Consider the following 72,089-nt stretch of genomic DNA (forward strand, 5'->3'; position numbering starts at 1 on the left):
GAATTGTTCCAAGAAACTTGATGATGCATTATGGGCCTATAGAACTGCATATAAAAATCCTATGGGTATGTCTCCGTATAAAATGGTTTATGGAAAAGCATGTCACTTACCTCTCGAACTAGAACATAAGGCATATTGGGCTATTAAAGAGCTCAATTACGATTTTAAACTTGCCGGTGAGAAGAGGTTATTTGACATTAGCTCACTTGATGAATGGAGAACCCAAGCCTATGAGAATGCCAAGTTGTTTAAAGAAAAAGTTAAAAGATGGCATGACAAAAGGATACAAAAATGTGAGTTTAATGTAGGTGATTATGTGTTGCTATACAACTCTCGTTTAAGATTTTTTGCAGGGAAACTTCTCTCTAAATGGGAAGGTCCTTACGTTATCGAAGAGGTCTATCGTTCCGGTGCCATAAAAATCAACAACTTCAAAGGCACAAATCCGAAGGTGGTGAACGGTCAAAGAATTAAACATTATATCGCGGGTAATCCTATAAATGTTGAAACTAATGTTATTGAAACCGTAACCTCGGAGGAATACATAAGGGACACTTTCCAGAACGTTTCAGACTCCGAAAAGGAATATGTACGTGGTACGGTAAGTAAACCGACTCCAAAACTGTTCTAATGGCAATTTTTCTCCGTTTTGGAATATTTAGAAGAATAGAAAAATAAGAAGCAGTCCAGGAAGGACACGAGGCTTCCACGAGGGTGGGAGGCACGCCCCCCTGCCTCGTGGGCACCTCTTGTGCTCTCCGGACTCCGTTTTCTTGCACGATACGTATTTTGGTCAGTAAAAATTCATTATATAATCTCCTGAAGGTTTTGACTCTCTTATCACGCAAATATCCTCTGTTTTCATTTTGAGCTGTTTTCTGTAGCAGATTTGCAGCAAGATGTCATCTCAGGACTCCAACGGAGAGAGCTACGTCTCACACCTCATTCTGACCCAAAGATCTATGGGAATCTATCTCCTTGTGGTCGAACTACGGATGAGGAGGAGGATGCTCATCTAATGAGGATCAATGATTCAAGCTCAGAGGAGGAGGATGTCCCTCTACCTCAACCTGGGGATATGCGCGTGAAGTTCAAGAAGTCTAGTCTCCCTAAGAGGGCTAAATTATCTCACAGATCTATTCCTTCTCGTTTTTGGCAGAAAAGCAAAGGAGATTTATGTGACAAGATCTTCAAGCTGGAGTCGGAGGTCGATGATTTAAAGGAGGAAATTGCTATTCTCAATTATAATATGAAGAAGCTGAAGGCACAATTATCCCCATCACCACCTCTGAAGAAGGAAACATAATCACATGGGTATGGGCACTCCCCTTGGCAACCGCCAAGCTTGGGGGAGGTGCCCCGGTATCGTATCACCATCACACTCTATCTTCACCATTTTTCTTAGTTCGATCCTTTTAGTAATATCTTGATCTAGTAGAATAAAGTTTTTGGTATGATCTAGTTTTGCTTTATGATCCCTCTATGTAATCGAGTCCGTGAGCTATATATAATACAGATTAGTGTTGAGTCAAGGGCTTGATTATCTTGCCATGATCTTGAATGAGTAAAAGAAAAAAAGAGATAAAGAGATCATATTGATCTTATGAAGAGTAATAACTTCACATAGAAAGAGTATGATGATTAAAAGTTGTTGAGAGTTGACATACATAGTTTTGGTCATCGTTGCAATTAATAGGAAGTAATAAAGAAAGAGAGGTTTCACATATAAATATACTATCTTGGACATCTTTTATGATTGTGTGCACTCATTAAAATATGACATGCTAAAGAGTTGATGTTGGACAAGGAAGATAACGTAATGGGTTATGTTTTCTTATATCTGAGATAAAGTATATTGTCATGGATAATCCAACATGTTGAGCTTGCCTTTCTCCCTCATGCTAGCCAAATTCTTTGCACCAAGTAGAGATACTACTTGTGCTTCCAAATTCCCTTAAACCCGGTTTTGTCATGAGAGTCCACCATATCTACCTATGGATTGAGTAAGATCCTTCAAGTAAGTTGTCATCAGTGCAAGCAATAAAAATTGCTCTTTAAATATGTATGACTTATTAGTGTGGGAGAAAATAAGCTTTATACGATCTTGTGATGTGGAAGAAATAAAAGCGACGGACTGCATAATAAAGGTCCATATCACAAGTGGCAATATAAAGTGACGTACTTTCGCATTAAGATTTTGTGCATCCAACCCCGAAAGCGCATGACAACCTCTCCTTCCCTCTGCGAAGGGCCTATCTTTTACTTTTATCTTCTACCTTATGCAAGAGTCATGGTGATCTTCACCTTTCCTTTTTACATTTTATCCTTTTGCAAGCACATTGTGTTGGAAAGATCCTGACATATATATCCAATTGGATCTAAGTTGGCATGAACTATTATTCTTGACATTACCCTTGAGGTAAAAGGTTGGGAGGCGATTAAAACCTCATAACCACAAGTATTGCGTGAGTGTTAGCAATTGTGAAAGACTAAATGATAGTTGAGTATGTGGACTTGCTGAAAAGCTCTTATGTTGACTCTTTCTGATGTTATGATAAATTGCAATTGCTTCAATGACTGAGATTATAGTTTGTTGGTTCTCAATGAAGTTTCTGATTCACACTTGACATTGTGGATAGATTGTTACTTTATCATAAGAAATAATATGACAATATCCATATATGTTGCTGTTATAAGAATGATCATGATGCCCTCATGTCCGTATTTTATTTTATCGACACCTCTATCTCTAAACATGTGGACATATTTATCGCTATCGGCTTCCGCTTGAGGACAAGCGAGGTCTAAGCTTGGGGGAGTTGATACATCCATCTTGCATCATGCTTTTATATCGATATTTATTGCATTATGGGCTGTTATTACACATTATGTCACAATACTTATGCCTATTCTCTCTGATTTTACAAGGTTTACATGAAGAGGGAGAATGCCGGCAGCTAGAATTCTGGGCTGGAAAAGGAGCAAATATTAGAGACCTATTCTGCACAACTCCAAAAGTCATGAAACTCCACGGAAGTTATTTTTGGAAATAATAGAAAATACTGAGCGAAGAAAATACCAGAGGGGGCCCACACCCTGGCCACGAGGGTGGGGGCGCGCCCTACCCCCTGGGTGCGCCCCCTGCCTCATGGGCCCCCTGGTGCCCCTCCGATGCCCATCTTCTGCTATATGAAGTCTTTCGTCCGAGAAAAAAATCAGAAGAAAGCTTTCGGGACGAGACTCCGCCGCCACGAGGCGGAACCAATCTAGGGCTCCGGCGGAGCTGTTCTGCTGGGGACACTTCCCTCTGGGAGGGGGAAATCATTGCCATCGTCATCACCAACGATCCTCTCATCGGGAGGGGGTCAATCTCCATCAACATCTTCACCAGCACCATCTCCTCTCAAACCCTAGTTCATCTCTTGTATCCAATTCTTGTCTCTAAGTCTGAGATTGGTACCTGTAGGTTGCTAGTTGTGTTGATTACTCCTTGTAGTTGATGCTAGTTGGTTTATTTGGTGGAAGATCATATGTTCAGATCTATTATGCATATTAATACCCCTCTGATAATGAACATGAATATGCTTTGTGAGTAGTTACGCTTGTTCCTGAGGACATGGGAGAAGTCTTGCTATTAGTAGTCATGTGAATTTGGTATTCGTTTGATATTTTGATGAGATGTATGTTGTCTTGCCTCTAGTGGTGTTATGTGAATGTCGACTACATGACACTTCACCATTGTTTGGGCCTAGAGGAAGGCATTGGGAAGTAATAAGTAGATGATGGGTTGCTAGAGTGACAGAAGCTTAAACCCTAGTTTATGCGTTGCTTCGTAAGGGGCTGATTTGGATCCATATGTTTCATGCTATGGTTAGGTTTACCTTAATACTTCTTTTGTAGTTTTGGATGCTTGCAATAGGGGTTAATCATAAGTGGGATGCTTGTCCAAGTAAGGACAGCACCCAAGCACCGTTCCACCCACATATCAAATTATCAAAGTACCGAACGTGAATCATATGAACGTGATGAAAACTAGCTTGACAATAATTCCCATGTGTCCTCGGGAGCGTTTTCCTTCATATAAGAAATTGTCCAGGCTTGTCCTTTGCTACAAAAAGGATTGGGCCATCTTTCTGCACTTTATTTACACTTGTTACTTGTTACTCGTTACAAATTATCTTATCACAAAACTATCTGTTACCTATAATTTCAGTGCTTGCAGAGAATACCTTACTGAAAACCGCTTGTCATTTCCTTCTGCTCCTTGTTGGGTTCAACACTCTTACTTATCGGAAGGACTACGATAGATCCCCTATACTTGTGGGTCATCACTAACTCGGTCAATGGCACCTTACAAATGTTTCTAGCAGTAAACGCCTGTGTGATGGATAGCCCAATGTCATACATTTTCTTCATCGAATCGTGTGTGATATACTTGAATAACGCAGACGGTTAACTGAGGCAGAGCGTCTATGATCGCTACACCTATCACAGACGAGGCTATACAGAAAACTATGTGTGTTGTGGTATGCCACACAAACATTTGTTCCATAATTATTGTGTGGGATGGCAAGACGATCTCCCACGGCTTGTCCTACGAAGGTGTCTGCATTATCTCCCTCGATCGCACACTAACGGAAAATTGTGTGTGATGTGCATACGACAGAAACGTTTGTCTGGGACTCACTGTGTGGGATGTACATACGAACGGAAATGATTGGGCCTGTATAATTTTCTACAATGGCTCGCCCGATCGCACGAGAACTCTTTTTTCCCCACGTATGTGGCCGAACGACCTATCACCGACGATTTCTGGGTCATGTGGGATGGACCCCCTATCGCACACACAGGCAAGGCGACGGTTTAAAACTCTATCGTGGAAAGGGGTTAAAACCCATTTGTATAGGATGTCATTGCACCAGTGTACTACTATCAGATTTAATCTTGGCAACTGGCGAGAACAAGGGGATTAAAAACACTTTTTCTGTTGTTGGGTGCAAGCATTTGTTTGGTGTGTGTGCATGTACCGTTTATCTTGTCCGTGTGGTGTCTCCTATTGGTTTGATAAATCTTGGTTCTTAACTGAGGGAAATACTTTTTGCTACTACACTATTTCACCCTTCCTCTCCGGGAATCCCAACGCCTATCACAAGTAGCAGTCATCCAACCCTATACTATAAATATTTCGCTCTATTGACTTAAAAATAGATTATTAGCTTTTAGTTTGGCGGAAGGCTACTAATCAGTGCATACATAGCCTCTGCCAAATCTAGCCCGGCTAAGGGCCTGTTCTGAAACCATCTAGCTTCTACAAAACTTCCCATATCAAGCTTCTTACATTGATTCTTGCTTGAGATGGCGAACAGAAAAACGTTCTAGAGCTGCGGCAGCTCCTCCCAATGCTTGGATGAACTGGCAGCCAAGCTGGGGCGTTGAAGCCTGCTGGTTGCCATGTTGGCCGACTGAAGGAAATATGCCCTAGAGGCAATAATAAAGTTTTTATTTTATATTTCCTTATTCATGATAAAGGTTTATTATTCATGCTAGAATTGTATTGATCGGAAACTTAAATACACGTGTGAATACATAAACAATACCGTGTCCCTAGTGAGCCTCTACTATACTAGCTCGTTGATCAAAGATGGTTAAGGTTTCCGAACCATAGACATGTGTTGTCATTTGATAACGGATCACATCATTAGGAGAATGATGTGATGGACAAGACCCATCCGTTTAGCTTAGCATATGATCGTTCAATTTATTGCTACGACTTTCTTAATGTCAAATACATGTTCCTTCGACCATGAGATCATGCAACTCCCGGATACCGGAGGAATACCTTGTGTGCTATCAAACATCACAACGTAACTGGGTGATCATAAAGATGCTCTACAGGTATCTCCAAAGGTGTTTGTTGAGTTGGCGTGAATCAAGATTGGGATTTGTCACTCCGTGTATCGGAGAGGTATCTCTGGGCCCTCTCGGTCATACAGCATCACAAGAAGCTTGCAAGCAAAGTAACTAAGGAGTTAGTTACGAGATGATGTATTACGGAACGAGTAAAGAGACTTGCCGGTAACGAGATTGAACTAGGTATGAAGATATCGATGATCAAATCTCGGGCAAGTAACATACCGATGGACAAAGGGAATTACATATGTTGTCATAAGGTTCGACCGATAAATATATTCGTAGAATATGTAGGAGCCAATATGGGCATCCAGGTTCCGCTATTGGTTATTGACTGGAGAGGTTTCTCGGTCATGTCTACATAGTTCTCGAACCCGTAGGGTCCGCATGCTTAACATTTGTTGACGATATAATATTATATGAGTTATGTATGTTGGTGACCGAATATTGTTCGGAGTCCCGGATGAGATCACGGACATGACGAGGAGCTCCAGAATTGTCCGGAGGTAATGATTGATATATAGGATGGTATGGTTAGGCCAAGGGGTAAGGCCTGTGGGGCCTTAGGTCAGTGCAAAAGGATGTTTTGCAGAGGTCAGGACCCAAACGCCGGAGACCCTGGCATCTGGCGTCTAGGCCAGACGCCAAGGACTGTGGCGTCTGGTCCTGGAAGTCCGAGAAGGACTCTTCCTTGCAGGAAAACCGACTTTGAGGAGGCTCTTTCTCCAAGTTTCAGCCCCAGGGCTCAACATATAAATAGAGGGGCAGGGCTAGCACCCGGAATACATCAAGAATCACCACGCCGTGTGCTGGCAACCCCGTCCCCTCTAGTTTATCCTCCGTCATAGTTTCCGTTGTGCTTGGTGAAGCACTGCGGAGATTGTTCTTCACCAACACTGTCACCACACCGTCGTGCTATCGGAACTCATCTACTACTTCGCCCGTCTTGCTGGATCAAGAAGGCGAGGACGTCATCGAGCTGAACGTGTGCTGAACGCGGAGGTGCCTTACATTCGGTACTTGATCGGGATGGATCGTGAAAGTGTATGACTACATCAACCGCGTTGATAAACACTTCCGCTTTGCGATCTTCAAGGGTATGAAGATGCTTTTCCCCTCTCGTAGCTATGCATCTCCATGGATAGATCTTGCGTGTGCATAGAATGTTTTTGTTTTCCATGCAACGTTTCCCAACAATGGCATCAGAGCCAGGTCTATGCGTAGATGATATGCACGAGTAGAACACAAAGAGTTGTGGGCGGTGATGGTCATACTGCTTGCCACCAACGTCTTATTTTGATTCGGCGGTATTGTAAGATGAAGCGGCCCAGACCAACCTTACATGTCCACATACATGAGACCGGTTCCACCGACAGACATGCAACTACTTTTGCATAAAAGGTGGCTGGTGGGTGTTTGTTTCTCCTACTTTAGTTGAATCGAATTTGACTACTGCCGGTCCTTGAAGAAGGTTGAAACAACAAACTTGATGAATCGCCGTTGTGGTTTTTGCCGTAGGTAAGAACGGTTCCTGCTAGAAGCCCATAGCAACCACGTAAAACTTGCAACAACAAAGTAGAGGACGTCTAACTTGTTTTTGCAGGGCATGTTGTGATGTGATATGGTAAAGACATGATGTGATAAACATTATTGTATGAGATGATCATGTTTTGTAAGTTATCGGCAACCGACAGGAGCCTTATGGTTGTCCCTTTATTGTATGAAATGCAAACGCCATGTAATTGCTTTACTTTATCACTATGTGTTAGCGATAGTTGTAGAAGCCATAGTTGGCGAGACGACCATGACGCAACGATGAAGATCAAGGTGTCGAGCCGGTGATGATGGAGATCATGACGATGCTTTGGAGATGGAGATCAAAAGCACGAGATGATGATGGCCATATCATGTCACATATTTTGATTGCATGTGATGTTTATCTTTTATGCATCTTATTTTTCTTAGAACGGTGGTAGCATTATAACATGATCCCTTCACTAATTTCAAGATATAAGTGTTCTCCCCGAGTATGCACCGTTGCGAAAGTTCGTCGTTTCGAGACACCACGTGATGATCGGGTGTGATAGACTCTACTTCACATACAACGGGTGTAAGACAGTTTTGCACATGCAGAATAATGGGGTTAAACTTGACGAGCCTAGCATGTACAGACATGGTCTCGGAACACTGGAGACCGAAAGGTCGAACATGAGTCATATAGTAGATATGTTCAACATAGAGATGTTTACCATTGATGACTACTCCATCTCACGTGATGACCGGACATGGTTTAGTTTATTTGGATCATGTATCACTTAGATAACTTGAGGTATGTTAATTTAAGTGGGAGTTCATTAGTAATTTGATTAATTGAACTTAATTTATCATGAACTTAGTCCTGGTAGTATTTGCAAATCTATATTATAGATCAATAGCTCGCGATGTAGTTCCCCTATTTTTTGATATGTTCCTAGAGAAAATAAGTTGAAGATGATAGTAGCAATGATGCGGACTGGGTCCGTGATCTGAGGATTATCCTCATTGCTGAGACCTCTAACAAGTACTTTGCCTACAAGATGGAGGAAAATAGCTCAGCCAGTGAGCATGTGCTCAGAATGTCTAGGTACTACAATCACTTGAATCAAGTGGGAGTTAATCTTCCAGATAAGATAGTGATGGACAGAGTTCTCTAGTCACTATCACTAGAACTTCGTGATGAACTATAATATGCAAGGGATGACGAAAATGATTCCCGAGCTCTTCGCAATGCTGAAATCGGCGAAGGTACAAATCAAGAAAGAACATCAATTGTTGATGGTTAACAAGACCACTAGTTTCAAGAAAAGGGCAAAGGGAAAGAAAGGGAACTTAAAGAAGAATAGCAAGCAAGTTACCGCTCCCATGAAAAAGCCCAAAGCTAGACCCAAGCCTGAAACTGAGTGCTTCTACTGCAAAGGAAATGGTCACTGGAAGTGGAACTGCCCCCAAATACTTGGCGGATAAGAAGGATGGCAAAGTGAACAAAGGTATATTTGATATACATGTTATTGATGTGTACCTTACTAGTGTTCGTAGTAGCCCCTGGGTATTTGATACTAGTTCATTTGCTAATATTAGTAACTCGAAACAGGAGTTGCAGAATAAACAGAGACTAGTTAAGGGCGAGGTGACGATGTGTGATGGAAGTGATTCCAAGGTTGATACGATCACCATGACACACTCCCTCTACCTTCGGGATTAGTGTTGAACCTAAATAAATGTTATTTACTGTTTGTGTTGAGCATGAATATGATCATATCATGTTTATTGCAATACGGTTATTCATTTAAGTCAGAGAATAATTGTTGTTCTGTTTACATGAATAAAACCTTCTATGGTCATACACCCAATGTGAAAGGTTTATTAAATCTCGATCGTAGTGATACACATATTCATAATATTGATGCCAAAAGATACAAAGCTGATAATGATAGTGCAACATACTTGTGGCACTACCATTTAGGTCATATTGGTGTAAAGCGCATGAAGAAACTCCATGCAGATAGACTTTTGGAATCACTTGATTATGAATCATTTGATACTTGCGAACCATGCCTCATGGGCAAGATGACTAAAATTCTGTTCTCTGGAACAATGGATCGAGCTAATTACTTATTGGAAATAATACATACCGATGTATGCGGTCCAATGAGTATTGAAGCACGCGGCAGGTATCGTTATTTTTTGACCTTCACAGATGATTTGAGTAGATATAATTATATCTACTTAATGAAACACAAGTTTGAAACATTTGAAAAGTTCAAAGAATTTCAGAGTGAAGTGGAGAATCATCATAACAAGAAAATAAAGTTTCTACGATCTGCTCGCGGAGGCGAATATTTGAGTTACGAGTTTGGCCTTCATTTAAAACAATGTGGAATAGTTTCACAACTGACGCCACCTGGAACACCACAGCGTAATGGTGTGTCCAAACGTCATAACCGCACTTTATTAGATATGGTGCATTCTATGATGTCTCTTACCAATTTACCACTGTCATTTTGGGGTTATGCATTAGAGATAGTTGCATTCACATTAAATAGGGCACCGTATGAATCCATTGAGACGACACCGTATGAACTGTGGTTTGGCAAGAAACATAAGCTGTCGTTTCTTAAAGTTTGGGGTTGCGACACTTATGTCAAAAGGCTTCAGCCTGATAAGCTCGAACCCAAATCGGAGAAGTGTGTCTTCATAGGATACCCTAAGGAAACAATTGGGTACACCTTCTACCATAGATCCGAAGGCAAGATCTTTGTTGCCAAGAATGGAACCTTTCTAGAGAAGGAGTTTCTCTCGAAAGAAGTGAGTGGGAGGAAATTAGAACTTGATGAGGTAGTTGTACCTTCTCTCAATTTTGGAGAGTAGCACATCAGAGAAATATGTTCCCGTGATGCCTACACCAACTATAGAGGAAGCTAATGATGATGATCATGCAACTTCATATCAAGTTACTACTGGACCTCGTAGGTCAAACAGAGCATGTTCTGCACCAGAGTGGTACGGTAATCCTGTCCTATAAGTCATGTTACTAGACCATGGCGAACCTACGAACTATGAAGAAGCTATGACGAGCCCAGATTCCGATAAATGGATTGAGGCCATGAAATCTGAGATAGGATCCATATATGATAACAAAGTGTGGACTTTGGTGGACTTGCCCGATTATCGGCAAGCCATTGAGAATAAATGGATCTTCAAGAAGAAGACAGACGCTGATGGTAATTTCACCACCTACAAAGCTTGACTTATTGCAAAAGGTTTTCGACAAGTTCAAGGAGTTGACTACGATGAGACCTTCTCACCCATAGCGATGCTTAAGTCAGTCCGAATCATGTTAGCAATTTCCGCATTTATTACGAAATCTGGCAAATGGACGTCAAAAGCTGCATTCCTTAATGGATTTCTTAAAGAAGAGTGGCATATGATGCAACTAGAAGGTTTTGTCGATCCTAAAGGTGCTAACAAAGTGTGCAAACTCCAGCAATCCATCTATAGACTGGTGCAAGCATCTCGGAGTTGGAATATATGCTTTGATGAGGTGATCAAAGCATATGGTTTTATACAGACTTATGGCGAAGCCTGTATTTGGTGAGTGGGAGCTCTGTAGCATTTCTAATATTATATGTGGATGACATATTGTTGATCGGAAATGATATAGAATTTCTGGATAGCATAAAAGGATACTTGAATAAGAATTTTTCAATGAAAGACCTCGGTGAAGCTGATTATATATTTGAAATCAAGATCTATAGGGATAGATCAAGACGCTTAATAGGACTTTCACAAAGCACATACCTTGATAAAGTTTTGAAGAAGTTCAAAATGGATCAGTCAAAGAAAGGGTTCTTCCCTGTGTTACAAGGTGTGAAGTTGAGTCAGACTCAAAGCTCGACCACGGCAGAAGATAGAGATAGACTGAAAGTCATTCCCGAGGCCTCAGCCATAGGTTCTATAAAGTATGCCATGCTGTGTACCAGACCTATTGTGTACCTTGCCATGAGTTTGGCAAGGGGTACAATAGTGATCCAGGAGTAGATCACTGGACAACGGTCAAAATTATCCTTAGAGAACTAAGGAAATATTTTCTCGGTTATGGAGGTGATAAAGAGTTCATCGTAAAGAGTTCTGTCAATGCAAGCTTTGACACCGATTCGGATGACTATGAGTATCAATCTAGATACATATTGATAGTGGGAGCAATTAGCTAGAGTAGCTCCATGCAGAGCATTGTAAACACAGAAATTTGCAAAATACATACGGATCTGAATGTGACAGACCCGTTGACTAAACTTCTCTCACAAGCAAAACATGATCACACCTTAGTACTCTTTGGGTGTTAATCACATGGCGATGTGAACTAGATTATTGACTCTAGTAAACTCTTTGGGTGTTGTCACATGGCGATGTGAACTATGGGTGTTAATCAGATGGCGATGTGAACTAGATTAGTGACACTAGTGCAAGTGGGACACTGAAGGAAATATGCCCTAGAGGCAATAATAAAGTTTATATTTCCTTATTATTCATGCTAGAATTGTATTGATCGGAAACTTAAATACATGTGTGAATACATAAACAATACAATGTCCCTAGTGAGCCTCTACTAGACTAGCTCGTTGATCAAAGATCGTTAAGGTTTCCTAACCATAGACATGTGTTGTCATTTGATAACGGGATCACATCATTAGGAGAATGATGTGATGGACAAGACCCATCCGTTAGCTTAGCATATGATCGTTCAGTTTATTGCTACTGCTTTCTTAATGTCAAATACATGTTCCTTCGACCATGAGATCATGCAACTCCCGTATACCTGAGGAATACCTTGTGTGCTATCAAACGTCACAACATAACTGGGTGATCATAAAGATGCTCTACAGGTATCTCCGAAGGTGTTTGTTGAGTTGGTGTGAATCGAGATTGGGATTTGTCACTCCGTGTATCGGTGAGGTATCTCTGGGCCCTCTCGATAATACAACATCACAAGAAGCTTGCAAGCAAACTAACTAAGGAGTTAGTTACGAGATGATGTATTACGGAACGAGTAAATAGACTTGCCAGCGAGAGTGCACTAGGTATGAAGATACCGACGATCGAATCTGCAAGCAACATATCAATGGACAAAGGGAATTACGTATGTTGTCATAAGGTTCGATCGATAAAGATCTCCGTACAATATGTAGGAGCCAATATGGGCATCCAGGTTCCGCTATTGGTTATTGACCGGAGAGGTGTCTCGGTCATGTCTATATAGTTCTCGAACCCGTAGGGTCCGCACGCTTAACGTTCATTGACGATATAGTATTATATGAGTCATGTATGTTGGTGACCGAATGTTGTTCGGAGTCCTGGATGAGATCACAGACATGACGATGAGCTCCAGAATTTTCTGGAGGTAAAGATTGATATATATGATGATATGGTTAGGCCAAGGGGTAAGGCCCGTAGGGCCTTATGTCGGTGCAAAAGGATGTTGAAAGCACAAGTGCTCCCCGGGTGATTTTGGTAATTAATGTCAACATATCTCTTGTTGGACTAATGTTTTCATATAGTATGGTTCTGATAAGTTCAACAAGGGAGTGGCATGGACTAGAGGATGTGGAACCCCTTCAAGATGATAAGGACAAAGGATTGGCTCAAGCTCAAAGCTCAGGACTCTACATTTTCTATTTTAGTGATCCAAGATCACATTGAGTCCATAGGAAAGCCAATACTATTAAAAGGAGATGAAGTGTTGCTTAATGGCTTGCTTGCTCAAAGTGCTTAGTGATATGCTCCAAAGCCCTCAACCACTTTCTCACATCCACATATGTCCCAAACCAAAAGTCAAACTCGGCCCTACCAAAACTTTCTATCCGGCGCCACCGAGTTCTGTTGACATAGCCACTGCCAAACCCTAGCCAATTCGGTCTCACCGATGGGATCTCGGTCTCACCGAGATGGGCTTGCAAACCCTCTGTTGCCTATTGCAATAATTTCGGTCCCACCGAAATATGCAATCGGTCTCACCGAGTTTGCTTGGCCAACTCTCTGTTTCGCTTATTACCCAAATCGGTCCCACCGAGTTTGTGTAATCGGTCAAACCGAGATGAGGCTTTACCCTAACCCTAGCACATCAGTCCTACCGAGTTGATCATATCGGTCCCATCGAAATGCCTCACGGTCACATTTTTAACTGAATCGGTCTGACCGAGTTTGGTAAATTGTGTGTAACGGTTAGATTTTGTGTGGAGGCTATATATACCCCTCCACCCCCTCTTCATTCGTGGAGAGAGCCATCAGAACATGCCTACACTTCCATCATACATTTTCGGAGAGAGAACTACCTACACTTGTGTTGAGGTCAAGATATTCCATTCCAACCACATAAATCTTGATCTCTAGCCTTCCCCAAGTTGCTTTCCACTCAAATCATCTTTCCACCAAATCCAATCCTTTGAGAGTGAGTTGAGTGTTGGGGAGACTATCATTTGAAGCACAAGAGCAAGGAGTTCATCATCAATACACCGTCTATTACCTTTTGGAGAGTGGTGTCTCCTAGATTGGTTAGGTGTCACTTGGGAGCCTCCGTCAAGATTGTGGAGTTGAACCAAGGAGTTTGTACGGGCAAGGAGATCACCTACTTCGTGAAGATCTACCCTAGTGAGGCAAGTCCTTCGTGGGCGATGGCCATGGTGGGATAGACAAGGTTGCTTCTTCGTGGACCCTTCATGGGTGGAGCCCTCCGTGGACTCGCGCAACCGTTACCCTTCGTGGGTTGAAGTCTCCATCAACGTGGATGTACGATAGCACCACCTATCTGAACCACGCCAAAAATTTCCGTGTCTCCAATTGCGTTTGCACACTACAATCCCATCCCCTTACATTCTTGCAAAGTTGCATGCTTTACTTTCCGCTGCCCATATACTCTTGTCATGCTTGCTTGATATGTATTGTGAATGTTTAAACATGTGCTAATACTCCACCTCAACTTGAAGAAATTAAAAAGTGCCACTTTTCTTTGCTAAGAGTCTATTCACCCCCCTCTAGACACCTCTTCTCGATCCTTTCAATTGGTATCAGAGCCTTGGTCTCCATTGCTTTGGTTTAAACACCTTTTGAGGAAGATGGATGAGTCTACGTTGGGGAGTCTTAGACATAGAGTGCCTATACTTGATGGAGAGTACTTTCATGAGTGAAAAAATGAGATGCTTGAAATTTTCAATGAATATCATTTGACCAAGTACATTACTACTCCTTGTGCTCGCCTTGTTGATCCTTTGCATCCCACACCCGATGAGGATCTTGACATGATTCGCGATCTTAGAACTATCAATCTTATTGTAAAAGGATTGCCTAAAAATTTGATTGCTAGCTTACCTGCTCTAGATTGTGCTTACACCATATGGAGATTTCTAGAGGAACGATTCCCAAATTATTCCTTGAAAAATCTAGATGAGATTCTCCATAAGTCTATTGCCTTGAATAGAATGAGTACAAGTGATCCTAAGTTTGATGATTGCCTATTTGAGCTTCGTGATCTCATGCGTGCCAAAGGAGATGTTGGAATTATTAGCAATATCATTTCCGAAGTCATTAGCATTCATAGAGATGAACATTGTTACAGTCACACTTCTAATGAATCACTCTCTTTAGGAATTGATCCATCACATGACGATGTTGAACATGGATACTATGATGAGGATGATGATAGTGACTATGATCTTCTTGATGCAATGAGACACTTTGGTCTTATGGCTAATCTTCACGGCTACATGGCTGGAGGAAAGGAATGGGTCCTTGATAGTGGATGTACTGATCATATGACCGGAGACAAGGATATGTTTCGTGAGCTTGCTGAAAACGACGGCCCTCGAAAGTATGTCACTTTTGGTGATAACTCAAAGGGTAAGGTGGTTGGCCTTGGTAAGGTGGCCATCTCACATGATAGCTCCATACAAAATGTTATGCTCGTTGAATCTCTTGGCTATAATTTACTTTCCGTATCTAAGCTTGCTGACGTTGGTTTCAATGTCCTATTTACTAAAGTAGATTGCCAAGTGTTTCGTAGAGATAATCATAAAATGGTCTTTACCGGTATTTGTAGAGGTGATCTTTACATTATTGATTTCACTAAAAAGGCTCCACCTAGAACTTGCTTTATTACTAAATCTTCGAAAGGTTGGTTGTGGCATAGAAGGTTAGGTCATGTGGGCATGCAAAATCTTGATAAGCTTATTAAAGGTGATCATATCCTTGGAGTAAAAGATGTTATATTTGACAAGGATAGACTTTGTAGTGCTTGTCAAGCAGGAAAAAAAGTTAGAGGAAGTCACCCCGTGAAGAACATTATGACCACGAGAAGACCGCTCGAGCTACTTAATATGGATCTCTTTGGTCCCAATGCCTACAAGAGTCTCGGTGGTAACTCATTTGGTCTAGTTATAGTTGATGATTTTTCAAGATTTACGTGGGTGTTCTTTCTTGATGATAAATCGCAGGTCCAAAAGATCTTCAAGAGCTTCGCTAGGAAGGCCCAAAATTAATTTGAAGTGAAGATCAACAAGGTCCGCAGTGACAACGGAGCGGAGTTCAAGAACGCAAATGTGGATACCTTTCTTGACGAAGAAGGGATTTCACACGAGTTCTCAGCTACGTACACACCTCAACAAAATGGAGTTGTTGAGAGGAAGAACCGAACTCTTATCAAGATGGCGAGAACGATGCTTGATGAGTACAAAACTCCAAAACACTTTTGGGTGGAAGCGGTTGAGACAGCTTGTCATGCAACAAATCGCTTGTATCTTCACAAGCTGCTCGGCAAGACGGCATACGAGCTTCTCACCGGTAACAAACCCCAAGTTGGATACTTTCGAGTATTCGGCTCAAAGTGCTACATTCTTGATAAGCATCGTCGTTCTAAATTTTCTCCTAAATCTCATGAAGGTTTCCTACTTGGTTATGGCTCAAACTCTCACACTTATCGTGTCTACAACAATTTCACCCAAAAGGTTGAAGAGATGGTAGATGTGAAGTTTGATGAATCTAACGGCTCGCAAGTAGAGCAATTGCCAATTGATGTAGGAGATAAAGATCCTTCAGAAGCAATCCAAGACTTGTATATTGGCAAGATTCGTCCAACGGAGGTGAAGGAGAGTACCTCGTCCGTCCAAGTGGAAGCTTCTACCTCAAGACAAGGTGAACCAAGAGTTGATACGGAAGCATCCACAAGTGGGACGCACCAAGATGAAGAAAACGAGGAAGTACACCAAGATGAACCTCATCAACCTCCTTCTCCACCAAGACAAGAGAACGACAACGCCAATAATGAAGAAGGCCAAGAAGAAGGACAAGATGATGAAGAAGATGTTCCACCCCGATCCAAGCAAAAGCTCTCACGAGTTTGAGCAAGAGTCTCAAGAGACCATCCCGTCGAACAAATCTTTAATGATATTCAAACCGGGAGAATCACTCGCTCTAAAACTCGTTTGGCTAACTTTTGTGAACATTATTCATTCATCTCTAGCATTGAACCTATGAAGGTTGAAGAAGCATTGGAAGATCTGGATTGGATAAACGCCATGCATGAAGAGCTACACAACTTCAAGAGAAATCAAGTGTGGACATTGGTCGAGAAGCCCGACAACAACCACAACATCATTGGTACCAAATGGGTGTTTCGCAACAAGCAGGACGAAGATGGTCAAGTCGTTCGCAACAAAGCATGTCTCGTCGCCCAAGGCTACACTCAAGTCGAAGGTATGGACTACGGTGAGACATATGCCCCCGTTGCTAGACTTGAGTCCATCCGCATCTTACTTGCCTATGCTAATCACCATGATATCACCTTGTACCAAATGGACATTACAAGTGGTTTTTTAAATGGTGAAATTGAGGAGGAAGTTTATGTTAAACAACCTCCCGGCTTTGTCAATCCTAAGAAACCCGATCATGTTTACAAACTTCACAAAGCTCTTTATGGTCTTAAACAAGCTCCTAGAGCGTGGTATAAATGCTTGACCAAGTTCCTTATTAAAAAAGGCTTTGAGATTGGAAAAATAGATTCTACTCTTTTTACTAAAAGGGTTAATGGTGAATTATTTGTGTGCCAAATTTATGTTGATGATATCATATTTGGTTCGACTAACCCTCATTTTAGTGAAAAGTTTGGGAAGCTAATGTCGAAGAAGTTTGAGATGTCTATGATGAGTGAACTCAAGTTCTTTCTTGGTTTGCAAATCAAGCAAACTAAGGAAGGCACCTTTGTCTCTCAAACAAAGTACACCAAGGACTTATTCAAGAAGTTCAATATGCAAGAATGCAAAGGTATGAAAACACCTATGCCTACTAGTGGACATCTTGATTTGACTAAGGATGGTGAACCGGTTGATCAAAAGGTTTATCGCTCTATGATTGGTTCGTTATTATATCTACGTACCTCCCGTCCCCATATTATGCTAAGTGGGTGCATGCGTGCACGATATCAAGCGGCCCCCAAAGAATGTCATCTTAAGGCTATGAAAAGGATAGTGAGATACTTAATACATACACCAAATTTTGGCATTTGGTATCCTAAGAGGTCCTCTTTTGATCTTGTTGGCTATTCTGATTCGGACTATGCCGGAGACAAGGTTGATAGAAAGTCCACTTCGGGTACTTGTCAATTTCTTGGTATATCTCTTGTATCTTGATCCTCCAAGAAACAGAACTCGGTATCCTTATCCACCGCCGAAGCAGAATACATCGCCGCCGGTTCATGTTGTGCTCAATTACTTTGGATGACCCAAACTCTTAAAGATTATGGGATCAATGTGAAACATGTTCCATTGCTTTGTGACAATGAGAGTTCTATTAAGATTGCTCACAATCCCGTGCAACATTCTCGAACTAAGCGTATTGAAGTTCGACATCATTTCATTCGAGATCATGTTGCTAAAGGGGACATTGGTCTTAAGCATGTTCATACCGATAAACAATTGGCGGATATATTCACCAAACCGCTTGATGAGAAAGTCTTTTGCCGTTTGAGAGGTGAATTGAACATCATTGATGCTTCAAACTTGGAGTAGGAACTCCATTTGGATACGTGCAAGGCATGAGCCTATGACTAATCCTTGACTCTTCTCTTATGATGGTGATCATATGTCTTGGATATATTTGTACCCTTGCATGCTATCTAACCCTTGTAGGTACTTGGATGAATCTAAATCTATGAGATTGCAACTCACTCACATATTGAGCAATCTCTACATCACCAAGTCTCTATACAATGGTGGTTGAAGACAAGGAAGCATGAAACCCTTCAACATATCCTTTGACAAATTCTATATATCAAATTTCATTTGGTATCAAATTTCATGATTGTCATTTTGGATACACAAGAGCTCTTCCTTGCAAAACTAACCCATGTAGGTAGATGAACTCACTTTCAAGTGGTGCTCCCAACTCTTGATGAGCTACATCAACCTTGAGCAACCCACACAAGTTCAACTACATGACTAAGATCAACACCACCACGCAAGGTATGCCATTCCATCTTAGAGAAGCTTTACCCCAAGATATGGGTCAAAGCAGCTCAACAAGATGTGAATACATCAAATGCTTAAACGAAAAATGGTAACCCCATTTTGAGCTTAAACGATGAGTATGACTTATGATCAAGTGTTCTCACTTGACTCCTTAGTCAATATACTCTAACATAGGCGACTTAGTCACCACCCATTTCTAGATGAAGTTCTCTAGTGTTTCTCTGAGTTTTTGCATTTGTCCATTGCATATTTATTCCCCTTCTTCTATCAAAAAAACTTCATCTAGATTTTCCTTTATCTGTTTTGTTCTGCAATTTCTGCATCCAATTCATTGCAAATCCTTCAGCTAATTCCTTGCAAATCCTTGAGAGACTTATTTGCCTAGTGAGCTGAGGTGACAAGTGTTCTCTCTGTGTTGAACTTGGTCATACCGATATGTTGCTTTCGGTCAAACCGAACCAATTCGGTACCATCGAAGACTACAACTCGGTATCACCGATTTCACTGCAGAGAAGACAATTTGCCATTTGTTCCTATAGTTTTATTCCAGCTCCACTCAATGATTCTTGTCGTCTACCAGCATCACATTCTACATGCTGGTTTGCTTTGTGACTCAAGGACCAAACCTAGTTTGACTCACACTCCAGAAGATCCCTTCTTGGAAATTAATGTCAAAGGGGGAGAGAGAGATCACATCAAAGCTAATCACTTCAACAGGGGAGAGAATTCTTCTCCAGGGGGAAGGAGAAATCATATCAAAGGTCCGAGATGCTTGGTATCCAAAGAGGAGAGAAGTCACATGTCTTCAGAGGGGAAAAGACATGTTCATGTTTGCTTGTTTGAGTGCATTTGCTCTGATTTTCTTTGCTCTGACTTTCTATTCCCTATCTTCTCCCAATATCCCATACAAGATTCAGGGGGAGCAAGACATCTAAGGGAAGGAAATCTTTGAATTCATTGTATATCTTTACCTTTTGGGGACATGTCTATATCCAATAGAGTATCCAGTACTCACATTCTACATGTCATCCCAATCTTGGTACTCTTGTGGTTTGCTGTTCTTGCTCTGCTTAGTAGATGTTTCTGTGTTATCTAACCTTGTTTACTCAGGTTCATCTCTTTCAAAGCCAGCTCAAGACCACAAGGTAAGTATATGCATCACACTCATGTGCATGAGGATTTCTTGCAGATGTACATACTGTTTGCAAGAAGGACTCATGAGCATGAAGGTACATTTCCCATATTCACACCATTTGCTGTGATGCATATAGCCAAGATACATGTAACTCATGGCTTACTCTGTCATGCTTATGCATTCATATGCTCCTATATTCCATATTTACATGATTGCATACATGTACGGGGAGCCTATGCATGTTACATGTCCTTCCAAAGCTTTACTTGTTATTCTTCATATCTTTATCTAAAGCTTTGATGTATGTTGTCATCAATTACCAAAAAGGGGGAGATTGAAAGCACAAGTGCTCCCTGGGTGATTTTGGTAATTAATGTCAACATATCTCTTGTTGGACTAATGTTTTCATCTAGTATGGTTCAGATAAGTTCAACAATGGAGTGGCATGGACTAGAGGACGTGGAACCCCTTCAAGATGATAAGGACAAAGGATTGGCTCAAGCTCAAAGCTCAGAACTCTACATTTTCTATTTTAGTGATCCAAGATCACATTGAGTCCATAGGAAAGCCAATACTATTAAAAGGGGATGAGGTGTTGCTTAATGGCTTGCTTGCTCAAAGTGCTTAGGGATATGCTCCAAAGCCCTCAACCACTTTCTCACATCCACATATGTCCCAAACCAAAAGTCAAACTCGGCCCTACCAAAACTTTCTATCCGGCGCCACCGAGTTCTGTTGACATAGCCACTGCCAAACCCTAGCCAATTCGGTCTCACCGATGGGATCTCGGTCTCACCGAGATGGGCTTGCAAACTCTCTTTTTCCTATTGCAATATTCGGTCCCACCGAAATATGCAATCGGTCTCACCGAGTTTGCTTGGCCAACTCTCTGTTTTGCTTATTACCCAAGTCGGTCCCACCGAGTTTGTGTAATCAGTCAAACCGAGATGAGGCTTTACGCTAACCCTAGCACATCGGTCCTACCGAGTTGATCATATCGGTCCCACCGAAATGCCTAACGGTCACATTTTGAACTGAATCGGTCTGACCGAGTTTTCTGATTCGGTCCCACCGAGTTTGGTAAATTGTGTGTAATGGTTAGATTTTGTGTGGAGGCTATATATACCCCTCCACCCCCTCTTCATTCGTGGAGAGAGCCATCAGAACATGCCTACACTTCCATCATACATTTTCTGAGAGAGAACCACCTACACTTGTGTTGAGGTCAAGATATTCCATTCCAACCACATAAATCTTGATCTCTAGCCTTCCCCAAGTTGCTTTCCACTCAAATCATCTTTCCACCAAATCCAATCCTATGAGAGAGAATTGAGTGTTGGGGAGACTATCATTTGAAGCACAAGAGCAAGGAGTTCATCATCAACACACCGGCTATTACCTTTTGGAGAGTGGTGTCTCCTAGATTGGTTAGGTATCACTTGGGAGCCTCCGTCAAGATTGTGGAGTTGAACCAAGGAGTTTGTACGGGCATGGAGATCGCCTACTTCGTGAAGATCTACCCTAGTGAGGCAAGTCCTTCGTGGGCGATGGCCATGGGGGATAGACAAGGTTGCTTCTTCGTGAACCCTTCGTGGGTGGAGCCCTCCGTGGACTCGCGCAACCGTTACCCTTCGTGGGTTGAAGTCTCCATCAACGTGGATGTACGATAGCACCACCTATCGGAACCACGCCAAAAATCTCCGTGTCTCTAATTGCATTTGCACACTCCAGTCCCATCCCTTACATTCTTGCAAAGTTGCATGCTTTACTTTCCGCTTCCCATATACTCTTGTCATGCTTGCTTGATATGTATTATGAATGTTTAAACATGTGCTAATACTCCACCTCAACTTGAAGAAATTAAAAACTGCCACTTTTCTTTGTAAGAGTCCATTCACCCCCCTCTAGACACCTCTTCTCGATCCTTTCAGATGTTTTGCAGAGGTCAACGCCCAAACGCTGGAGACACTGGCGTCTTGCCCTGGGCCAAACACCGAGGCCCGTGGCCGCTGGGCCAGACGCCAAGGACTATGACGTCTGGTCCTGCAAGTCCGAGAAGGACTCTTCCTTGCGGGCAAAACCGACTTTGAGGAGGCTCTTTCTCCAAGTTTTGACCCCATGGCTCAACATATAAATAGAGGGGTAGGGCTAGCACTTGGAACACATCAAGAATCACCAAGCCGTGTGCCGGCAACCCCGTCCCCTATAGTTTATCCTCCGTCATAATTTCTGTTGTGCTTGGCGAAGCCCTGCGGAGATTGTTTCTTCACCAACAGCGTCACTACACCATCGTGCTGCCGGAACTCATCTACTACTTCGCCCGTCTTGCTGGATCAAGAAGGCGAGGACGTCATCGAGCTGAACGTGTGCTGAACGCGGAGGTGTCGTACGTTCGGGACGGATCGTGAAGGTGTACGACTACATCAACCGCGTTGATAAACGCTTCCGCTTTGCGATCTTCAAGGGTATGAAGATGCTCTTCCCCTCTCGTAGCTATGTATCTCCATGGATAGATCTTGCGTGTGCGTATAATTTTTTTTGTTTTCCATGCAACGTTTCCCAACACCGACTAGAAGGAGCCCATCTCGGGTGAAACTACACATAGGCGGCGGTTGCGCAGGCTTCACGGTGGAGTGCGGCATGTACAATACAAACAACATGAGCCTGGTGTTGCTCCTGGCTCGGGAAGAAGAGAAGGGGAGGAGCTCACCTTGCGGTTTGGGCTTGGGGGTGCGGTCGTCCTGGTGCTGCTCCTGGCTCGGAGGGTCTCTCGGGCATCAATGGTGTCAGGGCTAGCTCCGAGCCATGGGGTTGCAACTCCTTGCAGCAGGCGCGACGGGCGGCGGGGGCGATGGGATCCGGTGGGAAACAACCTTGGACGACCATACCTATAGTCGAAGGCGAGGATCTGGCTGACGACGGGGGCAGCCAAACGTGGCGACGGTGCTTCAAGAGGTGGCGACGGTGCTTCAAGAGGAGAAACGAGGGAGAGGGGAGATGTGAGCAAGCGGATACATGCGGGGTCGAGGGAGGAGGAGCTGGTCGAGACATTTTTGGGGTGGTGGCACTACAGCTGTAAATAACCCAAACTCCAGATTCACCAAAACGTGGAGCTGGGAATGTCTCACTTTAGAAAAATGAACTACAACCCATGATAGCTTCCTGGATTTTAGCTTTCTGGAGCTAGCGCGTTCGGGCTCACTTCCGGATGAGAATTAAAGAAGTTTGGAGTTGAAGGACTTCCGAATAGGCCCTAAATCATGCCTACTAAGCACATGGTGAAAAGCTAAGTATTTGGCTTCCACCAAATGAAGGTGGTAAACGTTTGGCTTCCGCCAAATGAAGGTGCTGCAACTAGTGCATACAAAAGGCACCTTCCGCCAGCCTAATTTGCATGATGGAAATATATTAACTAGCATCTTTTGTCAAATGAAAATATACTAGGCAATACTACCTTCCGCTAAAATGCTAGCTATCCTTTGTTTAAAAAAAATGCTAGCCATCCGCTGTAATTAGCACAATGCAAAGTCCTTCGTTGTTTGGTTCCGATTTATGGGAAAACAGACGTTTGGACATGTCAATGGACTAATGCAGGATTATGTTGGGTGACAAAGCACGTTCTGACAACATGATCGGGACGCTTGCGGAATATTTAAGGGTCCGCTTCAGAGATGCCTTAAGAATTGTAATCCTCAAAAAATCCTATGAAATCCTTTTGAATCCGGTGGCCTCAGAGAAACGCGACAGTGTTTGAATCAAATCAACCTACCCTAAAGCTATCTGATCACAACGTGGTCGAGCATATTATTATGGTTATTTAGCAGAAGAATTAAAATGGTTCAAACCTCGAGAAACGAGAACAACTAGGGGGCACCAGCTATCGCTTTCCAAGAGATGCCGTCCCCATCCCCCTGTAATCAAAGGGCAAAGAGAAGGGACGAGGGCTTGAGATATCCCAACCAAAGGACACCAATCTCTAGGCTTAACTCTGGCAGTGTCGGGACAACTTTTTGAACGACGATCTCCTCGGGCGGATTGCCTACACAAGACACAGCACCATTGCTCGCAACGCTGCAGTAGCGCTAGTACAATACTCGCATACCCTGCTTCGCGCTCGTGCTCCTCCCCTTGTTTGTTCTGCCGTCTTATTTTAGGTCCTCCTCGACGGCAGTCCACATATGCAGCGAGCAAACAGATCGCCACACGAAGCACAAGGCGTACAATCCCTGCCAAAAACTGGGCATTAGGCTGCTAAACAACAGCTACTACTACAACTACCCTAGGCACACAGCAACTCACGGAGCTCGCTCCTGGAGCTGGAGTACATTGTGCTTGCGTTGCTGGTGTTTTGAACGGGATCACCCTGGTTTCAGTTTCGAAGACCGGCCCCGCTTGTTTAGAATGTGAAATACTATACTCCACACAAGCAAGACCAAACATGTTTTAGGCCCCAGGTATAGTATATGCTTTGGGTAAGGTCGTGTCGGCTCGCACTTGGGCCGTTGGGCAGATGACGGGCTCCACGGGCTTTCCCTTTCTCTGGCATGGCTGCCTGCTTCCTTTTGACTTGGCAGGGGAATTAGGCAGCTCGCTTACAGCACCAATAAAGGAAAAGAAAAACAAACCACAGCAAAAGAAAAGCCTCACTGTCACTGGTTAAGTAAGTACTCTTTTTTTTTTTGCGGGGAAGTAAGTACTCTTTCTGTATGTAGGAGGAGGAGGAGATCGAGGAGGGAATGATCAGGAGGCTAGAGGCTTATCGGATCCCCGTAGCGTAGCGTGGAGTAGAGAGAGGCAGGGCAGGAGCGAGGCGAGGCGAGTGATGTATCCTGGGTTTGCGTGCGTGGAGGTTGGTGCCAAAAGGCGGGATCTTCTATGCCTGACCGCGACTGTTCCTTGGACCGATGATCGGATTCGATTCGACGGGGGACTTTATGGAACTTGGGGGAGCCATCATGGATTGTTTCGGCCAATTATATCTCTTGTTCTCTCTCTATCTCTATCTGCTCCAACTCGGCCCGCGCCCGCCCGCCCGTCTTTTCCTGTGTTCCCTCCTCATCCTCGCGTCGCTCCTCTTTTGCTCTTTTGCTTCTTTTGATTCATTTCCTTGCTCTTTTATTTTCCCATTCCCATCCGCCCTTCTTTCGCTACGCCTCCTTTGCTCTTTAGTTTCCTTCTTTCTCTGGGTTTGGAAGCCCCTAGCGGCTCCTTCTTGACCTAATCATGTGCCCAAACGTGATCTTCATGGAGCACAACCCTGCTGCTGCTTTATTACTAGCTCCACCACCAAGTTCATCTTCAGTTTTGTCTAGCTGTACGTATTGTGGATGTAGATGTAACGTAACATGATGGATGCATGCATGCATCGGTCCAGATACACTGCGCACAGCCAAAGGTGGTGGTGTGCTGCATCTGCATGCAGGGCCAGAAATTTCGATCCGTCGTGTCATTGCAAAATGACACCCCACCTCCGTGGATGGAAATTAAAGACTGACCCGACCCGACCCGACCGGCCGGCCGGCCTGATACAGCGCACCGCAGGCTTTCAGCCATCGCTGCGACGCTGCCTGCCCGCCTAACGGACGCATGCATGCATGCCATGCCATGCATCGTCTCCTTGTTGCTCGCTCACTTACTCCGTGGTGGATAGCCTGGCCTGGCCTGGGATCCCACAACCGGCTCAGAGGAGGACGGAGGAGGGAGGGACAGATCGAACTGTGCCCCTCGTGATCGCCAAACTCCAATGGACTCGTCGTAGTTGTACGAGCGCATGTCAGTAGCACTACCACTACGTACGACATCCCTCCTCGAGAGCCTCCACGTCCCCATATGTCTGTGTGTGTGTGCATGGGAGACTGTTCCCGGTTTCACGTGGCCTTCCTTTTGACCGAGCGCCACATCCTTCTTTGACCAGGCCCCGGCCCCACGCCACAGGCGCATGAGAGAGACATCCGGACGGACATCCCCTCGCTGCGCCGGCATCGCGTCTCGCGCCCCGGCCGGAATCCAAAATCGGGTCGGCCCAGGTTACCACGTAAAAAGCGAGCCAACCCAGCCCCAGCCGGCCACCACCACCGTACTCCCACGTCGTCGCTATAAGAAGCCCAGGATCCCGTACCCTACCTCTCGCATCCATCCACATGTGCCAAACACCTCAACGATCCACAGCCCTAGCTAGTGTGTGTTAACTGTTAACTGGCCGGCCACCTCCAGATTCCAGCAACAGACACCCCCTAGCTACGTCGTCTTTGGTTTGGTCTCGAAGCTCTCCCTCTTCATATTAATCTCCCCCCGATACCAGCAGCTAGTAGCACTAGAGTAGATACTACCATTGCCTTCTCTGCTCGATCTATATTCCTGCAAGTAGCTCCTACTGCTAGTCAAGATGCTGCACGAGGCGGCGCCATGCACGTGCGGGCTGCTCTACGGCAGCTGCGGCGGCGGCTGCTCCATGCTGTTCGCCGCGGCGCCGGGGGACCACCACTACTACAGCAAGCAATGCGGCGACGACGGCTCCTACGGCGGCTCCGTCGACTGCACGCTCTCGCTCGGCACGCCCTCCACCAGGCGCGCCGAGGCCGGGGTCCGCGCGCCGGCGGCCGGGCTGCCGTGGGAGGCGATGCCCAGCTGCAACGGCAGGCAGGATATCGGCCCGGCGCGCGCGGATCAGAGCAATGCCGGCGCCGCGTCCGCTCGCCGGTGCGCCAACTGCGACACCACCTCCACCCCGCTCTGGAGGAACGGGCCACGTGGACCAAAGGTGCGTGCGTGCGTAAACTGATGATCATATACTACGTACATGGCCACGTACCAAGCGATGGCATGCGGCCATACACGCATACACACTATCTTACGAACGGACATGCATATCCATACTAACTGACCATTGGTGCATCTGTGCAGTCATTGTGCAATGCGTGCGGAATCCGGTACAAGAAGGAGGAGAGGCGCGCGGCGGCCGCCGCGGTGGCGCCGACGGCGCTGGCATCGGACAGCGGGATCGAGTACGCGTACGGGTACGCGCGGCACCACCAGCAGCAGCAGCAGCAGCAGCAGTGGGGGTGCTACGGCCCGGCCGTGGCGAAGGCGGCGTCCTACGGGATGTTCGGCGACGCGGCGGCGGAGGACGGGCCGTGCCTGCCATGGGGGCTCGGCGTCATGCCCTCGTCGCCGGCGTTCGGGTCCGTCCGGGAGATGACAAGCCTGTTCCAGTACTACTAGCCATAGCCATAGCTCGCTCGCTCTCTAGGGACTTTCTTTCCTTCCTTCTCCCCTTTTAAGTAACAAAGAAGATGCTGTGGTACATCTTTTTGAGGGCACGCAAGATGCTGTGCTTGACCAACGACCCGGCTGCGGCTGCATGACAGTTGAAGCTGAAACGAAATGGATCACTCCCCCCGATTTCTTTCCTTTTCCTCCCGTCTTGTTTCCTCTTGTTGCGTGATGATTCTTTCTCTTTCTTTTCTTTTTTGAGCCGACGTTTGCATATACAGTACTCCAAGATACTATCTACTAGTAGACCATCTTTCCTTGATGGGTGGATGCATGTCGCATGATGATTACAGCGAATGGTACACTAGTGTAAAAAACGCTCTTATGTTTTGGACGGAGGGAGTATCTACTAGTAGACCTTCTTTCCATGATGGGTGGATGCATGTCGCATGACGATTACAGCGAATGGTACATGTCCTGCTTTGCTAATCATCACTGAGATGTGTTCATTGGAGACCCCGTGCACAGCTAGATAGATTTGCACCTTTTGCTGGCTCGGTGCCCCAACGGTCGATCATCGGTAGCTGCATATATCAGGGGCCCATAAACGTACGTACAGGCCCTGCTTTTTATAGGGCTTCTGAGAGTGAGGCACCGTACCATCTTCCAATCTCGCTACGCTGCTACTGCCAGCATAAATTAGCATTGGTTTAGAGCAACTCTGATGCAATATACTCGCAGCCTAAAATCGTTTGGACCGTGCTTCATAAATTTTTAACTTTGACAAAGGAGGTTGTACGCAAGCTCAGATTCAGCATAATGCAAACTCTATATTTTGCGGACCCATCGGTCAGCGTCTATGCCCGTTCTTCACGTAAAGACATTACATTTTCATTCACTCACATAGATATTGCAATTTTATTCACATTCCGTTCAACATCACATAGACATTGCAATTTTCATATCTGGAAATTGCTTTCACGATAAGATAACTGAAATCGAAAATGACCTAGAACAAGAAATTAAAGCATGATATTATTCGCCGGCTTATGCGATTTGGCAATGACATCACAAGGGAAGGGGAGGCTTTGCCTGCTTCGATTTGTGCTTTGATACGGTCTATATACCAATGGGATTCATGTATGCGGAAGAAGGCTACAACTTTGTAGCCCTCCATAATCATTGATTCCTTTTCAACCATGGTGGCGTCCTCCATGTGAGGCTGAGAAGTGTTTCACATACTGCCTTAATACCGATGTATTTTGGGAAACCAATATAAATGTTCTAGCCCTGAAACGACGGCTAACACATGTTTGAAGCCCACTCGCTTTGTTTTACCATGTCTTTCGTTACGCGAGTATTCTGCTGGAAAACAATGATCTGGTGGGGACCTTTTTTTGAGGGTGGGGACCTTACCATAACTCTTAAGGGTTAGTTTTTTAGTGATCCTTTAAGACGCCAGAGCTATGTATCACCTACTGCCCAATAGGAGGAGGAGGGGGGGGGGGGGGGGTCCTAGCAGTGGGTTCTACATGTTTTTTTCTGGGAATTTTTCTGTGCCGGTTTTTTTTCTTCCAAATTTTCTTCTTCTTTTTTTGTAGATTTCATTTTTCCAACACATGTCTACATTTTTTAATTCACCTTGTGCATTTTTCTCATACACGTTGAACATTTTCAAAGTATGATGTATATTTGTCAATTACATGTTTTTGAAATTTTTCAATACATGTTAAACATTTTTAAAGGCACGTTGAACATTTTTTTAATTGACACGAACAATTTTTAAAAACAAAAGGATCATTTTTTTTACATTGTATGAACTTTTTTCTAAAATTTCACGATTTTTTTTCGAATGCATGATTTACAAAAAACAATTGAGATATTCAAATTTTTTAATGCCATCAATATTTTTTAATTACATGAACATTTTTTACATTGTAAAAACAATTTTTAATGTCATGATTTTTTTTTTGAAATGCATGAATATTTTTAGAAAAATGTCACATACATTGTTTTTAATGCCATGAACTTTTTTTCAATTATGTGAACATTTTTTATAAAATTGTATGGTCTTTTTTTTAAATCAAAAACATTTGTTAAGCGCCACAAACATTTTCTAAAAGTTGTGCCAATATTTTTTAACACTGCATTATCACTTTTCTGAACGTGCGGTGAACATTATTTAATTTTAATATAGCTAGTTGTTTTTGTAGCATTACTCTGCATATTAGCTTTCTTATCATCGATTCATATTATCATATTTGTATTTTTGTTATCAAAATGCATTATATAGTTAGTGCTTACGAAGAAGTTTCTGTGGTGAACTTCTTGAATTGTCCCCCATGAACATAAACATGGTTAAGGGCTTTAAAGAGCGGGTGAAAACTGCTAATCTAAGTTCATCCTTCTTATGCCTTCAAACTTTGTTGTGGTATAGATTTTGATAGGCATCATTGTCTGAACTGTTGTTTAGTTTGACGTTTCCATCAAATTGCATGTTTTGCAACAAGTCAGTCTTAATATTTAGTTGTACAAATATTTTCATATTTATACCATGCACATTAATAAAAAAAGAGCCAATGTTGTTCTTTAGTCATACATTGTATGCCTTTGATCTTTATCTTATTCTAGTGGTGCGGTGAAGCCGCCCACACATACACGTCGTCATTTCCTGCCTTGTCCTATCTTATTTGACCGACTATATGAACAATACCATAGTCTATTATTCCTATTTTAAATTGTGTCTCTTGATTTGTCTATATGAAATGGGATGAAATCGACATTACACTAACCATGGTTATTTATATAAATACAAAACCGGTTATTTATATAAATACAAAACCGGTTATTTGTCTGCTTGTTTCTCATTCAAAATACTAACCATGATATGAGGGCAAAGTCTCTTGAGATAGTGAGACATACCCATTTTGTCTCATTGTTACAACAACTATAACTAAGAAGGCAAACATCTTGAAGATAGCAGGACAACCCCAAAGTCATGTCTAGAAGTAGTGTTCAAGATAGTTGCCAATTTCAGTTAAACAAGCTCATTGAAGTCGTCGCCTAAATAAGTTTGACCTTTTCAATCTCAACTCCAAGAAGAAATACATGGTACAAACTCTACCCTAATGGGAAGTTGAATCTCTAAGGAAAATCACAATGAAATCTAACACACACATTATTGCTAACCAGCTAGAGCTGGAGGATATAAGCATCAAACAAGGGCAATCTCATCAGCTTGCTTAGTTGCACGTGCATCAGCTTCGGGGCAAGGTTACCATTTCTTAAGTTGTGTTGATGTGGACTAAATCTCTAGAATTATTTTGATTGTTGCATTAATTTGTATTGTGGGCAACTTGGATGCATAATGGATGTAATAAGTGTACTTTCCTATTTTACAGTACATGTATATTCTTAATTATTGTATTCTGCAATCCGTTAATGGGCCAAATGTATTTTTAGCCGTTAACGGCCAAAATAACCATGGGTCACAAACTAGCCAAAATAGTCATGGGCCACAAATGGCCCAAGAGCCTCATGGGCTACAAATGGGTCAAAAGCAACAGAGGCCACAAATGGGCCAAAAGCACCATGGGTAGTGGACGAGTCGAAAGACACCATGCGTTGCTAATGGGTGGAAAGACACCATGGCAATAATGGACCCAAATGAACCATGAGCTTTAAATGGGCCAAAAGCCACCGGAGGCTGAAAATGGTCGAAAGACACCATGGGTTGTAAACTGGGCTGAAAGTCACCATGCGCCAGAGACGAGCAAAAGACACCACCGGCTGTTAATGAGCCAAAATACACCGTGGACCACATATGAGCAAAAGACATTAGGTGGCGTATGGGCTGAAAGTATCAATGGACCATAATCATGGTGAATGACCCACAAGTCGGTAATGGGATGAATTCTCGTAGATTCTAATGGGTCATACACATCCGGGCTGTAAAAGGGTTGTTTGCAAACAGGCCGTTTATGGCGTTTAATGGGCAAGATCCGCCAGGTTTGGACAAAGGCCCGTAGGACTTAAACATGCCTTTGGACTAGCTAGGATGACCTTTTGTCTAAATGTCCCTCTATTTGGTTGCGCCAAGCGTCATTAGTTCATTGGCTCACGTGGCCCATTGTGCATGCGACATTTCTTCCAATTAGTTGCCGGTGTGCCTCCATCTGACCGACATAACACTAACGCGTGGCTCCAACCGACCAATAGAACGCCAAAACATGGCGGATAACCAGGAGGCCACGTCGTTAATGGGTATCAGATCTGGAACCCGCCCCTGATAGCTTAATGAAGATCCATTATGGTGGCTGTCACGTGCTAGTTACCCTTGACGAAACACTTATTTATGATGCTTCATTTTCTATCATTGAAGTGCACACTTCTGTGATGAAAAATTGACCATTGTCATGGAACACATCTACCACGACAGATGTATGATTATCTCAATTCTATCATAAAACCGTCACAGATGTACATCGTTAATTAAAAATGGAACCTAGTGTGACAATCAAGTATCATCACAGTTGTGTCATTTTTTTCTAGCACAATGGACAGGTGCTTGGTGAGCGACACATTCAACGTCACCGACCTAACGATGAGGATCTTGATCTAACGATGGATCTTCCTAGGGGGAGGCAGGGAGAGATGGTGCTGAGCAGGCCATGGACCCACCATTAATCCCACAAGATTCAAGAGGACCCTTGACAAGAGCTCGTGAACGTGCCATAAAAACCAAGGTGAATTATCTCCTAGTTAAGCTCCCTATACATTTGGATGATACTTGGCAACTACCTCAAAATTGAACCCTATCCATGATTATGTACAACGATGATCCACCACAATGAAGTGAGGGAGGAACGTCGAGTCCATCAAGAGGAGCGAGAAGTATGGAAGAAGGTGTCCAGAGAATGAAAACATGAAGATGCTCTCTGGACACTCTTTGCCCATGGGATACAGTACACTAGTAGTATGCATGGGGTACCCCATAAACAATCAGGACACCCCGTGCACACCGGACCCGTCGCATAGCCTCTGGATACCACGTTCCACATGACCCGTGCCCACGACCCCCTTTACTCCGTGCACACGGCCCTGCCTATGAGCCGTGAGGGGAAATGTCTCTTGTATCATTATCCTCATCTCATACCTCCAAAAACTATATAATACACACCCTTGCACTTTTTAGGGTTAGCAAAGCATTAAATTTAGAAACTATATAGTACAAACCCTTTGCACTTTTTAGGGTTAGCAAAGCATTAAATTAGATCTTGAGAGAGGTTTGCTCATCTTATCTCCTCCTTTTTCCCTGATAATGGGCGCTTTTATTAAACTCGAAATGTAGCATCAAGCAGATACAAAGCATAATGAGCAACACCCGGCCTCTGCATAGTTAAAATGCACACAGCCAATACCAACAGTCTGGCAAAAAGGAACAAAAAAAATGACATATCGGCAGCGAAGAGTCATATGACCAACACTATGCCTATTTCGAATGGGGTGGTGGGTTGATCCGGAGATTATGCTTTGCTCATCTTATCTCCTCTAGAGGATCAAGAACTCCATCTAAGAGAAGAATCCCTTGTGGATTACCAAGACCTTGATATCCTTTGGATTGAGGAAGAATTACCTCTCAAGACTCCACCTCTCCTAGAGATTTGGAAAGAACCCTACCTATTTACCTCTACCTTTGTTGTTTGTTGGATTTGAGGTGTATCTCTCCTTGCTTGTGATTTGAGTAAACTTGTGGTGCAAATATTGTTCTCTTGAGTGTCCTCTTGTGTTCCTTGTGTTATTTGAGATTGTCCTCAACTCCACATCCAAATTGTGAAAATTGGGCAACAATTAGGACTTGGTTCTACATCAGTAAGGAAAGCATGTGTGCAAATGTAAACATTCGAGTGTTGAGCCAGCTGATAGACAAAGCATGTATATTGTAACAAGCACAGGTTCATAAACACTGCAAACAAGTACTGGGGATTTACAACACTGATGTTTACTCCAAAACATATTGGGGAGGACCGGAGGAGTAAAAACTAAGTATAGGCAATGAAAATTACATGCTACCGTCTGCAAGACTAGGCGCACTTGATTTGCTTACAAACCTAAAATTACACACACAAACACAAACACAAACACACACATGTTTTCTTCTTTTTATTGCTTAAGTAACATGGTCCCAACTAAGGACTAGATTATCAACAGGTTCTCCTGATTGCCAGATCTTCGGAATTCAGATGCTTCGCTCCTGAAAAAACAAAAAGAAAGATGTATCTTGTAAGTTAACTCGTCTCAAGCTCTGAAATTGAGAACCGGGCAAACAGATCTTTGCATCTCAAAAGAAGAAACATGCACCATTTATTTGGGTAGTTTCGTGTGCATTGGTTTCTTATCTATGCTCTATAATTGGGAGTTTGGGACATGCAGAGCTGCCTCCTCAAGGGTTACCTATAGTTTTGCCCCTAAAGAATACATTTTTTGATTGAACACTCTAAAGAGTACAAACTGATAGAAAGCAGATTGGCGGATCCATGTAGGCAAAGATGCTGTGTTCTGGGCTCCTTGTTCAGGCTCAAATTATGTACGGGATCCGCTTTGCTTGTGTAATAGACTAATTGTGCAAGCAGAGTAATTCTTGCAGTGCATCTGGAGCAGAAACAACAAAGGAATTGACATCACTGACATTCCTTTGCTGTTTCGTTGTCAATTGGCAACGTCAACCTAGCTATGGCACAAATCACCTTATTATGACAAGTGACTGAGATCAGTACTCCCTCCGTCCGGGTTTATTAGGCCTCTCAGCATCACAAGCATGTCCCATTTTATAAGGCCCCGCTTTGAAAAGGTGCATGCATGCAACCATTTCATTAGTTGCATTGAAAGCCATTCTTGTTGGTGCCATGGCTGAAAAATAAATACACTTCATGCGTTCTTTTTCATTTGTTGCATCCATGTGAGAGAGTGCATTGGGAGTGGAATGGAAGAATTAATGTGAGCAAATTACTATGTGTCTTGGTCTAAGACAAGTTGTCTTTAGGCCTAATAAACCCGGACGGAGGGAGTATATAGCTTTGATCTAGGATCTGACACCTCACACTTGTATATTTGTAGTAAACATGAGACGAGAATCAGGCTGAGTTTTAGTTACCATGAGGAATCAGTTCCAAGGCCCCTGGGTGTTGTCCTTGTACTTGGGGAACGAGACCCTGCCGGACTCGATGAGCTTGATGTCGTCCACGAGGATCTCATAGTGGCGGCGCACCTCGGCGGCCGTCTTGGTCCCACCCATGGCGCGAGACACCTTGAGCCAGCGGTCGGGAGTGCCCTCGCCGTGGTAGGCGAGTGCCTCCTCGAACAACTTGTTCTCCTTGGCGCTCCACGTCGCGTCGTCGCCGCCGCGGGATGAGCTCCCTGACACAGAAGACATCTCGACTGGATCGGAATTGGTAGTATGTTTCTCGGAAACCGAGCTCAATTAGCGCTGAAGTTTTTGCACGTCAAGCCCCGATGGCTATGGTTTGGTGATGGCTATGCTGCTTCGGTGCCCAGTATTTATAGGCGCTTGGGGCCTCACGCCGCTTGTATGGTGGTATCAGGACTGCCACTGACTTGGTGATTGAAAGATCAGTGAGGCTAATTAGATTGTGTCATTTTGAACATTTTGGACGAAAGGTGCCTCATTTAGACGTAGATTTCAGTGCTGCGATATGACATGTGGAGCTAGATCCTCTAACTTAGAGAAGCAAAGTCACGGCGCTACAGTGTAATCCTAGTGTAAAATGAAGAAGGAATGTTAGAGATGTTTAGCAGATTACTTACTATTGATATTTACTGTAGATATAAATAATTCATAATTAATTTTAGTTGACCATCAAATTGTTTGTATGTAATGATTGTGAATGCACACATTAAATCTGTTATTTGCATATTAATTTAGAGAAGCTACAATCCCCTAACTTTCCTTCTTCCAATCCATATGATTAAGGCTAAAATGATTTAAATTAATATGCAAATAACAGATTTAATGTGTACATTCACAATCATTACATACAAACAATTTGATGGTCAAATAAAATTAATTATGAATTATTTATATCTACAGTAAATATCAATAGTAAGTAATCTGCTAAATGTCTCTAACATTCCTTCTTCATTTTACACTAGGATTACACTGTAGCACCGTGACTTTGCTTCTCTAAGTTAGAGGATCTGGCTCCTTCCATGACATGTCAGGCTTCTCAGCGCGGACAAAGGAGCACGATCGGTCTGTGTCAACGCCTCCGGTGCTTGGCACTGCAGCCTGCAGTGGGATATTATCTCCAGCCGGGTATTTTAGTCGGGCGAACCAACTCGCTGCGACCAAAATGCACATTAACTATCGCGAGCATAATTTTTGGTAACGTTCGGCATGCAACAAATAATTAGCGAATAATAAATGGCTACCGCTACAGGCTATACATTGCTGCATGCAAGCGTCCATCGCTAGGCATGCCCCAAAAAGGGGCTATCAATATGTGCATGCACTGGTTATGCGGATAGCCATAAATATAGGATCGCAAATGCTACTCCATGATTGTTACTCTCGTATTTTGGGTCATATTTTCATCATAATTTTAACTAATAAACCATATTTTGACTGTGGTTTACTAGTCTCCATTCTATTTTGGTCATATTTTTACCATAATTTAACAAATAAAATCTATGCTATAGGTAGCAAAATTAAAATAATTGGGACTTACATCCAAATACGAACCCAACAATTTTTTTATGAGAGCGTTTTGGGAAGTTAGAGATGAGCTCTCCTTTCAGGACCTAGGATGGACTGGTATCCCATACACTTGGGGTAACCGTCAACCGGTGTTGCAAATGTTAAAGCAAGGATGGATGAAGCCTTTGCTAATGAGAAATTCCAGCAACGTTTTCAGTACACCCGTGTTCGACACATCAGTTCGGTTGAATCGAATCACTATTTTGTTGTAGCGGAGATGAAGAAGGGTGTGCCAAATCAGTCTCGACCTAAGAAGCAATTCCGTTATGAGAACGTTTGGCAAACACATGTCGATTATGACAAGCTAGTCTGGCAAACTTGGCTAGATCGGTAAGAAGTTCCCGGGCTCCAAGGTGTGGCGCAATCTTTGCAACATCTTCAGCGAACACTAGAACCGTGGGGTGCAAAAGAGTTAGGTTGCTTCACACGAGCTGTCCGGGAACTTCAGAAAAAGTTGGACAAGCTTTGTTCTCTTTTGGTTGGGCGTGGTCCGACTGATGAGGAGAAGTGCACAATTAAAAAGTTGAAGGAAGCTTTGTTCCAGGAGGAGGTGTGGATCCGTCAGCGCTCACGTGTGTTGTGGCTGTGTGAAGGTGACCGAAACACCGGGTATTTCCATGCACAAGCAGCACAAAGGAGACGGATCAATAAATTTCGGGCCTTGTACGGCAAGATGGAACTGCATGTATTAATGAAGTGGAGGATACGGAGGAAGTGCAAGCGTTTTATCAGGACCTGTATGAATAGCGGGTGTTCTCTGATCCAAATGAGCTGCTCAATAATGTGTCAGTCAAAGTTACACCGGGCATGAACGCTTTACTGGACATTGTTGTAGCGGAGGTCAAGGAGGCGTTGTTCCAAATGGCGACTTCCAAGGCGCTGGACGTTGACGGGTTTATGGCTGGTTTCTACCAGTGCCACTGGGATATCTTGCAAGACGATGTTACTGATGCGCTGCTGGAATTCTTGAATGTTGGGGACCTACCGATGGGCTTGAATGATACACCTATTATTTTGATTCCTAAGGTACGACACCCCCAATTCATCTCTCACTATCGGCCTATTCCTCTCTGTTCGGTGATGTATAAAATTAGTGCCAAAGCAATTACAAAATCGACGTGAGAGAATATAGAGGAGATCATTAGCGAAGAACAAAGTGCTTTTATACTTGGGCACCTAGTCACTGACAATGTCTTTATGGCATATGAAAGCGTGCATTCAATGAAAGAAGGAAGAAAGGAAAAATTATTCGTCTGTGGTAAAACTTGATATGATGAAGGCCTACGACAGAGTGGAATGGCACTGTCTGGAATCTATTATGATCAAGTTGGGCTTAGCACCAGTTTTGTGAGACTTATTATGAAGTGTGTCTCCTCAGTGAGATTCCGAGTTAGGGTCAATGGGGAGCTATTACCCTACTTCATACCTTCGAGAGGATTAAGGCAGGGGTATCACTATATCTATTATTGATGTGTGTTGAAGGGTTCTCCTCCTTGCTGGTAACTACATTGATAGAGGAATAAGAGTGAGCTACGAATCTCCTTGGGTTAGCCACCTTCTATTTGCAAAAGATCAAAGTGCAGTTAGTTTGAATGAGATTCTTCAAGTATATGGCGATGCTTCGGGGCGGTGTGTTAACAGAGATAAGAACACTATTTTTCTTCAGTTCTAACATGCCATCACATGTGAAGCAGGCCATGAAGATTTCCTTGGATATCAATGCAGAGGCATTCATCGAAAGATACCTCGGGCCCCATATGGCAGTCGGGCGCATTACCAGTAGAACATTTGATTACATTGCAGAGCGATCACAAGGTAAGATTCAAGGATGGTCGGAGAAGTTGTTAGCTTCTGCTGGTTAGGAAGTACTTAAATCACTTGTTCAGGCGATGCCGACCTATAGCATGAGCACATTCCTTTTGACTAGAAAAGTATGTAAGAGTATTACCTCCCCAATGGTTAAATATTTCTGAAGTAGTTCTCTTGACAAGAAAGGCATTCACTGGATTTCCTGGAAAAATATGTCCGCCCTACATGCAATCGGGGGATGGGGTTTTGGGACATGCATCAATTCAACCTAGCTTTATGTGGGAACCATGGATGAAGTTTCATGATGAAGCCAAATTCCTTGCGCGCTCAGGTTTTGAAAGGCCGCTACTTCCCAGACCGTGATTTCATTCTAGCATCTGTACCATAGTCACCCTCGGCTATCTGGTGCACGATCATAGCAAGCAGGGAGGCTTTGCGGCTGGGTCTTATTAAAATAGTTGGGGATTTGAGCTCCATTCTAGTTTGGACTAAGAAGTGGATCTTAGGAACAATTTCAATGACACCCCTATTCACACCGGCTAACACTCATGTTGAACTAGTTTCAGATCCTCATTGATTATGATAATTGTACATGGAGGCATCATGTGATTTGTGACACATTCATTGCCCCTGATGCGGAGGCGGTCTTTAATATCCTTCTCTTTGGAGGTGGTGACGACTTTTATGCCTAGGATTTTGACAAAATAGGTAACTACATTGTAAAGATAGCATACCGTGCTCTTGTGACTCAGACTGAGCATCTTGCTCTAGAGGAAGGGATGGCTACTGGGACCTCAAGGAATATCAACAGTTGTGGAAGACCTTATTGACATTAAATGTCGTACCAAAAGTTCATGTGTTTTCATGGCAAGTCTTTCGAGGGACTCTTCCTGAAGAGGCTACACTAAAGAGAAGACACATTGCTGAACTTGGCCAATGCAAGGTTTGCTTAGCCATGGACGAAGATCTACAACATGCACTCATGTATTGTCATCATGCAAAGTATTTTTGGGAGGAAGCCATGCGATGTTTGTTATATGATTACCAAGGTTGCATTCGGACTGTTGGGCACGGGACATCTATGTGATGATTGGTTCAAGGACAAAGATCATGTTCTAATCATTACCATCATGTGGTCGATTTGGCATTCACGAAACCGAATCAAGCACAATGAAGGAGGATCATGTCCTGCTACATGTATGAAGCTGACAAAAAAGCCTTGGCGATTCTAGAACTGCCTAGGACTATGGCTTTAGTCTTACCAGGACATGGGTGGAGGCCCCCTGAATTCGCTTTAGTAAGAATAACACCGACAAAGCAATTAACTTTGATGAAAACTGCAGCGGTGCTGGTGGTGTAGCTCGATCATGCACTAGCCTACTTGGTGCTTGGTGCAAGCCCAATATGAGTATCTCAGACCCGATGATAGACTAGGTGTTGGCAATGCGGGAAGGTGCGCGGTTTGCTAAATTGTGTGGTTTAACGCGTGTGATCATGGAAGTGGGATGCCTGGAGATGGTCGATCTCTGGAACACTCGCCACAACTCTTGCTCGATTGTGGCTCCTATTCTGTTAGAAATTGGAGAACTCGCTAGTGATTTTCAGTTTTCTAATAATCTGCATGTAATCGGGCAGAAAATGTCCTTGCACATATTTGTGCTAAGCATGCTTGCACATTGAACATGACATATAGCTGGCTCGACGAGACACCAAGCTTCTTAGTAACCAACTTGTTTGCTGATTGTCCTAGTAATGCACCTATATGAATAATGCTCTCTGGATTGCCTGCAAAAAACAATTAAATGAAGGAAGGTGAGCTACAATAACTAAACACATATTCATTTGGGAGATTAGTTCCTAGCACTTTTAATGCACATAGCACCTCACCTAAGAACTAATGGATTGGAAGAGGCACGAGACGACTAAAATTCCAACCCAAAGGGAGTAGGAAATTTTGCTTACGTGGCATATGATTAAGGAAGAAAGAGAATGTTATATATCATATGATACCGTGTCATAATAAACGATGTGTTATTATACCCATGCATGAAAATAATGGAGAGCATTTTAAATACTAACCTATGATGTTATACACTACGGAGATTGTATCGGATTCATGATACTAGTGTATGGTACTCCCTCACTACAAGTAGTGTAAGATATCCAATATCCGACTGCCTCATAGTCTTTTGTTTTCTTGAACTGTCCTCAACCCATTGCCATCATTCTCATAATGGAGATAAAATAGTTCAAGAGATCCAGACAAAAGGAAACGGGAAAGGGAGAAAGAGCGAGTTATGCACCAATAGAAAATCCCACCGTGCGTTCCTGCAATTGGAACATGCACAATGGAGCAAAAACCTGTTAGACCTAAGATAGAACCTACACAATGCGGGCAGTTCAACAATATCTAGCACAAAAGATTACAGATCCACATATAATAAGCCGATCACAGATGAATGAGACAGAGACTGAATGACTCCAAAACTACATGAAAGAAAGACTTTAGTAGCACTTGCAGATCAACGTCGAGATGACTCATGAGCATCATGTGTCACTGCACAAATCTTCTTCATCGCCACCATGATCTTGAGAAATACGCGCCTTGCTCTGGGGTGTCCATATACTTGACTTTTTGAATACACATCCAAGACAACAAAGAAGAACAAGTATCAAATACAACCTGAGGGCTTCTCAGAATCTTATTCTCAAAGGTAGTTTTGTTGTGTCGGTTCGTTCCAAATGACCCAGATAACTGCAGCCAAATAGTAGTAAATAGACATTCACCATTAGGCAAGAAAGCGTAACACCATGAGTAATGTTGTCACGTATTATTAAGGTTAGATCAGTACCAAGAATCATGCCTACATTACGCCAAATAACCCTGGCCACCTGAGAAAAGTTGTTGAGCCGACTCATATTGATTAGAGAATAAACGTTCAAGGTTACCACCTTATTTTCTCCTTTCATAACATCTCTAGTCAACACAACATTTTTGGAATAATTATTGTAAGAAGATACAGGTTTTCATATTCAACTATAATGCCCTCCTTCCTGGCTAAGTCCTTTTCCAACATATCATCTATTGATCTAGTTGTAAAACATGGTTCTTACCTAGCCCCCAATAAACCTCATCACCATCACGAGGTGTGAGTAGGTTCATAGCCTCATTATTAACACCTTCCCATCGTTCACTAGTATAGAATCGGCCTTTATTTGGAGGCACTTTTGGTATATAGAACAACGGTGGTTTCCCATTCCGCCTCAAATTCTGTGTTGCTAATACTCGGTCTAGTGGTGGCGGTTATAGAAACTACCTCCAATATTGTGGATAGCATAGTCGGTTTCGTACATATAACCATGTCCAATGATCTACGTGTCGCAAGCAGTTTCATACAAATAACTGCCTCCATTATGTGTACACCAGAGATCTATTTTTTTTCTTATTATGTACCCACCCCTGCTAATGGCACTAGCTAAATGCTTGTGCGTTGCAACAGAGCAATAAAATATATAAACACATTAGCCAAATGATTGTTTCCATTGAAAAAATATCAAGCTTTGCCCCTTCAGCTTGGAGTTGGATTCTTAGCACCATGGGTGAATAACTCCAATAAAACCAGAAAATATTTCATCGAATTAGTACTTCCTCTGTCTCGGTGTATAGGGTGTGTGCGTAGTTATAGGTCATCGATTTGACTAACCAAATATGCGTTCTATTTCACCAAAAGTATAGCATTGGATTCTCAAGAGGATGTAGTTTCTAAAAATATATTTTTCATCACATATAATAAATATTTAGCTAGTTAAATTGTCAACCTAGAACTACGTGCATGCGTTATAAACTGAGACGGAGGGAGTAATAATCATTGTTCACATGTAGTGAGTATATGAAACCATATTGCATTTGAGGTGACCCACATGAATTGTTTTTTTGGTAACATGTGCCCCTCCTACTCATGACTCCCTATGACACGCGTCCTCTCTAGTGACCCTTCCTAACCAGTGCATTTTAGTCCTAATCCCTTTTATATAAATATCTTATATATAATGAATCTGCTTCCATTTAATTTCTCACTGCTAGCTTCTCACATCCACTGTTGTTGTCACTGCTCCACCTCATCCTCATGTTACAATATTCTCACATCTTTCCAAAAAATAGAAATAGTTGTAAGCACATTATGTGAGTCACTCAAAATGGTTAATATGAAGTAGAAGGAAAATATATCAATGGTTATGTCCCCTCTTACGAGTCCAATGCCCATGTCCACCACATCAATGCAAGGGATCATGTGAACAATGGAAACGTAAGACCTACAACTATTGCATGTTAATTAGCAGTCAAGCATGGAAAGAGGGCACGTTGGATTGAAAGGGAAGTGACGAAAATACGGTTTTTGTTCTATTTCTTGCCATACAAGGAGATATGCATAGCAAATTGTTTACCATAACATTGAAGCTATGTGTTCTTCTCGTACCAGTCATTTTCTTACAGAAAGGAAAACTGACAACAAGGAGATTCTTCAACGAGATAATTTATTATGGGAAAATATTAATAGTAAAGATTGCATGGAGTGCATTTTTTGGTAAATGTGCTTAATTGTTTTGGTAAGTGCAAAGAGGATACCATTAAACATTTATGTTCTTGTGATAAGTAATTAATAGTGTGAAAGTTTGAGGGTTCGACGACATATCAAATCTTGGACAAGGTACCATCATAGGGGGAGGTGGGTGATGGTCCATCACTCACTAACTCCCCTTTAATAGTAAAGATTCTGATAAGTGCGCTTAATTGGTTTTGGAAGTTTGAGGAGGCGACAACATACCACATCATGGATGACGTACCATCGTATCGGGGGGGGGGGGGGTAATAGACCATCATTATGAACTCCCCTTTAATAGTAGAGATTCAGATGAAACATTGGAATACAAAGGTACAAAGATAACATATCATTCATTGCAGTACCCATAGTCCATAAGCTTTACAAGTTCACCTGATACAAAGACATTGGAATGGTACATAAGTCTTAAAGTCCATAGTCATTGTATGCTCTATCACTTATGCCTTGCCTTCTAATGTCATTACTTGGTGCCATTTATAATTCTAAAGCACACACCTCACCATCAATATTTTTGTGCAATGCAACTAAAATAAAGCTACATGTAGGAAAAAATAGTAGGTTATTGAAAATGTAATGCGAGCTAAATTCAAGTAGTAGGTATACAGTTGTACTCTGCACAGAAGATAAATCTAAGAAGTTCTACCTGTTTCCATTATAATAGAGAAGTCAAAGCAATTTGAATTTTATAGAGAATAAAAGGATATCAATTGTATCAGTTTCTATTCTAGTTGATAAGTGGTACCAGTTTGCATTTATAGAGATGACAAAACAGAGAAGTTGTTGTAGTTTCCATTATAACTGAGAATTAGAACCAGTTTGCATTTACCAGAAAAGATAAAGTAGACAAACTGTAGTAGTTTATGTTTTAACTGAGAAGTTAAAGCAGTTCGTATTTTATAGAAAGGATGAATTGAAGTGTCGACAAAACTTGAAGAAGTCAGAGCACCATCGGCAGTAATGGCCACATAGGCTCGCCACCAAATCATCACATTGTCGGCCGACTATAAATGGAAGCCACCTCCCTAACCCTAAACCTAGCCACCGGATCACCTAAAAAGCACTTAATCTAGATCCTCCATTGCCAGCTTGAAATCGCCGATCCGTCGTCCCTACCGCCGGAGCCATGGTCCATAGGCACCCCACGTACTACATAGAGCTCACTCCTGCCTACTGAGCCCAAATCACAATGGAGGTAGCTATGGTGGTCGCCGCTTGCAAGGTGACCCCGACCCAAGCTCCTCTTCAGAGTCGAAGGAAGAGGTTGAGGTGGAGGGAAGTAGGAGGAGGAGGAGGTAGAGGCTGAGGTGAAGGGTAACAATAGCTTCCGTATGGCGGCGCGCTGGAGGAGCACATCAGTGCCAAGTGCCGAATAGCATCAAGATCGAGGATGTTGTTGTCATCATCACAATCCTCACAAACCCCGAGATGGTGGGGGAAGACCACACCATCACCGAATTGATTGCTGATGAATGCGAGGTCGCCACCAACCGTATCCTGATGGCCAACGCGTGGTGCGAGTCGGAGGAAATGTTTCCCAACCAAGACAACGACAAACCAATGGGACATGTCTGTCGGCACCCATGACAACGAGGCCTCCGGCATCGGCATCATCTACATATCCTTTTCTAACGAGTAGAAGTAGCTTCTTGTTTATCTAAATAATATAGTACTAACTATGTAGTAGATGTAGTACCAAGGATTATCATCTACCTATTGTATAATTAAGCATTGCAAGTGTGTAACCTAGCTAAGTTGAAATTCCTATGTTGGGGTTTTAGCAGATATGGGGGGTCCTAAGACCTAACCTAACTCCTTTACATCTCGGTGGTGGCAAGGCCACACAACATGGGAAGACGCAACACGGTGATGAGCAGCACCACACTACACGGGAATAGGCACCATGATGAGCATTCGAGGGTTGGCGGCTACAAATATGTGATATGTGGGTGACGAATAGTATGATTAACGGGGAAGAGGAATATATAATGGATATGTGCTCAATCCACGCAAGCGTCTCTAGCTAAAAATCCACAATGAATACATACTAACTGGAGGCGGTTATGTTTCTCTAAATGCATCCGTATGTTAGTACATACAATTTCAAATTCGTACAACCTCCACCGCACAAAAATCACCTGCCACTGGATTATTACAGACGCGTGTGTAATGTGGGGATATAACCGCATCTCCGAGGCCCGCTACTAATGCTCCATTTTATACTAGTGGTAGGTGTAAATCCGACGACAATCTCATCCTAAGTCAGGTAGACTTATCAACTTCAATACAATCTCTTACTATGCTATCAGGATGGTCACCTATGTTGAATAACATAGGAAACTTGTCACATAAAAGGGCTTAGGAATCCTTCTACATTCTACCGATATCGCTAGAGCCAATTTTGACTTTATTGCTAACATATGTAGATATTTTACTTTAAGTAGGTCTTTCCAGCTAGGTGAGTCAAAAAACTTGGTTATCAAAGAAGCAACATTCCAATGTTTTAGGTATTTGTATTTCACCACATATTTCTAGAGGCCATCACATTTCTCTAGATCCCACCAATATTTAACAAAGGATAAATGTCCAGTTTCCAAAGATCTGTGACCGCCAATCCCCCTTTCTTCTTAGATCTACAAACTCTAGACCATTTGACAAGATGAGACATCTTTTTATTACCTCAACACTACTAGTTAAAATCTCCTTCTATGTTTATCCAACTTCTCAACAAAGGTTTTAGGTATAAGGATCATGGACATATGGTAGTAAGAGGTACTGAATAAGGAAGCATAAAAAAATGTTTCTTCCTCCCATGCAGGGAGTATTTCCCAGCTAGGCATCAAACCTTCTAAAGTATATTTCTCAATAAAAACTGAGTCCCCAACTCTCAGAGAGGAATAACTAACATGCATCCTCAAATACATCATGGTAAAGTGTGTATTTTGACAATTAAACAAGTCAGCATATGAGACAACTATACCATCAGCCCCATTTATGCAAAATATCTCAATATTTTGAAAATTAATTTTCAAGCTAGCGAGAAGATTAAATAGATACAGGATGGATTTAAGGTTCAGAACTTTTTGCTTGATCATGCTCAATGAAAATAGAGTATCATTTACATATTGAAGAATAACAAACCTATTATCTATGATACCAGGTGCTAAGCCCACAATCATATCATTTTTGAGCACTTGCACTCACTTTAGTTATACAATCCGCAACAAGATTTAAAAAAAAGGTGGCAGGGGATCCCCATGTCTAACCCCCCTTTATCACTTTGGAAGTAAGGTCCAGTTGTCCGTTATTAAGCTTAAACCTATTGGTTCCATTATGTAGCATGATACGTGTCCAACGTATCTATAATTGATGAAGTATTCATGCTATATTTACATCAATTATATATGGTTTTGGTGCACTTTTATATTAGTTTTATGGACTAACTTATTAATCTAGTCATTTCCTAATTTTTTTATGTTTTTTGTTTCGCAGAAAATCCACAAGGAAGGTCCAAACACGATGAAAATTTATGATTATTTTTCTGGACCGAGAAGGACCCTAGATGCTTTGGGAGGCAACCAGAAGACCCAAGAGGTGACCACAAACCACCCCGACATGCCTAGGGGGGTAGGGTGTGCCCCCTGCTTGCGGCCCCCTCGTGGCTACGTTTGGCGTGATTCTAACGCTGAAAGATTGTATAAATAGAGAAACCCCTAGAAAGAAACCTAGAATATTTACTCCACCGCCACAAGCCTTTGTTTCGAAGCAATATCATCTGGAGGCCTTCTCCGGCATCCTGCCGGAGGGGAAAGCCATCATGAAGGCTATCTTCATTATCCTTGCTTCCTCCATGACGATGCATGGGTAGCTCATCCTCGGGGCTGAGGGTTTGTACCAGTAGTTATGTGTTTGATCTCTCTCTCTCATATTCTTGATTTTCCATGATCTTGATTTATCATGAGCTTTATTAATATAATTGGATCACATGATGTTCACCTCCCTCTCTTATTTTCTTGGTGAATTGAGTCTTGCTCTTTGAGGTTTCTTTATGTTGGATTGAATATTTTGGATTTGAGATCACTTGATGCATGTCTAACTCACGGATTTCCGTCATGGTATCAGGGTAATCTAGGTGACATAAGAGTTGATTGATGTGTATCATATGGTGTTGTCTTAGTATGATCTCTAGAACTATTCTTCACACTTTGGGGTAGTTCATAAGATTGATTGGAAACACACTTTGAGGTGGTTTACTACCTATGCGATTTCGTCCTACTTTCTCTTATAGGAATATAGACTTGGGAGTGATTCTTTGCGGCACATTAAGGGATTATCATGTCATTCAATTATGTTAATGATGTTAAGAGATTACACTAGTGAAAGTATGAACCGTAGGCATTATTTCTAAGCATTGAGACAATGTTTTGCTCACTTTTTCCTACTTGCTACCTTGTTGTTTTTAATTGTTCAGATTATAAAAAGCTATTTCTACCATCCATATTACACATCTATCATCATCTCTTCGCCGAACTAGTGCACCTATACAACTGAAAATTGTATTGGGTATGTTGGGACACAAGAGAGTACTTGTATTTCATTGTAGGGTTGCATGAGAGGGAACCATCTTCATCCTACACCTCCTACGGATTCATAAACCTTAGGTCATCTACTTAAGGGAAATTTGCTGCTGTCCTACAAAACTCTGCACTTGGAGGGCCAACCATGTCTGCAAGAATAAAGTTGCGTAGTGGACATTATAACACACTCTTGACCTAATATCACCAAATAGGATAAATCCTCTTAGTGTGTGGCACTCCAAAAGAAAAGCCTAATTGACCTCATGGTAGGCCTTTATAGAGTCTAATTTAGAACAATACCCTTTTTTTCTTACCATGAGTATGATGCACAATCACATGCATAGTAACAATGTTTCCATGATATTCTTGTTCCTGAAGATGGCATTTTAATGTCTGCTAATTAAGCGTTTAGCAACGCCATCCTCCATAATATCTAGGGTTCTTGCAATGCATTATAAATACATCTACAAAGATAAATTGGTCTAAACTTTCGAATCTTACTAGCATAAAAAAACTCGGGCAAAAAGGTTGTGATTCCATAGTTAAATCTTTGGACATCTAGAGTACCAACATGCATGGGAAGAGTGGAGAAGGACCATCACATCATGTTGCGCCGCATCCCAACAACTTTAGAAAAACTCAATGGGTATATTGTCAGGATAAGGTGATTTATTAGCCTCCATAGAGAATAGGACATCTTTTACTTCTTCCAAGCAAAAAGGTCTAATTGGGTTAGTATTCTCTTCTTGAGTGGCTTTCCCCTTAGCACTCCAACAACTGGGGCAAATGCTAAAGGTTACAAGGTGTTGGCCTAAATAATTCTCTATAATATTGGTTGGCATGGTTTAGTAAATTTGTGCTGCCTTATATATAAACATGCCCACCAGTTAAAGAATGAATTGTACATTTCATCTTTCTACCATAGAAATTTTATGGAAGTGTCATGTATTTTGATAATCTTTCGAACCACCTTTCATGGGATTACTGAAACCAATAGATATATTCGTCACTAGAATATTATTAAGCTCCATCATAATGTGAGCTCTTCTACCATATAATTCAGGAGGGAAAGGGCTTAATTTCTCAAGATCTTCTCTGTCAGCAAGTTCATCTCTAAAATCATTCTTCATTTTCTTTGTAGACTCAAAATGATTGGATACCTAAGATTTAAAGTATGTTTTCAACTTTTCATTTTGATGCTATTACATCAATAGGATCATGAGCACATACTTTTGTACTCCAGATTTTATGCACTAAAGGAAAGAAATCATATTAACAAGGGGAAATAAAACCCCTCCAATCTATAAAGAAATCATATACATCAATAGGTAGTATGTTTATGTTTACCGGTCCAAGTATATTTGCCCCATTTATATGAATCTCTCTTAGCGCAATAGTGTGGATAATCATATTACATACATACATACATACATACATACATGCATGCATGCATGCATACATACATACATAGCATAGGAATTTTAAAAAAATCCTCAAAATGTTTGAGGATGTGAAAGTCTTCCCTGCTAAAACAAGCAAACTCCACATTACAGTAATAAGCAGCTAGCTCCACGAACAATTCATCATGTGCGACCCCATAATTAATTAGTAGGCCCCATTTGTCTTTTAAGAAACAAAATATAACCACAGGTAATCCAACCCCAAAGAATCCCACAGAATTAATTGTTTCATATATTTGCCACACTCACAAAAGAACATTTCAAGTTATCTTTTTTTAGGAACACATAGGATCCCTCCAACTTTATCCAAAAAAGGGATCAACTTCCAATAGAACAACTCATAAGGATTAAATTTTCCAAAGAGACCAGAATAATTATTATTTTCCAGTAGTTTAATTTGCACATTTGTCACTTCAAATCTTCACCCGGTTAAATGGTTTTCTATTTAGAAATTTAATTATGTAATGGATCAATACGATCGATGATTCGCAAATGATCTGAGTTATTAGCTAGCCTGAGCTCTTTGGGTCATGATTAAATCACATTAGGGGCACGACCATATTACTGAACGCATACCTAAATGCTAGCTAGTAGTGAAATTTCTGCCCTCGTTTATGTATATAAAGACTTTGATGCAGAGCATCCTTCGATCATCCCCATGGACTCTACACCAACACATGAAGCACCACGTGGACCTATGACAAGAGCTTGCGCACGTGCCATCGAAACCGAGGTGAACTCACTCCTCTTCGAGAACTGACATGGACACGAATGGAACTTGGATGCTACCTCACCAAAATGTGTTACGTGTTGTTAGGTACGAGGACAACCCCCACCAAGCTGCTAGAGAATCCTGGAGGCAAAGGAGAAGGACCCCACGGCCACAAGAAAGAAAGAGAAGCTCATCAAGTCAAAAACAGCAAGTCCCAGGCAACCCCGTGCACACGGCCTCCCCTGACCCCGTGCCCATGGGCCTCCTAGAAAGCTACTGGAAGTGAAGACGTGCACCCCCGTGCGCACGGTCTCCGAACCCTGTGCGCATGAGCCTGTACCGCGCCCACGGGACCCCCATGTGCACGGGTCTCACTTACCCTGTGTTCACGGCCCTCCCAGGTTGCGGCTGAGGGTTTACTGTCTTGCCTCCCAAGTCATCCCCTACCTCCCTCTAGCTATATATCCCGTGCCTAGGACATTATTTAGGGTTAGCAAAGTATATGTGAGACCTTGATAGAGCTTTGCTCCTTCTACCACTCCTCTTGGAGATCAAGACCTCTTAGGAGAAGATCCCAAGTGGATATCAAGACCGCCTCTTGGAGAAGACTACCATCAAGACCTCACCTCCTTAGGAGTGGGAAGAACCTTACCTTTGTGCTTATTTCCCGGGATCGTTCTTGTATTCTTGTGGATCTCAATTATGTTATTCTAGTGGATGTGTGATTGGCTTTTGTTTGAGTGCATTTCCTCTTTGTGTTCTTGTGTTCACCCTTTTTACCCCCTCCAAGTGTGAAAAGATCTCCACTTAGGGTTCCACCCTACAACATCTTGGTATCATGAGCAAGGTTGATTCACATCTTGGAGTCCCTACCCCCCATATTCTAGCCTAATTTTGCTGCTTTTTGTCCCAATTCGAAAATCCCCACAAAAATAGCCCCAAAAATTTTCTTGCATTTTGTTGATTCTTGTGAGATTTTATTGATTTGATCCACGAATTTTGTGATTGGAACCGGATCTAACCATCACCACCATCCCCACCATCGAATTTGGCCGAATTTTGAGTTTTGTCACGGATTTGGGTGTGTTCTTGCACAGGCAGAGCACCCCGTGCGCACGGGCCATCGGGACCTCGTGTCCACGGGACCCCGTGCACATGGACACAACTTACCTCGTGCGCACGGACCACCCAGAGAGGTTCGGCTACCGCCCATTTTGCAGCTTTTTCCATCCAACCACCGCCATTTGCTTTCTGCACTACCTCACATTTGGTGTTTGAGATTTTGGGTCGTGGTTCACCGTGCCCTAAGGTGTTTCGGCTACTTAGGGAAGGTTGTACATCAACCACACTGCTACTCATCATCGTCCCGAACGCGACATCGACAATGACCATTTCATCATCGTTCATCGTTGCTTACACTCGACAAACCACAGACGATAACCTCGACGACATCTTGTACTCATTCCTTGCCATGACATTGACAGCCTCGAGCCTTTTTGCGTCACTTACCCATCGATACTAGCAAGTTGAGAATTACCGGGCGACGCTCTTTGTGCACATTTAGTGTACACTTACCCCACATTGCTACATTTACTCTGCAATCTTCTTGCTATCATCATCGTGCCATAAGTCTCTCCCGTGCATACCATACTTTGTTATTTCATATACCGGCTCGCATATCAAGCATTGTGGCATAGTTCAAAAATCTTTTAAGCAAAAGAAAAGAGAAACAAAGAGCTTTTAAGCAATAGCTTCGAGCCATTTTGCATAGTTCGCTCATCTTGGTCCATACATACATAAGCATACTGTTGTGAAACGTTGCATGGAAAACAAAAAAAATTCTACGCACACGCAAAATCTATCCATGGAGATGCATAGCTACAACATGGGGTGACCATCTACATACCCTTGTAGATCGCTAAGAGGAAGCTTTTATTAACGCAGTTGATGTATTCGTACACCTTCATGATCCATTCTAATCAAGCACCGAACCTACGGTACCTCCGCGTTCAGCACACATTCAGCTCGATGACGTCCTCACCTTCTTGATCCAGCAAGAGGGGTGAAGTAGTAGATGAGTTCCGGCAGCACGACGGCGTGGTGACGGTGGTGGTGAATCTATTTCCGCAGAGCTTCACCAAGCACAATGGTTTAGAGTGGAGGATGAACTAGAGGGAGAGGGAGCGCCGGCACACGGCTTGGTGAGTCGTGGTTTGTGGCGCCCCTCCCCTCCTCTCATATATATAGGTGGAGGGGGAGGGGAGGAAGCCTAGGGCGTGCCCCAAGGGGTCCGGCGGCTGCCCTAGGGCGCCTACTAAGGCGCCCCCTTCCATACTTGGCACGTGGGGGAAGGAAAAGGGGGCCGGGGGCCCCTAGGGCGCCTCCCATTCCTTCTTCCTTGCATGGAGAAAGGCAGGAGGGGGCCAGCCCCTCCTCCTTCCTTCGTAGGGCCGGCGGCAAGGAGGTGGGGTGCGCCAGCCCCCTTGTGGGCTGGTGACCTACCCTCCTTTTGGCCTGTTAGGCCCAACAACTCCCCGTGGTCTTTCGGAACCCCTTCCAATGACCCGATAATTATCCGGTGTATTCTGAAACCCTTACGAAGACTATATACTATCATCCTATATATCAATCTTTACCTCCAGACCATTATGGAGCTCCTCACCATGTCTGTGATCTCATCCGGGACTCCGAACAATATCCGGTCACCAACATACATAACTCATATATAGTACTATATCGTCAACGAACGTTAAGCGTGCGGACCCTATGGGTACGAGAATGATGTAGACATGATCGAGATGCTTCTCCGGTCAATAACCAATAGTGGGACCTGGATGCCCATATTGGTTCCTGCATAGTACGAAGATCTTTATCGGTCGAACCTTTATGACAACATACGTAGTTCCCTTTGTCTGTCGGTATGTTACTTGCCCGAGATTGATCGTCGGTATCTCCATACCTAGTTCAATCTCGTTACCGGAAAGTCTCTTTACTCATTCCGTAATACATCATCTTGTAACTAACTCCTTAGTCACTTTGCTTGCAAGCTCCTTGTGATGATGTATTACCGAGAGGGCCCAGAGATAGCTTTCCGTCATGCGGAATGACAAATCCCAATCCCGATCCATGCCAACTCAACAGACACCTTCGGAGATACTTGTAGAGCACCTTTGTGATCACCCTGTTACGAAGTGATGTTTGATACACAAGGCATTCCTCTGGAGTCTAGGAGTTGCATGATCTCATGGTTGAAGGAACATGTATTTGACATTAAGAAAGCAATAGCAATAAATTGAACGATCATATGCTATGCTAACGGATGGGTCTTGTCCAACACATCATTCTCCTAATGACGTGATCCCATTATCAAACGACAACTCGTGTCTATGGTCAGGAAACTTTAACCATCTTTTGATCAACGAGATAGTCCAGTAGAGGCTTACTAGGGACTTGGTATTTGTCTATGTATTCTCACATGTATTTAAGTTTCCGATCAATACAATTATAGCATGAATAATAAACCTTTATCATGGTAAAGGAAATATAATAATAACCACTTTATTATTTCCTCTAGGGCATATTTCCAATAGTATCCCACTTGCACTAGAGTCAATAATCTAGATTACATAGTAATGAATCTAACACCCATGGAGTCTTGGTGCTGATCATCTTTTGCCCGTGGAAGAGGTTTAGTCAACGGGTCTGCCACATTCAGATACGTATGTACTTTGCAAATTTCTATGTCTCCATCCTTGACTTCTTCACGAATGGAGTTGAAGCGTCGCTTGATGTGTTTGGTTCTGTTATGAAACTTGGGCTCCTTGGCTATGGCAATTGCTCCAGTGTTGTCACAAAAGATTGTCATTGGACCCGATGCACTAGGTATTACACCTAGATCGGATATGAACTCCTTCGTCCGGACTCCTTCATGCGCTGCTTCCGAAGTAGCTATGTACTCCGCTTCACATGTAGATCCCTCCACGACGCTCTGATTAGAACTGCACCAACTAAAAGTTCCACCATTCAATATAAATATGTATCCGGTTTGCGACTTAGAGTCATCCGGATCTGTGTCGAAGCTAGCATCAACGTAACCCTTTATGACGAGCTCTTCGTCACCTCCATAAATGAGGAACATATCCTTGGTCCTTTTTAGGTACTTCAGGATATTCTTGACCGCTGTCCAGTGATCCACTCCTAGATTACTTTGGTACCTCCCTGCCAAACTTATGGCAAGGCACACATCAGGTCTGGTACACAGCATGACATACATTATAGAACCTATTGCTGAGGCATAGGGAAAGACTTTCATTCTCTCTCTATCTTCTCTTGTGGTCGGACTTTGAGTCTGACTCAATTTCACACCTTGCAACACAGGCAAGAACCCTTTCTTTGACTGGTCTATTTTGAACTTCTTCAGAACTTTGTCAAGGTATGTGCTTTGTGAAAGTCCTATTAAGCGTCTTGATCTATCCCTATAGATCTTGATGCCCAATATGTAAGCAGCTTCACCGAGGTCTTTCATTGAAAAGTTCTTATTCAAATATCCTGTTATGCTATCCAGAAATTATATATCATTTCCAATCAGCAATATGTCATCCACATATAATATCAGAAATGCTACAGAGCTCCCACTCACTTTCTTATAAATACAGGCTTCATCTTAAGTTTGTATAAAACCAAATGCTTTGATCACCTCATCAAAGCGTATATTCCAACTCCGATATGCTTGCACCGGTCCATAGATGGATCGTTGGAGCTTGCACACTTTGTTAGCACCCTTAGGATCGACAAAACCTTCTGGTTGCATCATACACAACTCTTCTTTAAGAAACCCATTAAGGAATGCAATTTTGACATCCATTTGCCAGATTTCACAATCATAAAATGCGGCAATTGCTAACATGATTCTGACATACTTAAGCGTCGCTACGGGTGAGGAAGTCTCATCGTAGTCAACCCCTTGAACTTGTCGAAAACCTTTTGCGACAAGTCGAGCATTGTAGACAGTGATATTACCATTAGCGTCCATCGTCTTCTTGAAGATCCATTTATTCTCAATGGCTTGCCGATCATCGGGCAAGTCCACCAAAGTCCACACTTTGTTCTCATACATGGATCCTATCTTAGATTTCATGGCCTCATGCCATTTGTTGGAATCTAGGCTCATCATAGCTTCTTCATAGTTCGTAGGTTCGCCGTTGTCTAACAACATGACTTCCAGGACAGGATTACCGTACCGCTCTCGTGCTCTACGTGTTCTGGTCGACCTACGAGGTTCAGTAGTAACTTGATCCGAAGTTTCATGATCATCATTTGCTTCCTCTTTGGTTGGTGTAGGCATCACAGGAATGGTTTTCTCTGATGTGCTACTTTCCAATTCGAGAGAAGGTACAACTACCTCATCAAGTTCTACTTCCCTCCCACTCACTTCTTTCGAGAGAAACTCCTTCTGTATAAATGACCCATTCTTGGCAACAAAGATCTTGCCATCAGATCTGTGGTAGAAGGTATACCCAATAGTTTCTTTAGGGTATCCTATGAAGACGCACTTCTCCGCTTTGGGTTCGAGCTTATCAGGCTGAGGCCTTTTGACATAGGCGTCGGACCCCCAAACTTTAAGAAACAACAACTTAGGTTTCTTGCCAAACCATAGTTCATATGGTGTCATCTCAACGGATTTAGACGACACCCTATTTAATGTGAATGTGGCTATCTCTAATGCATAACCCCAAAACAATGGCGGCAAATCGGTAAGAGACATCATAGAACGCACCATATCTAATAAAGTACAGTCACGACGTTCGGACACACCATTACGCTATGGTGTTCCAGTTGGCGTGAGTTGTGAAACAATTCCACGTTGTCTTAAATGAAGGCCAAACTCGTAACTCAAATATTCACCTTCGTGCTCAGATCGAACAAACTTTATTTTCTTGTTACGATGATTCTCCACTTCACTCTGAAATTCTTTGAACTTTTCAAATGTTTTAGACTTGTGTTTCATCAAGTAGATATACCCATACCCACTCAAATAATCTGTGAAGGTTAGAAAATAACGGTACCCGACGCGTGCTTCAACACTCATCGGACCGCATACATCGGTATGTATGATTTTCAATAAGTCATTAGCTCGCTCCATTGTTCCAGAGAACGGAGTTTTAGTCATCTTATCCATGAGGCATGGTTCGCAAGTATCAAATGATTCATAATCAAGTGATTCTATAAGTCCATCCGCATGGAGTTTCTTCATGCGCTTTACACCAATATGACCTAAACAGCAGTGCCACAAGTATGTTGCACTATCATTATCAACTCTGCATCTTTTGGCATCAATATTATGAATATGTGTATCACTACGATCAAGATTCAACAATAATTGACCATTCACTAAGGGTGCATGACCATAAAATATGTTACTCATATAAATAGAACAACCACTATTCTCTGACTTCAATGAATAACCATCTCATAGTAAACAAGATCCAAATATAATGTTCATGCTCAATGCTGGTACCAAATAACAATTATTGAGGTCTAAAACTAATCCCGAAGGTATATGTAGAGGTAGCGTGCCGACGACAATCACATCAACCTTGGAACCATTCCCGACGCGTATCATCACCTCATCTGTAGCCAATCTTCGTTTATTCTACAGCTCCTGTTTCGAGCTACAAATATGAGCAACTGAACCAGTATCAAATACCCAGGCGCTACTACGAGCACTATAAGGAACACATCAATAACATGTATATCAAATATACCTTTGTTCACTTTGCCATCCTTCTTATCTGCCAAGTACTTGGGGCAGTCCCGCTTCCATTGACCATTTCCCTTGCAATAGAAGCACTCAGTTTCTGGATTGGGTCCAGCTTTGGGCTTCTTCATGGGAGCGGCAACTTGCTTGCCGGTCTTCTTGAAGTTCTCTTTCTTTCCCTTGCCCTTTTTTGTTGAAACTGGTGGTCTTGTTAACCATCAACACTTGATGCTCTTTCTTGATTTCTACCTCCACCGATTTCAGCATCGTGAAGAGTGATACGTCTCCAACGTATCTATAATTTTTGATTGTTCCATGCTATTATATATTCTATTTTGGATGTTTAATGGGCTTATGTATACACTTCTATATTATTTTTGGGACTAAATTATTAACCGGAGGCCTAGCCCAAATTGCTGTTTTTGGCCTATTTCAGTGTTTCGCAGAAAAAGAATATCAAACGGAGTCCAAATGGAATGAAACCTTCGGGAACGTGATTTTTGGAACAAACGTGATCCAGAGGACTTGGTGTGGACGTCAAGCAACCGACGAGGAGGCCATGAGGCAGCGGGGCACGCCTACCCCCTGGGCGCGCCCTCCACCCTCGTGGGCCCCTCGTGGCTCCACTGACCTACTTCTTCCTCCTATATATACCTACGTACCCCCAAACCATCGAGGAGCACCACGAAAACCTAATTCCACCGCCGCAACCTTCTGTACCCATGAGATCCCATCTTGGGGCCTTTTTCGGCATCCTGCCGGAGGTGGCATCGATCATGGAGGGCTTCTACGTCAACACCATAGCCTCTCCGATGATGTGTAAGTAGTTTACCTCAGACCTTCGGGTCCATAGTTATTAGCTAGATGGCTTCTTCTCTCTCTTTGGATCTCAATACAAAGTTCTCCTCGATTCTCTTGGAGATCTATTCGATGTAATCTTTTGCGGTATGTTTGTCGAGATTCGATGAATTGTGGGTTTATGATCAAGATTATCTATGAACAATATTTGAATCTTCTCTAAATTCTTTTATGTATGATTGGTTATCTTTGCAAGTCTCTTCGAATTGTCAGTTTGGTTTGGCCTACTAGATTGATCTTTCTTGCAATGGGAGAAGTGCTTAGCTTTGGGTTCAATCTTGCGGTGCTCGATCCCAGTGACAGTAGGGGAAACCACACGTATTGTATTGTTGCCATCGAGGATAAAAAGATGGGGTTTATATCATATTGCATGAATTTATCCCTCTACATCATGTCATCTTGCTTAAAGTGTTACTCCGTTCTTATGAACTTAATACTCTAGATGCATGATGGATAGCGGTCGATGTGTGGAGTAATAGTAGTAGATGCAGGCAGGAGTCGGTCTACTTGTCAAGGACGTGATGCCTATATACATGATCATACCTAGATATTCTCATAACTATGCTCAATTCTATCAATTGCTCGACAGTAATTTGTTCACCCACCGTAATACTTATGCTATCTTGAGAGAAGCCACTAGTGAAACCTATGGCCCCCAGGTCTATCTTCCATCATATTAATCTCCCGTCAACAAGCTATTTCTGGCGCCGTTTATTTTGCTTTCTTTACTTTTAGTCTTTATCATAGAAATACCAAAAAAAATATCTTATTATGTCTATCAGATCTCACTTTTGCAAGTGGCTGTGAAGGGATTGACAACCCCTTTATCGCATTGGTTGCAAGGTTCTTATTTGTTTGTGTAGGTGCGTGGGACTTGAGCGTGGCCTCCTACTGGATTGATACCTTGGTTCTCAAAAACTAAGGGAAATACTTACGCTACTTTATTGTATCACCCTTTCCTCTTCAAGGGAAAACCAACACAGTGCTCAAGAGGTAGCAAGAAGGATTTCTGGCGCCGTTGCCGGGGAGTCTACGCACAAGTCAAGACATACCAAGTACCCATCACAAACTCTTATCCCTCGCATTACATTATTTTCCATTTGCCTCTCGTTTTCCTCTCCCCCACTTCACCCTTGCCGTTTTATTCGCCCCTTCTTTCCGTTTGCCTCTTTCCCTGTCTTTCTTGTGCCATGGCCAAATCAAAAGGGCCAAGGGCTCTCTTCATGGTTTTAATACTTTGGATAGTCCCTCTGTCCTCTCTAAGCTCATAAACAATGATGCTATGGAAAGACCTACCGGGATTGTCAATGAGGGTTTGAATAATTTCGATGAAGATGATCCCGGAATTGTTCTCTATTTACTTGATGAGTCTTTGAAAGATGCGTGGGATAGGCTTTTAAGGATCCGAGCTAGCTATGTGCCCCAATATAAAATTGAGGTATACCTAAAAAGCTTTTATGTTGGGTTGCCCGCTTCTTTCAAGCAAGTTTTAGATTCTATTTTTGAAGAGGGTTTTCTTGAGGGGGATCCCATAGATACCTATGAAAAGATGAAAACTATATTTGGGCACCCTATGAGTGTGAAAGTTGAATCCACCTCTCTTTTGTGCTTTTACCAAAACGAAATTATCAAAGAGATGAAAACTAGCTTAGATGCGAATTTCCGTAGCGTGCTTAATCTTTCTTCCACCATTAATGGCCACGTGCTTTATCAAAATAGAAAGATAAATGCTATAGATAATAAAATTTCTCTTTTCTTTCCCAACACCAAAGATGGCAATACCTAGATCTATCCTCGCTTTTATGCCTAGCTAGGGGCGTTAAACGATAGCGCTTGTTGGGAGGCAACCCAATTTTATTTTAGTTTTTTGCTTTTTGGTTCTGTTTAGGAATAAATAATCCATCTAGCCTCTGGTTAGATTAGTTTTTACGTTTTAATTAGTGTTTGTGCCAAGTTAAACCTATAGGATCTTCTTGGATGATAGTTATTTGATCTTGCTGAAAATTCCAGAAACTTTCTGTTCACGAAAACAATTGTGAAAAATCACCAGAACGTGATAAAATACTGATTACAATTGCAGTAGATCAATAAACAAATTATCTAGGTAGTCCTATTTTGGTATATTTTTCTGGGTTCCAGAAGTTTGCGTTAGTTACAGATTACTACAGACTGTTCTGTTTTTGACAGATTCTGTTTTTCGTGTGTTGTTTGCTTATTTTGATGAATGTATGGCTAGTAAAAGAGCTTATAAACCATAGAGAAGTTGGAATACAGTAGGTTTAACACCAATATAAATAAATAATGAGTTCATTACAGTACCTTGAAGTGGTGTTTTGTTTTCTTTCACTAACGGAGCTCACGAGATTTTCTGTTAAGTTTTGTGTTGTGAAGTTTTCAAGTTTTGGGTAAAGATTTGATGGATTATGGAACAAGGATTGGCAAGAGCCTAAGCTTGGGGATGCCCAAGGCACCCCAAGGTAAAATCCAAGGACAACCAAAAGCCTAAGCTTGGGGATGCCCCGGAAGGCATCCCCTCTTTCGTCTTCGTCTATCGGTAACTTTACTTGGGGCTATATTTTTATTCACCACATGATATGTGTTTTGCTTGGAGCGTCTTGTATGATTTGAGCCTTTGCTTTTTAGTTTACCACAATCATCCTTGCTGTACATACCTTTTGAGAGAGACACACATGATTCGGAATTTGTTAGAATACTCTATGTGCTTCACTTATATCTTTTGAGCTATATAGTTTTTGCTCTAGTGCTTCACTTATATCTTTTAGAGCACGGCGGTGTTTTTATTTTATAGAAATTATTGATCTCTCATGCTTCGCTTATATTATTTTGAGAGTCTTTTAGAATAGCATGGTAGTTTGCTTTGGTCAAAATTTTAGTCCTAATATGATAGGCATCCAAGATTAGTAAAAACTTTCTTATAAGTGCATTGAATACTATGAGAAGTTTGATACTTGATAATTTTTTTGAGATATGAAGATGGTGATATTAGAGTCATGCTAGTTGAGTATTTGTGAATCTGAGAAATACTTGTGTTAAAGTTTGTGATTCCCATAGCATGCACGTATGGTGAACCGTTATGTGATGAAGTCGGAGCATGATGTATTTATTGGTTGTCTTCCTTATGAGTGGCGGTCGGGGACAAGCGATGGTCTTTTCCTACCAATCTATCCCCCCTAGGAGCATGCGCGTAGTACTTCGTTTCGGTAACTAATAGATTTTTGCAATAAGTATGTGAGTTCTTTATGACTAATGTTGAGTCCATGGATTATACGCACTCTCACCCTTCCACCATTGCTAGCCTCTCTAATACCGCGCACCTTTCGCCGGTATCATACACCCACCATTACCTTCCTCAAAAAAGCCACCATACCTACCTATCATGGCATTTCCATAGCCATTCCAAGATATATTGCCACGCAACTTACCACCGTTCCGTTTACTATGACACGCTCCATCATTATCATATTGCTTTGCATGATCATGTAGTTGACATCGTATTTGTGGCAAAGCCACCTTCATAATTCTTTCATACATGTCACTCCTGATTCATCGCATATCCCGGTACTCCGCAGGAGGCATTCACATAGAGTCATATTTTATTCTAAGTATTGAGTTGTAAGTAAATAAAAGTGTGATGATCATCATTATTAGAGCATTGTCCCAAGTGAGGAAAGGATGATGGAGACTATGATTCCCCCACAAGTCGGGATGAGACTCCGGACGAAAAATAGAAAAAAAAGGAAAAAAAAGAGGCCATAAAAAAGAGAAAAGGCCCAAATAAAAAAATGAGAGAAAAAGAGAGAAGGGACAATGTTACTATCCTTTACCACACTTGTGCTTCAAAGTAGCACCATGATCTTCATTGATAGAGAGTCTCCTATGTTGCCACTTTCATATGCTAGTGGGAATTTTACATTATAGAACTTGGCTTGTATATTCCATTGATGGGCTTCCTCAAATTGCCCTAGGTCTTCGTGAGCAAGCAAGTTGGATGCACACCACTTAGTTTCTTTTGTTGAGCTTTCATACACTTATAGATCTAGTGCATCCATTGCATGGCAATCCCTACTCACTCACATTGATATCTATTAATGGGCATCTCCATAGCTTGTTGATACGCCTAGTTGATGTGAGACTATCTTCTCCTTTTTGTCTTCTCCACAACCACCATTCTATTCCACCTATAGTGCTATATCCATGGCTCACGCTCATGTATTGCGTGAAGATTGAAAAGTTTGAGAACATCAAAAGTATGAAACAATTGCTTGGCTTGTCATCGGGGTTGTGCATGATTAAATACTTTGTGTGATGAAGATAGAGCATAGCTAGACTATATGATTTTGTAGGGATAACTTTCTTTGGCCATGTTATTTTGAGAAGACATGATTGCTTTATTAGTATGCTTGAAGTATTATTATTTTCATGTCAATATTAAACTTTTATCTTGAATCTTTCGAATCTGAACATTCATGCCACAATAGAGAAAATTACATTAAGGAATATGCTAGGTAGCATTCCACATCAAAAATTCTGTTTTTATCATTTACCTACTCGAGGACGAGCAGGAATTAAGCTTGGGGATGCTTGATACGTCTCCAACGTATCTATAATTTTTGATTGTTCCATGCTATTATATATTCTGTTTTGGATGTTTAATGGGCTAATTTATACACTTTTATATTATTTTTGGGACTAACCTATTAACTGGAGGCCCAGCCCAAATTGCTGTTTTTTTGCCTATTTCAGTGTTTCGCAGAAAAAGAATATCAAACGGAGTCCAAACAAAATGAAACCTTCGGGAACGTGATTTTTGGAACAAACGTGATCCAGAGGACTTGGAGTGGACGTCAAGCAACCGACGAGGAGGCCACGAGGCAGGGGCGCACCTACCCCCTGGGCGCGCCCTCCACCCTCGTGGGCCCCTTGTGGCTCCACCGACCTACTTCTTCCTCCTATATATATCAACGTACCCCCAATCCATCGAGGAGCACCACGAAAACCTAATTCCACCGCCGCAACCTTCTGTACCCGTGACATCCCATCTTGGGGCCTTTTCGGTGTCCTGCCGGAGGGGGTATCGATCACGGAGGGCTTCTACATCAATACCATAGCCTCTCCGATGATGTGTGAGTAGTTTACCTCAGACCTTCGGGTCCATAGTTATTAGCTAGATGGCTTCTTCTCTCTCTCTTTGGATCTCAATACAAAGTTCTCCTCGATTCTCTTGGAGATATATTTGATGTAACCTTCTTTTGCGGTGTGTTTGTCGAGATCCGATGAATTGAGGGTTTATGATCAAGATTATCTATGAACAATATTTGAATCTTCTCTGACTTCTTTTATGTATGATTGGTTATCTTTGCAAGTCTCTTTGAATTATTAGTTTGGTTTGGCCTACTAGATTGATCTTTCTTGCAATGGGAGAAGTGCTTAGCTTTGGGTTCAATCTTGCGGTGCTCGATCCCAGTGACAGTAGGGGAAACCACACGTATTGTATTGTTGCCATCGAGGATAAAAAGATTGGGTTTATATCATATTGCATGAATTTATCCCTCTACATCATGTCATCTTGCTTAAAGCGTTACTCCGTTCTTATGAACTTAATACTATAGATGCATGCTGGATTGCGGTCGATGTGTGGAGTAATAGTAGTAGATGCAGGCAGGAGTCGGTCTACTTGTCACGGACGTGATGCCTATATACATGATCATACCTAGATATTCTCATAACTATGCTCAATTCTATCAATTGCTCGATAGTAATTTGTTCACCCACCGTAATACTTATGCTATCTTGAGAGAAGCCACTAGTGAAACCTATGGCCCCCGGGTCTATCTTCCATCATATTAATCTCCCGTCAACAAGCTATTTCTGGCGCCGTTTATTTTGCTTTCTTTACTTTTAGTCTTTATCATAAAAATACCAAAAATATTATCTTATTATCTCTACCAGATCTCACTTTTGCAAGTGGCCGTGAAGAGATTGACAACCCCTTTATCGCGTTGGTTGTAAGGTTCTTATTTGTTTGTGTAGGTGCGTGGGACTTGAGCGTGGCCTCCTACTGGATTGATACCTTGGTTCTCAAAAACTGAGGGAAATACTTACACTACTTTACTGTATCACCCTTTCCTCTTCTAGGGAAAACCAATGCAGTGCTCAAGAGGTAGCAAAGAGCTCGGGAATCGTTTTCTTCATCCCTTGCATATTATAGTTCATCACGAAGCCTTTGTAGCTTGGTGGCAGTGACTGAAGAACTCTATCAATAACACTATAATTTTTGATTGTTCCATGCTATTATATTATCTGTTTTGGATGTTCAATGGGCTTTATTATACACTTTTATATTATTTTTGGGACTAACCTATTAACCGGAGGCCCAGCCCAAATTGCTTTTTTTTGCCTATTTCAGTGTTTTGAAGGAAAGGAATATCAAACGGAGTCCAAACGGAATGAAACCTTCGAGAACGTGATTTTCTGAACAAACATGATCCAGAGGACTTGGAGTGGACGTCAAGCAATCAACGAGGAGGCCACGAGGCAGGGGGGCGCACACTCCACCCTCTTGGGCCCCTCGTGGCTCCACCGACCTACTTCTTCCTCCTATATATACCTACGTACCCCGAAAACATCAAAGGAGGAGCAAAAAAACCCTATTTCCACCGCCGCAACCTCCTATACCCGTGAGATCCCATATTGGGGCCTTTTCTGGCGCTCCGCCGGAGGGGGCATTGATCATGGAGGGCTTCTACATCAACACCATAGCCTCTCCGATGATGTGTGAGTATTTTACCTCAGACCTTCGGGTCCATAGTTATTAGCTAGATGGCTTCTTCTCTCTCTTTGGATCTCAATACAAAGTTCTCCTCGATTCTCTTGGAGATCTATTCAATGTAATCTTCTTTTGCAGTGTGTTTGTCGAGATCCAATGAATTGTGGGTTTATGATCAAGATTATCTATGAACAATATTTGAATCTCCTCTGAATTCTTTTATGTATGATTGGTTATCTTTGCAAGTCTCTTCGAATTATCAGTTTGGTTTGGCCTACTAGATTGATCTTTCTTGCAATGGGAGAAGTGCTTAGCTTTGTGTTCAATCTTGCGGTGCTCGATCCCATTGGAAGTCGGGGAAACGACACGTATTGTATTGTTGCCATCGAGGATAAAAAGATGGGGTTTATATCATATTGCATGAGTTTATCCCTCTACATCATGTCATTTTGCTTAAAGCGTTACTCCATTCTTATGAACTTAATACTCTAGATGCATGCTGGATAGTGGTCGATGTGTGGAGTAATAGTGCAGGAGTCGGTCTACTTGTCACGGACGTGATGCCTATATACATGATCATACCTAGATATTCACATAACTATGCTCAATTCTATCAATTTCTCGACAGTAATTTGTTTACCCACCGTAATACTTATGCTCTTGAGAGAAGCCACTAGTGAAACCTATGGCCCCCGGGTCTATTCTCTATCATATTAATCTACCATTATTTCTATTACCATTTATTTTGCTTTCTTTATTTTTAGTCTTTAGGAAAAAAATACCAAAAATATTATCTTATCATCTCTATCAGATCTCACTTTTGCAAGTGGCCGTGAAGGGATTGACAACCCCTTTATCGCGTTGGTTGCAAGGTTCTTATTTGTTTGTGTAGGTGCGTGGGACTTGAGCGTGGTCTCCTACTGGATTGATACCTTGGTTCTCAAAAACTGAGGGAAATACTTATGCTACTTTACTGCATCACCCTTTCCTCTTGAAGGGAAAACCAATGTAGTGCTCAAGAGGTAGCATGGTACCCAGACATTCTGAGTATGTGTTCAGTGACAGAACTGTTCTCCTCCATCTTACAGCTAAAGAACTTGTCGGAGACTTCATATCTCTCAACCCGGGCATTACCTTGAAATATCAACTTCAGCTCTTGGAACATCTCATATGCTCCGTGGCGTTCAAAACACTTTTGAAGTCCCGGTTCCAAGCCGTAAAGCATGGCAGACTAAACTACCGAGTAGGCATCAGATCGAGCCTGCCAGACATTCATAATATTTGCATCAGCTCCTACAGCAGGTCTATCACCTAGCGGTGCATCAAGGACATAATCCTTCAGTGCAGCAATGAGGATAATCCTCAAGTTACGGACCCAGTCCGTGTAGTTGCTACCATCATCTTTCAGCTTAGCTTTCTCTAGGACCGCATTAAAATTCAAGGGAACGGTAGCACGTGCCATTGATCTACAACATAGATTTGCAAAGACTATTAGGACTAAGTACATGATAATTTTTTGTTCAAATAATCAAATTACTAATGAACTCCCACTTAAATAAACATCCCTCAATTTGTCTAAGTGATACATGATCCAAATCAACTAACCCATATCCGATCATCATGTGAGATGGGGTAGTCTTCAATGGTGAACATCTCCATGTTGATCATATCTATATGACTCAGGTTCGACCTTTCGGTCTCCAGTGTTCCGAGACCATGTTTGTACATGCTAGGCTTGTCAAGTTTAACCCAAGTATTCTGGATGTGCAAAACTAGCTTACACCCGTTGTATGTGAACGTAGAATCTATCACACACGATCATCATGAGGTGCTTCAAAACGATGAACTTTAGCAATGATGCATACTCGGGGAGAACACTTTTATCTTGAAATTAAGTGAAGGGATCATCTTATAATGCTACTGTTGTTCTAAGCAAAATAAGATGCATAAATGATAAACATCACATGCAGTCAAAATATGTGACATGATATGGCCATCATCATCTTGTGCTTTTGATCTCAATCTCCAAAGCAACGGCATGATCTCCATCGTCACTGGTGTGACATCTTGATCTCCATCGTTGCGTCGGGTCGTCTCGCCAACTATTGCTTCTACAACTATTGCTAGCACATAGCGATAAAGTAAAGCAATTACATGGCGCTAAGTGATTGACACGCAGGTCATACGATAATTAAAGACAACCCTAAGGCTCCAGCTGGTTGTCGTACTCATCGACATGTAAGTCGTGAACTTATTACAAAACATGATCATCTCATGCATACATCAACATATATCATATCATGTCTTGGCCATATCACATCACAACATGCCCTGCAAAAACAAGTTAGATGTTCTCTACTTTTTTGTTGCAAGTTTTATGTGGCTGCTATGGGCAACTAGCAAGAACTGTTCTTACCTATGCAAAACCACAATGGTGATTATCAAGTTGCTATTTAACCTTCTGCAAGGACTGCTGTAGTCAAATTAGATTCAACTAAAGTGGGAGAAATACACACCCGCCAACCACCTTTATGCAAAACAAGTTGCATGTTAGTCGGTGGAACCGATCTCATGTACGTGGGCATGTAAGGTTGGTCCGAGCCTCTTCATCCCACAATACCGCCGAATTATAATAAGACATAGGGGTAAGCAATATGAACATCAACGCCCACAACTCCTTTGTGTTCTGCTCGTGCATATTATCTTCGCATAGACCTGGCTCATGATGCCACTGTTGGGAAACGTTGCATGGAAAACAAAAAAAATTCTACGGACACGCAAGATCTATCCATGGAGATGCATAGCTACGAGAGGGGGTGAGCATCTACATACCCTTGTAGATCGCTAAGAGGAAGCATTTATCAACGTGGTTGATGTAGTCGTACACCTTCGCGATCCGTTCCGATCAAGCACCGAATGTACGACACCTCCGCGTTTAGCACACATTCAGCTTGATGACATCCTCGCCTTCTTGATCTAGCTAGAGGGGCGAAGTAGTAGATGAGTTCCGGCAGCACGACGGCATGGTGAAGGTGGTGGTAAAACTATTTACGCAGGGCTTCGCCAAGCACAACGGATTTAGAGATGAGGATGAATTAGAGGGAGAGGGGGCGCCGACACATGGCTTGGTGAATCGTGGTTTGTGGCGCCCCTCCCCTCCTCTCATATATATAGGTGGAGGCAGAGAGGAGGCAGCCTAGGGCGCGCCCCAAGGGGGGCCGGCGGCTACCCTAGGGTGCCTGCCAAGGCGTGCCCCTTCCATAATTGGCACGTGGGGGGAAGGAGAGGGGGGCCCGTGGCCCCTAGGGCACCTCCCTTTCCTTCTTCCTTGCATGGAGAAAGGCAGCAGGGGACCAGCCCCTCCCCCTTCCTTCCTAGGGCTGGCGACCAGGAGGTGGGGTGCGCCAGCCCCCTTGTGGGCTAGTGTGTTCCCCTCCTTTTGGCCGGGTTAGGCCCAACAACTCCCCGCGGCCTTCCGGAACCCCTTTCGGTGATCCAATAATTATTGAGTGTATTTTGAAACCCTTCCGGAGACCGAATACTATCATCGTATACATCAATCTAACCTCCGGGCCATTCCGGAGCTCCTTGTCATGTCCGTGATCTCATCCGGGACTCCGAACAATATTCAGTCACCAACATACATAACTCATATATAGTACTATATCGTCAACGAACGTTAAGCGTCTGGACCCTACGGGTTCGAGAATGATGTAGACATGACCGAGACGCTTCTCTGGTCAATAAACAATAGTGGGACCTGGATGCATGCCCATACTGGTTCCTACATATTCTACGAAGATCTTTATCGGTCAAACCTTTATGACAACATATGTAGTTCCCTTTGTCCGTCGGTATGTTACTTGCCCGAGATTCGATCATTGGTATCTCAATACCTAGTTCAATCTCGTTACCGACAAGTCTCTTTACTCGTTCTGTAATACATCATCTTGTAACTAACTCCTTAGTCACTTTGCTTGCAAGCTTCTTGTGATGCTGCATTACCGAGAGGGCCCAGAGATACCTTTCCGTCATACAAAATGACAATCCCAATCTCGATCCATGCCAACTCAACAGACACCTTCGGAGATACCTGTAGAGCACCTTTATGATCACCCAGTTATGAACTGACGTTTGATACACATAAGGAATTCCTCCGGAGTCTGGGAGTTGCATGGTCGAAGGAATATGTATTTGACATTAAGAAAGCAGTAGCAATAAACTGAACGATCATATGCTATGCTAACGGATGGGTCTTGTCCATCACATCATTCTCCTAATGACATGATCCCGTTATCAAATGAAAGCTCATGTTTATGGTCAGGAAACCTTAACCATCTTTTGATCAACGAGCTAGTCTAGTAGAGGCTTACTAGGGACTTGGTATTTGTTTATGTATTCACACATGTATTTAATTTTCCGATCAATATAATTATAGCATGAATAATAAACCTTTATCATGATTAAGGAACTATAATAATAACCATTTTATTATTGCTTCTAGGGCATATTTCCAAGACATACTTGGGATTGTGGACGACACGTTTCTCTCATAGGTTGGTGCACAAGCGTATCTAGACCATTGGAGCAATCGAGCTAGCGTCTCTCTAGTATATGTACAACAAGAGTATTTTCCGTGGTTCCACATTTTGAGCTTATTCCTTGGTTGTGCGGATCCCACTTATCTTCCATGTGTGTGTTCCTAGTGATACACTGCGTTTGATCTGTTTCTCTTACTGCAATTTGTGCATCTCTTCAACATTATCAATACCTTGTCTAACACGTGCTTGAATTTTGTACCACTCTTCCTAACCAAGCTACTCCATAAGCCTTTACTTTTAGGTGTGAGAAAACAAAACCCAGTACCAATTCTCCTATTATAGCAATCCGTTGAGTGATACTCGATACATCCTCAATCTTCAGAAAAGGTAACTTTGGTATTGTTCTCTCATTTTCCTACTCACCACCTCTTGGTTATGATGGATAGGCCAAGCACTTCGGCAAACCCACTCTTGGAGAATCAAGATGAAGCGAACGACTACATCACCAAAATTCACCTTTTCGGCATCCAACGAGCTCTACATCAAGAAAGTGAAGCTTTGGGCGACCGCATCGAGCAACTCGCCACCGACCTACGCCAATCAGAAGCAAGAAACCGGGACTAACTCGACGCCAAGCTCACCACACAAATGAAAGAATTTTGCAACATGATCGTGAGTCGTGCGTCCTCCACCACCTCTTTGTCAAAATGGTGCCACTCAAGTCAACGATCTTCGGACTCTTCTTCTGATGCAAGTCCTCCTCGAGCTCGTTCTCATCGGCGCGACGACCCTCAAGATTGCCAAGCTCAAGAAAATCCATTCCATGGAAATGGTTTGCAAGACTGTGTTCGAGAACACGACCGGCTTTGTTGTCAAGAACAAGATGGAACGGACCGAGCGCACCCTCAGCAATCACCATGTTGAGCACCTCAACACAGCGACGCGATTCAGCAAGAACAAATACGTCGGGATGAACAAGCCCTTGAAGAAGAACGCGCACTCCGTGAGGCCACTAGAGCCATCGGCGAACGCAACCGTCAAGTGCGTGAACAAGAAGAAAGACTTCGCCAAGAACGACAAGATGAAGCAACTCACCATGAAGAGCAACAAGAAAGAAGGAACCAAGCACAAATGTCGCGACCTAATCAGCAAGTCCATCAAGAGGAGCATGAAATTGAAGAACAACACTACGACAAGTTCAAGTTCACCATGCCCAAGTTCTCCGGAAGCAACGATCCCCCAGCGCGGGGGAAGGTTACATACATGAGAAAATAGAGCCAGTGCTTCACGCCGGCGCTGGTACGTCCATGCTAAGTGCTCCCGAGGAGTATCTCTCATGGGCATTGAAGGTCGATAAGATATTCCGTCTTCACAATTATGAAGAGGAGAATAAAATCGCCATAGCTCCCTCGAGTTTCGGGACTACGTCCTCATTTGGTGGGAACTAGTGATTGAGCGACGAAGGGAAAAAGGCGAACCAACCATCACGACTTGGACACAAATGAAGGATGTCATGAGAGCTCGCTTCGTATCTACACACTACACCTGCAATCTCTTCAAGAAGTTGCAACTTCTAAAGAAAGGCATGAAGATGGTGGAAGAATACTACCAAGAAATGGAGATCACCATGATACGGGCCAATGTCAAGGAAGATGACGAGCAAACCATGGCTCGCTTCTTGAATGGACTCAACCATCCTATCAAGAAAATTGTGGACTTCCAACTATACTCCAACCTCCTCGAGCTAGTTCACCAAGCGACCAAGGCCGAGCGACAAGTGCAAGACGACTACAAATACACCAAGTACTCTTCCAAGTCCTACAGTTCACACAATCAAGCTTCAACAACTACGATGCCTCTACCTTGACGAAAGCTACACCAAGCAACAACGACAAGTCAAGTTACAAGAAAACTTTGACATCTTCAAGTCGTCCTCCTACTACAAGCAACTTCAAGCTGAGAGCTTCATCATCGACTACTCCAACGGATGAGACCGTCAAGTTGAGTTCCATCAAATGCTTCACATGTCAAGGCCGAGGCCACACGACATTTGAGTGTCCCACTCGGCGCACCATGATCACCATCAACGACGTTTCCGATGACTCCATGAGTGAGGAAGAAATGGAAGAACTTGAGCACGTGGCCATGCACCGGCGAGTGAATGAAGATGAAGACGACCAAGTCTTTTGCGACAACAATTCAAGCCCCGCTCTTGTGGTCTTCAAGGTCTTGACGCCCTCAACACCAGCACGATGAAGACCAATGTTGCCACATCTTCCACAACAAAGTGGGCATCAATGGACGTTCCGTGAAGGTCATCATCGATGAAGGGAGTTGCCACAATTTGGCAAGTGAAGAGCTATGTTCCAAGCTATAATTGTTCAAGATGAAGCATCCTCGCCCCTACAAGGTCCAATGGCTTAGCGACTTCGACACCATTCAAGTGGAGCACACCGTGCAAGTTTCCTTCAAGATTGGCGCATACGAAGACACCTTGGAGTGTGATGTAGTTCCTATGTCCATGTGCCATCTCCTCTTAGGAAGACCTTGGCAATTTGACCACGGCATCATCCACAATGGGCGTACCAACCACTATAGCTTCAAGATGAAGGGCAAGGCATACGTGCTACGACCTATGTCACCAAGTCAAGTGATCGCCGAGAAGCAAGCATCCACCCATCATGGAAAGAATAGTGAGAGAGTGAACCACCATAAAGAGAGTGAGCGGCACAAGCCCAAATTGAGTGCCTCCACGATGAGCAACAAGAAAAATCTAGTGATCTTAGCCACCAAAAGAGACACTATGCCCGTCTAGCTCCTAAGCTACTTTTGGAAGACACCATGCGCCAAGCTCGACATCAAGCTACTATTCTCGATGGACTATCATCCTCAAACCAATGGCCAAACGAAAGTCACCAACCAGACGCTATCTATTCTACTACGTGTGTTGATCAAGAAGAACATCAAGGAGTGGGAGGAGTGCTTACCCATCAGTGAGTATGCCTACAATCTCGCAAGACACTTTACTACCGGCAAGTCCCCCTTCAAGGTCATCTACGGCTTCAACCCTTTGTCGCCCTTGGACATCCTTCCTCTACAACTCCAAGAACGTCCGAACATGGATGCAAGCGCAAGAGCAACTTACCTCAACAAGATGCATGAAGATACAAGGTCCATGATCGAGCGTCAAGTACACTATCTCGCCACCAAGCTCAACATCAACAAGACCCCCATGGTGTTCAAACCGGGCGATCTATTATGGCTACACCTCCGCAAGGACCGCTTCCCCAATGAGCACAAGTCCAAGCTACTACCGCGAGCTGATGGATCCTTCAAAGTGCTCGTCCGTTACAATGACAACGCCTACAAGATCGCCATCCCACGTAACAAGTACAACGTAAGTGGCATCTTCAACGTCAAGGACTTGGCCCCATACCATGGTGATGAAGATCACGATCCGACGATGGATCTCTCCCAAGGGGGGATATGATGTGAAGCATCCTTCGATCATCCCCATGGACTCTACACCAACACATAAAGCACCACGTGAACCTATGACAAGAGCTCGCCCACGTGCCATGGAAACCAAGGTAAACTCACTCCTCTTCGAGATTGACATGGATACGAATGGAACTTGGATGGTACCAAAATGTCATATGTGTCGATAGGTATGAGGACGACCGCCACAAAGCAGCTAGGGAGCATGCCGCAGGCCATGGAGAAGGACACCAAGGCCACACGGAAGAAGGAGAAGCTCATCAAGTCTAAAACAACAAGTCCTAGGCAACCCCGTACGCACGGCCTCCCCCGAAACCGTGCCCACGGCCCTCCCAGAAAGCTATTGGAAGTGAAGACATGCACCCCCGTGCACCTGGCCTCCGACCCCATGC

The 72,089-nt window shown here is 42.9% G+C and overlaps 2 protein-coding genes across 2 annotated transcripts; one reads left to right on the forward strand and one right to left on the reverse strand.

Moving 5' to 3' along the window:
* Window positions 1–26,234: 26,234 nt before the first annotated feature.
* Window positions 26,235–27,510, forward strand: LOC109769795 (GATA transcription factor 18-like). Its single transcript, XM_020328507.3, has 2 exons — window positions 26,235–26,854; window positions 26,998–27,510. Exons 1-2 carry the CDS (start codon window positions 26,480–26,482, stop codon window positions 27,313–27,315), a joined length of 693 nt encoding a protein of 230 aa, XP_020184096.1. The 5' UTR covers window positions 26,235–26,479; the 3' UTR covers window positions 27,316–27,510.
* A 5,718-nt stretch (window positions 27,511–33,228) lies between these two features.
* Window positions 33,229–34,812, reverse strand: LOC109769782 (protein RADIALIS-like 3). The gene is made up of 2 exons (XM_020328499.2): window positions 34,460–34,812; window positions 33,229–33,559 (listed from the first exon to the last, which is right to left on the reverse strand). Exon 1 carries the CDS (start codon window positions 34,736–34,738, stop codon window positions 34,469–34,471), a length of 270 nt encoding a protein of 89 aa, XP_020184088.1. The 5' UTR covers window positions 34,739–34,812; the 3' UTR covers window positions 33,229–33,559; window positions 34,460–34,468.
* Window positions 34,813–72,089: the final 37,277 nt, after the last annotated feature.

The sequence above is a fragment of the Aegilops tauschii genome, chromosome 3 (genome assembly GCF_002575655.3).
Source record: "Aegilops tauschii subsp. strangulata cultivar AL8/78 chromosome 3, Aet v6.0, whole genome shotgun sequence".
Taxonomy (NCBI): Eukaryota; Viridiplantae; Streptophyta; class Magnoliopsida; order Poales; family Poaceae; genus Aegilops; species Aegilops tauschii.

What these genes read in the sequence shown, in the direction of transcription:
- LOC109769795 (XM_020328507.3), top strand. Translation starts at nt 26,480, where the DNA reads ATGCTGCACGAGGCGGCGCCATGCACGTGCGGGCTGCTCTACGGCAGC. An exon ending in ACGGGCCACGTGGACCAAAG is followed by an intron (nt 26,855 to 26,997) that starts GTGCGTGCGTGC and finishes GCATCTGTGCAG; the next exon opens with TCATTGTGCAATGCGTGCGG.
- LOC109769782 (XM_020328499.2), bottom strand. Translation starts at nt 34,738, where the DNA reads ATGTCTTCTGTGTCAGGGAGCTCATCCCGCGGCGGCGACGACGCGACG.